This window comes from Diospyros lotus, chromosome 2 (genome assembly GCF_014633365.1).
Source record: "Diospyros lotus cultivar Yz01 chromosome 2, ASM1463336v1, whole genome shotgun sequence".
In the NCBI taxonomy this organism is placed as follows: Eukaryota; Viridiplantae; Streptophyta; class Magnoliopsida; order Ericales; family Ebenaceae; genus Diospyros; species Diospyros lotus.
Window position 1 is genome coordinate 30,063,468 of NC_068339.1, and position 72,089 is coordinate 30,135,556.

A 72,089-nucleotide genomic window follows, 5' to 3' on the forward strand; every position below is an offset into this window, starting at 1 on the left:
CATGCCTACACATAAGACAAGATGATCGTGACAACCTCAGGTCTAAGGATTAATTACACCCATCTCGTATGAGAATACCATCAACATAGAACCAAAATGGATTCTCATGGCAAGTTATGTCCAGTAACACATTCTCCAACATTGGTCACATATGTACTTGTCTAGGCATCCCATACCTATGGGTGTGAGACCCCCATTGCTATCACATAACAAAAATATAGCACATACAAGTCTTACCGCAATTGTCAATGTTCATTCTTGACATTGCTACGACTTGGGACGTTTAGTGATGTCTAGAAACTGTGATGCATCATCTTACATCTTTATAGATTAATCACAGTATACATCATATGGACTTCTATCTAGTTTCATTCGGTTATTACAATAATAACAAGAAACTAATAGAATGACTTCTTGTGAATTTGAACAACTCCTTATTCAAATAATAAACATGATTACAATTGTCAATATACAACATGCCCAATCTGATTGGGTCTAGAGCACCTACACTAAAATCCTTGCCCTCAATGGTGGCAAGGATCTTTGCTTTTGGGGCATTCAAGGGGGTAAAACTACTTGACTCCCACCGAGGACGATGCTTCTCCTTTCGATCCTCCCTTTTTCCCTCACTCTTATTTTCTTTGGGATGTTTCTTTTTTTTCCTTTTTCTTGGTGTACTCGGCTCTCTTTGCCTACATAACCTTCTCAACATTAATATACTTCATTGCCCGGCTTAGGATATCCGTAAACGTAAGTGGGGGAGTTTTGGCCAACAATTGAGCGAATGGACCTCGGCCTTAGGGCATTCTGGAATGCCACCATGGCGACACTATGGTTGAAGTTCTCAATGCTTAAGGCTTCCATATTGAACTGCGAGACGAAATCCTTCAAGGATTCACCCTGGTTCTGCTTCAGGCTAATGAGGGCCATAATGGATCTCCGATGCCTCCGAAGAGGCGCAAAGTAAGCCAGAAAGCTATTCTAAAGTTGTGTAAAGTTGGCTATTAAGTGATGGGTTAGATTTGAATATTAAGCGCATGCATGCCCTTCCAGCGTTGCCAAGAAGACTCTACACAACATTGCATCAGACGAGTCTTACACCATCATATGGGAAGTAAAAAGATCCAGGTGATCCATTGGGTCGGTAGTCCCACCATAAGGCTTGATAGCCGGAATGCCAAGACGCTTAGGCGGTATAGTAGCCATAATCTCTGGGTTAAGGGGATGATTCACCACCGTCCCCCGAGACTCTCCTTGCTTCGATTTTAAGGCCGCAATCTCCTTCTCTAATTGACGCAACCTCTTTTCCTGCTGCTATTATGCATACGACATGCTAGAAGACTCTTCGGCCTTCCTATATCCATCTTTCTATCCCTGTCTTTGAGGGTCCATCTCGCGCGGGCAAGATCATTCCTCCAGTGGGGGATCCTACCTCCCCCTCGCTTGAGAATGATGGGCCTACTGGTGCTGGTGGTCCAGGAAGCCGGTGAGCAGCTCTGTCAGGCGTTGAACCTGGTTCTCCAAAAGCATGATCCGATCAGGTGGGGGAAGAGGATTATTTGGGCTACGGTCCTTCCCCTGTTGGCTACTCGGAGAATTGTTTTGGCTTGACTCTAGGGCGGGATTACCACTAGCAGCCCGAGATTGGTGCTTTTTAGTTGCCATTGAGACAGAGAGATAACTTGAACATCGTGGTAAGTTATACTGGAGAGACAGAAGAAAAATGCCTCGACCCCACGGTGGGCACCAGATGATGATGTAGAAGCTGATCACCTTCTTTTGTCTTAGATCGTATATTTGTAAAAAGTGGAGGTCAGGGACTTTCTCCCCCGGGATCACTCCAACGATCTAGTCAGTTCACCGGTGTAAGATCTTATTTCGGCATAAGGTTGCCACGTGATTTCAATGGAATTAAAATATCGAAAAATGGGTTTGATAGTAAAATAAATCGTCGAATCAATTGCAGGAAATGCACCGGAGTATAATTGGCTATGGAAAATAATATGGTCTCGATGAGCATTTCGAGATAGGATTTATGGAAATAAAAAAAATAGGAATTGAGATGGTTTTCGGTACAGCTAAAATACAGTTTTATTTTAGGCTGAAATACCGAATTTTTGTAGGACATTTCCGAAAAATCAACAGAACCCTAGGGGACTCCGATTTTTCATAACAATCAATCCTGAAGTGGTTTTAGGATGAAACAAAGGTCTGGTGATGACGCATGAATGAAATTGTCTTTATTGAGTAAGTTTAGAATTATTAATTTAAGATTTAATGTATCGTAACGCAAATTAATTTGTCGTTTGAGGATATTAGTGCAATTAGAGAATTTCCTAAGTGAAATAAAGATGAATTTTAGGATTTAAATGTGTAATTTTTATATAAATTGATATAATATATAATGTTATATATATATATTTATGTATATTAGTGGTGCATGTGTGTGCTCGTGAGATGACAATGAGGAGAAAAAATGCATGCGAATGGAGGCGCAAGATGGCGGCCATGCCTCTACATCTCCAAGCCGAGATTTGCGTAAGATTTGGAAGGATTTGGCTGCAAGATTTGAGAGAAGAATTATTGATTATGCGATATAATATATATATATATATGATGTGTGTGTGAGTGGAGAAACAGAGAGTTGCAGAGAGTTGGGTGAGAAAAGAGATGAGAGATGGAGGAAGAGAGGGAGCTTGAGAGCAATGGCCGAGAGCTAGGAGGGAGAGAGGGCAAGATCGAGAGAGAGAGAAAGAGAGATCGGGCAGGCCGAAACAACCGGCCACGGCAGCGAGCTTTGCGCTGCCATGGCAGCACCGCGGGAGTAGGGGAGAAAGAAAGGTTGGAGAAGAAGGGAAGAAGAAGAAGGGAAGAAGAAGGAAGAAAAGGAAAGAAGAAAAAAGAAAAAGAAAGGAAAGAAAGAAGAAAAGGAAGGTTGGGCATGTGCGTAGGAGTTGCTGGAAGGAAGCAGGGGGAGGAAGATGAATAGTGAGGAAGGAGGAAAAAAAAAATAAAAGAAAAATAAAAGAAAAGAAAAGAAAAGGAGAAAAAGGAAAAGAAATGGAGAAAAAATTTAGAAAATGTCAGAAAAATTCTGTAAAATAGGAAATGTAGATTTATGATTATTCTGGAGACTTTGGCGAGAAAAATGGTTTGGGCACGCGTTTCAATGTCGAGGCACGCATATCGAGGAAGCCTAAGAGGCTAAGTCAAGGTAAGAAAATTTCCTAAAAAATTTCAAAAATTCAGAAATGTCATTTTATGTATTTTCATACAGAAATATTTGAGAAAATAGTTAAGAAATGTTTAGTTTGGATTTATTGAGGAAAAATAGGAAGAAAAATAAAGGAAATGCAAGAAATTATGAAAAATAGGTTTTAATATTTATTTAAATAAATATGATGATTAGAATGTTTTGAAACTTAAGTTGAAGTGATTTGTGCAAGTTTTGATGTTGGCACGCAAATCGAGGCAGTCGTACTTAAGGTTAAAAGCACGTTTCTCGAGATTTAAGCAGATTTCAAAGGTAAACTAGTTTTCTCAAAACTTAATTTCTTATGAAAAGTATTTTCTGAAAACGTGCCCTATTGTTTGAAATGAAATGCCTATATGTTGAAATGATGTATGTGTTCAAAGTATGTTTTGGTATGTTGACATGTTATGTTACGATGTGTTTGCATGTAGGTGCATTGACATGTTTATGATGATGAGATGCATACGTTACCATCCATCATGCATTGCATATGTTTGAGAGTACGGACAAGCAACGTCGGCTCAGGCCGGTATGTAAGTTATTACGTCGGCTCAGGCCGGTATGAAAGTTGTTAAAGGCTTGTCGGCTTAAATGGCCAAGTGGACAGGACATTGTTGCATTTTGCACTCATGCATGCAAATTTTTAAATGAATGCTTACTTAGATGATTCATCATCTAACTTAGGTTTTACCCTTGGAATATTCAAACGTTCCAGATGGAGATTGTGGCAGAAACGAAGATGAATGAGACATGAAATGGCACTTGGCAAAGTGCATGATGAAATGAATGTGAATGAAATGTATAATATGTAGCCCATGTATTTAAGTTCTGCTACTTTGTTCTCTGAACGTTTTGAAAGTCCATGATGTAAAGTATGATTTATGATTGAAGTTTAAGGAATGATAATGTATAACTCTATTTAGGGTTAATGTTGGTTAAGAACTTATGTTATGGATTAAGTTATGTTGAGATGTTATGTTCCATTAATGAATAGTCTTGTATTAAGGATTAAGTTCGAGAAGCGATGATATAAGAGTTGATTTATGATTAATGTTAAGATGTCATGTTCGATTCTAGCTTCCGCATTTGATGTATATGATGATTCTCTTTAAGATAAATGTATAGAAATTTTGGGATGGATAAGAGCAATTATATGGTTTAGTTGTGGTTTTAAATAGAAAAAAATTATTATCCCAAAATTGTCCCAGTTTAGTAGTGCCCGAGAAAGCAGGGCGTTACAACCGGTATATCCCTTTCTTAGCTATGCACAGGAGAACTTAAGAAAAAAGAGTCTGGAATCCCTTACCCATCCTTATTGCCTTCGTTTTTATCCTCTTGCCAAGATGAGGATTCCTTTTTGGATCACCGATATGGATATTGATAATCGTTTTTGAGAGGCTTGGGATAGTCCTTTTCTCCATGATCCTCGTAATAACGATTGATATCGAGGAATCCAGAGAATCTCCACTTAGCAACAGGTTAGTCGGCATACTGAGACGTATTTGCTACGTGTCCTTTCTAGGCTTGAGCAAGATAACGTAAGTAAAGTGGCCATCTACCAAACACGTGTTATTATTGGTATTGGTTGTATTCTTAAGGTATTAGAGTAATTATGAAGTTGATGGCATTTTCCATCATCAATTACAAAGATAAATGTGATAGAACATTATAATGCTATTAAAAAAAGTAATTGTGATGAACTTGATCGGAAGAAGACCCAAGGGGAAGCAAGTGGCGGGCAGCAATCAGGGCCCAAGTGTTCAAAGTTTTCAACTTCAAACTTCAAATTCACAAGTTAATAAAAAATATAAATAACTAATAAATCATAAATAAATAAATAAATATTTATTTATTTTTAAAATATTATAATTAAACAAAGTCCAACTCATTCTGGTGACTAGCTCCCAATGAAAGTGAGTTTTCTGTCAAGTTAAAATTGCTACGTTAATAAGTGACACTAACTCTAAAAAAGAAAGTTATAGTAATTTTATAATAAATACTTCGAAAGATTATAATATTTTTAAAATAAAAAAAATTAAAATTACAGTATATTTATAAAAACGAAAATCTTTAACATTGAAAGATATAGTACAATAATAATGACACTGCGCAGCCGCATATATTCTCCTCTCTCAGGGAAGTTATAATTAACATTGGGGTTGGGGTTGGCTTTGACAAATGGCACTGTTTCTCAAGCTCGAGCCTCATTGCTCCACCGCCAATCCCTACATTTTCTCCTCTAAGAATGCATTAACTCGCCGCCCATCTCCAACCTTCCTCCGAACAACAACGACAACAACATCAAGTCCTTCTCGTACAACGTTGGTCTCTGCTTTGTCCCCCGCCGTCGACACCTCTTCTTCTTCCTTTGCATCCTTCAACCAGGTGGTCTCCACTACCCCATCTTGTTTTCTTTCCCGAACATTTTGCCGATGTTTCTTGATTTTGGGTTGTGCTTTTATGTGTAGCTGATTGAGTCTTTGATTAACCGGGCGGACTTGTCGGAGGCCCAGGCGGAAGCGTCTCTGGATTTTCTGCTCTCGGAGGCCAATGAGGCTCTGATTAGCGCCTTTCTTGTTCTGCTCCGAGCCAAGGGCGAGACCTATGAAGAAGTGAGTTTCTTGTTTTTTTACAAACTCAAAATCCAATTGCCTTTCGACTTATTCCCAAGTCTACACAATATGTCTCGAGTTCGTGTTTCCGGAATTACCAAATAGGAAGCCAATAAGCTATATGAGTTTGGGAATTATGTACCCAGCAATCTGGTTTCAGAAAGAAGATCCCAACCATAGTCAACGAAAGGCTCCAAGTAAGTTATTTTTGTGTGATTCGAGTGTGATTGGGGGAATTGTCAGGTGGTTGGGTTGGCAAGGGCTATGATCAAGCATAGTAGGAGGGTGGAAGGATTGGATGAAGATGTAGCGGATATTGTTGGCACAGGCGGTGACGGCGCCAACACCGTGAATATCTCAACCGGTGCTTCTATACTTGCTGCAGCTTGTGGTGCAAAAATAGCAAAGGTGATTTCTTGTTTTTCTTTTTCCAAGTTGGATTCAATGTGGGTTTATGCGAAGTGCTTGTAATTGATTTGAAAGGCAAAAGTTGATTGAAGGGGTCTGCATTGCAGCAAGGTAATCGGTCAAGTTCTTCGGCTTGTGGGAGTGCAGATGTGTTAGAAGCATTAGGGGTTGCAATTGACCTGGACCCAGAGGTTTGCTTAATTTTATGTAATTGGACCACTGGATGCTGAATAGTAAGTAGTATTTTAGTTTTTGAGCAGTTCTTATTGTGGGCCCTTCAGCTTTGTGCTTCCTTGATTAGAGAAGCATATCAAATGACGAATAAATGAATTATATTATGCTAATATATGGCTTTAATCTATCAATTTCTACATCTATTATATGTTTGCTGAGGCAACTAGCCTAGAAGCTGTCTCATGTGGTTCTATTTGTTTTTTTGTGTTCAAAAACATAGTGTCCCTAACCTAAGAAATGGACCAAACCTAATGAGTTGGTTGCAAATCCCTTGTCAATATTTAAGTGTCTATTGCTTATGATGGTAATATTAGGTACACTAGCTTTTTATGTTAACAAATCATCATGTGAGATTAAAGTTCTCATTGAATGTACCTTTCCTTTTGGTGGTTCCCCTGCTGTATATTAAATCATGTGAGAGGGCATTCACAATGCACGGGGCTCCCTACTTCCTGGGAGCTAGGAAAGGGTCGTTTTTCTATGCACGCTTCCCTTTGCTTACTTGCAAAATAGGCTGTTTTGAAAATTCGAACGACCTTCTATTCATAAAAGATAAACCTTACCATCACTACAAAGACTCACCCTCTTTCATAATGTATATCAACAATTTCTGTTCATGAGCGAAAATTATCTTTTTATTTTTCTTATAAAAGAAGATTACAACCATTGAACTTAATGAGTCTACAACGGAGAAGTAATCACTAGCCTAGTGATATTCATATCCAAGTTCAACAGTAATCCTTTTTTAACCTTGTTTTATTTTTATTTTCCGATAAGAGGTGTTATTGTCCTGTAGATTTTATCTCTTATAGTTGTGATGTTTGATTTCTTGTCATAGTTCATGTTCCTGGCTTCACTCTTCTAGGAGTCCATGTAAAATAGTCTATTTACAAATGTCATGTTGTTCCGTAATAGCTTCCTTTTCTCTTGTGTTGAATGGATCACGAAATCATGGATTTGGTGCTTAATCTAGCTTTCCTAAAATCCGAACAGATCCTATCCTCAGCATTTAGAAAGAAGTCCAATTTTGGAGCTTTCCTATTCCTGTTTTTGTATCTTTTACTTTCTTTGTACAGTGTATTTGCTATCTTTCCATTTTATGCAGCTTTCCTACGCTGTATTTCTCTTTCCTATTAATAGGAATTGTATTACCGTGCATAATCAAGGGAAGAAAGGGAATTGTTCTTGTTTCTCCTGCATTCTTTAAGCTATTTTCTACATGGTTTTAGAGCCTACTATCTTTGGTTATCAGTTGTGAGCCTTCATTGCAAGGATTTCTCCTCTGTTTTTTCCTGCTGCTATATCCTCCCATAATGTCGGAGTTTCTTGAAACCGCTTCTCCTATGTCAACAAGCGAAGCAATGCCAATTGAGCAATCTGCTAATGGAGCTTTGACCAACGAGCTACTAGGAATGCACCATTCCTATCGTCTAAATGGTGGGAACTATTTGCAATGGTCCCAGTTGGTGAGAACTTTTTTGAAGGGTCGAGGGAAAATAACCCATCTCATCGGATCAACACCTAAGGCGTCAGATCCTAATTTTGTTGCCTGGGATGTGGAGGATTCAATGTTGATGTCCTAGCTATGGAGTGCAATGCTTCTCAAGGTAAGTAAAAACTATATGTTTTTATATATCGCTAGAGATATTTGGGAAATAGTGGAGAGGACCTATTCTAAGGTGCAAGATGCATTAGTTGTGTATGAAATTAGAACAAAAATCAATAGTACAAAGCAAGGGTCTTTGACCATAATTGAATGGCTTTTGGTTGGAATTAGACCACTACTAAGATATAAAAATGGTGTGTAGTGAGGATGCTATTATTTTAACTTCTATGTTGGTGAGAGATAGAATAGTGGAGTTTTTGGCAGGATTTAACCCTGAGTTTGATCAAGTGAGAGCACAAATACTTAGCAGGGAAAAGATGCCATCATTAAATGAGGTTTATTTCATAGTAAGAAGTGAGGAACACAGGAGGACAACCATGTTTAATGATCATAACATGGAGGGATCAGCTATGGTAACTAACAAGGTGCAGGGTACATGGATGAGGTCTCTACAAGGTAGAGATTAGACTTTATCAAAGCAAACCAAGGAGGGGCTTTGGTGCTCTTACTGCAAAAAGCCAAGGCATACAAGAGAAACATGCTTTGAATTGCATGGTAACGAGGCAATACTAAACAAAATGGGAGGTTTCAAGAACTTGTAGCCTAAGAACCAAGCAAAAGCCTACCTCTCAACCAAAGAACTAGTGGAGCCAATTGAAAAGGTTGACTCAATTGCCTCCTTAGGCCTAGGAGAATTGAATGCAGAGGAGATTTGTAAACTAAAGTTTTTCTTAAAGACTCTCCAAGGAGAATGTTCTTTGCTCAAGCAAATATGTGCTTTAATTATAAGCTCTTTATTACCTCATATACAACTAGGAATTAACTATGGATCTTAGATTTTGGAGCCACTGATCACATGATATCTAACCTAAAAGTTTTTGAAAATTATGAACTAATAACCAGCTCCAAGAAAATCATGGTTGCTAATGGCCAAGCTGTTCTTATAATTGGGCAATGGAGTATGTTTGAACCCCTCTCTACCTGCCCAACATGTGCTTTATGTGCCTAGCCTTTCCACTAATCTATTTTCAGTTCATAAGCTTACCCAAAGTCTTAATTGTTGTGTGATTTTCTCACCTAATGATTGTGTGTTTCAGGATCTAGCCACAAGGAAGATGATTGGTGTTGTTGAGGCACTAAATGGGCTGTACTACCTGTTATTGCCAAAATACAATAATCTATTTTTTTTTTTTCGTGGGAGAATTTGTGCGTGGTTGATTGCGGTCTCAGGCCTCGTGAGTGTTTTGAGAGTTTTGTCACCAACACGCGCTGAGAGTCTCGTCACTAATGCGTTGGGAGTCTCGTCACCGTGTGCTGAGAGTCTAATGAACGAGTGGGTCTGATGAACGAGTGGGTCTGGTGATCAGGTGGGTCCGATGATTAGGTGCCCCAAGATAACCGAGTGCCTCAAGATAACTGAGTGGACCTAGATAACCAAGTGCCCCTATATGAACAAGTGGCCCTTGAAGACCGAGTGGCCTTTGATGAACGAGTGGCCCTTGATGAATGAGTGGCCCTTGATAATCGAGTGGCTCGCAAGATGAGAGCACCATTAGGGCGCGGGTAGGGGTCCCCGCGCAAACCCTCCGATGCCTAAGTTAGTTCTTGAGAGAAAAAGTGCGAAATTGTGTTGAGGGCCCCAAGAGTGCGTACCTTATGTTGGAGGCGTAGCCTCCTATTTATAGAGGAGGGAGAGGGGAGACGTGCGATAATTGCAACGAGAGTTTCGCGGCCCATTCCAGAGATTCCGCGGCCTATTCAAGAGTCTCGGGGCCATTCGTAGGGGTGCAAGTGCTACCCATTCGGTCATGACTGAGTGGGCCCTCTCGGTCATGACCGAGTGGGTCATGAAAAGGGGTTGGACCCTACCCACTCGGTCATGACCGAGTGGGTCTTCTTGGCTTTGAGCATCTTCTTTTATCCTTTCAGCGCAGGTGTATCAACTTCAAACTTGATTCATGACCGAGTGGGTCTTCTTGGCTTTGAGCATCTTCTTTTATCCTTTCAGCGCAGGTGTATCAACTTCAAACCTGATTTTCACCTTGATGAAGCCTGAATCTCTCAAAACTCAAAACATAAAAGTTGTAGATAATTCTCTTAGCTTTCCATAGGACTTTGAATCACCTCAATCGGAGCTCGGATGGGAGAGTTATGCCCGAAAAATCAAAGTAGTGTCACACTCACTTGGTCATGACCGAGTGGGCCCTCTCTACTTGGTCCTGGCTGATTTCAGTATTGATGTGGCCGGGATCTCTCAAAACTCAAAACGCGAAAGTTGTAGATAATTCTCCTGGCTTTCTATAAGATTTTGAATCACCTCAATCGGAGCCCAGACGAGAGAGTTATGCCCAAAAAATTGAAGTAGTGTCACACCCACTTGGTCATGACCAAGTGGGTCCTCCCAGCTTCGTCTCGGCTCGACCTCTTGCTCCTTCGGCTTGTTTCCTTGATCTCCTGCAACCTGTAGGCCCTTTGGGTTTCATGTCCATGTCTCGCGACTCTTTTAGGTCCCACGACACTCCAAGTTTGCAAGGCATATCCATTGCTCCATACTCTTTCGGTCGGGAGTTCTGGGTGGAAGAGTATCTTGTCCAGTAAACTTTTGAACATTACATCTCTTTTAGCCGCTTTTTTTTCTACACATCCTCTCGAGCTTTTTCACACACCATGCCTTTAAATTTCTGGGCTCTGGTGCTTTTCAATTCATTTGCTGAAGTATGAGATAGATAAACTAGTAAGTTCACTTTCCATGGATGTCGAACTATGCACCGAACAATGAGTTTGATTCTGCTCCCAATTATTGCGTTATGCGCAAGACAATAGGTTTGCACTTGCTTTTCCCTTGTTGTCGGGCTGTGAGCAGGACAATGGGTTTGAGTTCATTTTTATCTCGTTGTCGAGCTGTGAGCGGGGCAACGGGTTTGAATTTATTTTTTCTTCGTTGTCGGGCTGTATGCAGGGCAACGGGCTTGAGTTTAGTAACTTTAGTTTCACCTCGTTGTCCGGCCATGAGCGGGGCAACGAGTTTGAATGTATTTTTACCTCATTGCCGAGTCGTGAGCGGGGCAATGGGCTTGACTGTTTTTTTCCTTCGTTGCTTGGCCGTGAACGGGGCAACAGGCTTGAATGTATTTTTCCCCCCTGTTGTTGGGCCATAAGCAGGACAACGGGGTTGCGTTGGGTTTTTCCCTCGTTGCCGGGCCGTGAGCGGGACAACGGACTTGAGTTTAGTTTCACCTCGTTGCTGGGCCATGAGCAGGGCAACATGTTTGAATGTATTTTTACCTCATTGCTGGGCTGTGAGTGGGGCAATGGGCTTAGACTATATTTTTCCTTCATTGCTGGGTCGTGACCGGGGCAACGGGTTTGAATGTATTTTTCCCTTGTTGCCGGGCCATGAGCGGGACAACGGGCTTGAGTTTGTTTTTATTTCCTGGAAGCAAAGCATAGCAAACAAACTTTCATAAAGCAATGTGTAATGAAAACGCTGACATTTTTTGAAATAAGTGAGTATATCTACTGTTTCATTTTGGGGTTTTATTGTTGCCTCTGATCACGAAATACACAAGTCATGCAAAATTTCAAACAGTTTAGTTTCTCGATCTTTAACAAAGGCTCTCTTGAATGTGTCTGAATTTTACTCCCAGTTTTCTCTTTGAAGGCATTAACAGTGGCTGACCGCCTTCTTCTAAGGGCATGTCCACGAATTCGTGGCTTATCTTGGCAATGGAAAAAATCTCTTCGCTTTTTTTCCCTTTTGTGGATGACACATAGCAAGTGTGTGCCTTCTTTTGATCCCTTCAAACCTGTTCCATCCCTGCGAGCGTGGGGAGCTTCATCAATAAGTAGCAGGATGACACCACGGCCCTTGTATCATTGAGTAGTGGACGACCCAAAATCATGTTGTATCCTGTTGAAGGGGTTTTGACCACTATAAAGTTCACCCGTCGAGTTATGCTTTGGGGGTCTATGCCCAATGTGATTGGTAACCGAATGGACCCTACCACTAGGACAACCTCCCCGATGAAGCTATATAGGGGGGAGGACACTTTTTTTAATCGATCATAAGATATATGCATTTGTTCAAAGTAGTTCCAGTAGATCAAATTCACAGAACTGCCACTATCCACCAAGAGTCTACTGATGAGGTGTTTGGAAACAACTGCAGAAATTACCATTGATCATCATGCGGGAGTATTATATCACCTCTATCGGCAGGAGTGAATGTAATTGGTTCCTTGTCTTCTCTAACCTCCATCACTAAATTAACCTGGTAGGCCTGACAGACATATGCCTTTCGTGAGGCTGAAGTGTCTCCAGCCAGGGTTTCACCTCTTGAAATAACATGGATGGCTTGGTGGGTTGGTTCGTTATCTAGAAGAGGGTCTTGCCTGCAATCCTTCCCCCTCTCTTGTTGTCTTGAGTTTTGCCTTTCTTGCCTCTCTTGCCTGTCTTCTCTTCGTTAGGGTTCCCTACCTTCTTCTTCTTCATTCCATACATATCTTTGTAGATGCCCTTCTCGGACGAGTATCTTTCAATTCTCGACATTGGTTAGTGGAATGATCACGTGTCTTGTGATATCTACCCTTGAAGGAGATCTGACTAGCCTAACCTACTCCTCTTTGCTCACTTCTACTCAATCTGATGTTTGGCTACAACATTTTAGATTAGGGCATCCACCTTTTCCTTTGTTAAAAACCATGTTTCCAAATTTGTTTAAAGGTGTATATGTTAGTTCTTTTCATTGTGATGGGTGTGAATTATCTAAACACCATTGAGTACCTTATGTTATTAGCAATAAACTCTCTTTGTTTTCTTTCTCCTTAGTGCATTTTGATGTGTGGAGGTCTTCTAAAGTTCCCAATTGTTTTGGGGTTAAATGATTTGTATAGTTTATTGATGACTGCACTAGGATGACATGGGTATATTTACACAAGGACAAAGTAGCCATCAACAACATCCTACCTTTGTTTCATAAGATGATTCTCACTCAATTTGGGGTTTCCATTAAAAGATTTAGAACTGATAATGCAAAAGATTACTTTAATCACTATCTCAATCAATTTTTCATGAATTCTCGTGTTTATAACCCCCATCATAATGGAGTTGCTGAGAGAAAGATGAGGCATCTTCTAAATGTTGCTAGGGCTCTCCTACACCAACATTCTGTTCCTAAGTTTTTTTGGGGTGAAGCAGTGCTAACTGCAACCTATTCAATCAATAGGGTTCTGTCAAGAGTGCTAGATCAGCTTACCCCATTTCAGTGTCTCTCTTCCCACTTCCTAGAAATTGGTCTTCATAGCTCTCTATCACGTACCTAGGCTATAGCCTTACTTGGATATTAATTGTTGCTATACTTGTAAATCGTAGCTATAAGTGTAATTGGGAGGGAATTAGCTTGCTGGTAGAATATTCCAGCAATGCAAGTTGTACACAGTTAACTAGGCAACTTGTATTGATTCTAGAAGGGCTTGGAAATCGTTTTTGGTGCCAAACCCAAGCTGAGGCTGTCTAAAAGATTGGCCTAGCTCATTTGAACGCATGATTGATGAATTGAATTTGATAATTTCCCTCTCAAATTCTCTCATTCTTTCTTTGTCCTCTCTCTCGATCATACTCTTCTACTCTTCCTTTCTATTCTTGCGAACTCTCTCTCTCTCTCCTAAGAGGATTTGTTTCATCAGATCTAGGATCTGACATCTTGGTATCAGAGCACTTTCTTGGTCGGTGTTGGTGAAGAGGACTAGACGATTGCTGATGGCATGAGGATGAAATAGATGGAGATACAATTGCAATAAGTATCGGGGTCAATGGTGGAGATCCAGGGCCGAGTGGATACGATAGAAGAGAAGGTGGGATAGGCAGTGGATCGGAAGTTGGATGCATTGGCAGAGAGACTCAGGGGAGATATGCGTCTGCATATTAGGGAAGAAATGCATGAGGTGAGGGATCAAGGGGACATGTTGCGTGACCAATTGCAATAGTTCATGTTGATGTTCTCGGGTCGATCTTAGGTTAGAATTTTGCTTGAAATTTTGCCTGAGGAGCGATCAGAGCCAATTCTACTGGAAATTGGTACTAGTAATCGTCGCGGCGATTATATTAGGCAGAGATTTCATCAAAGGAACAAAGACTTGAATATCAACTTTGCACAAAACTAGTTTGAAAACCCAAGCAATGGCACTGTAAGTTCAAGAAATCTCATTTCAACTTCTAGTTTACTTCCTCCAACTGTGCCCAATAGTTCCCCAGTTGATTCTTCAACTATTATCAATTATTTACCTACTATTCCTGATCTTGATGTTCCTATAGCCATTAGGAAATGTGTTAGAAGTTGCACTAAACATCCTATTGCTAAATATTTCTCTTACCATAGACTGTCAAAAAATCATAAAGCTTTCACATCTAGGATTTCACACTTGTTTGTTTCGAGGAATATATAGGAAGCTTTGAATGATTCGAATTGGAAATTAGCAGTTATAGAGGAGATGAATGCTCTAAAGCGAAGTGGCACTTGGGAGATAGTTTATTTGCCCAAAGACAAGAAAATAATAGGGTGTAAATGGGTGTTTACAATAAAGTGTAAGGCTGATGAGAGTGTTGATAGGTACAAGGCCAGACTTGTGGCTAAGGATTTCACCCAGACTTATAGAATTGACTATTAGGAGACCTTTGCTCCTATTGCTAAAATAAACTATATCAGAGTCCTATTGTCTCTTGCAGTAAATTCAGATTGGTCTCTACACCAGCTTGATGTCAAAAATGCGTTTCTTAATGGTGATCTTGAAGAGGAGGTCTTCATGAGTTTGCCTTCGAGATTCGAAAAGAAACTTGGGAATGACAAAGTATGTAGGCTGAAGAAATCCTTGTACAGTCTCAAACAGTCACCGAGAGTATGGTTTGAACGCTTTGGAAAGACAGTTACCAGTTATGGCTTCCTTCAGAGTCAAGCAGATCACACTATATTTTATAAATACTCAAAAGATGGTAAAGTTGCAATTTTGATTGTTTATGTTGATGACATTATTTTAACTGATGATGATGAGACAGAGTTAGCAGCCCTTAAGCAGAAACTTGCGAAGGAGTTCCAAATTAAGAACCTGGGAATTCTAAAATACTTTCTTGGAATGGAGTTTGCAAGATCCAAAGAAGGTATTTTTGTCAATCAGAGAAAATATGTTCTTGATCTTCTTGGAGAAACAGGTTTACTTGGTTGCAAGATGTCAGAGACTCCCATTGAGCCAAATGTGAAACTACAGGCTGCTAAAGCTAACGAAGTGAAGGACAAAGAACAATATCAGAGACTTGTGGGCAGGTTAATCTACTTGTCTCATACGAGGCTTGATATTGCTTTTGCAGTTAGTATGGTAAGTCAATTTATGCACTCACTAGGGCCAGAGCATTTCGAGGTGGTCTACAGAATCCTAAAATATCTAAAAGGGACACCTGGCAAAGGGTTACTGTTCAAGAAACATGGTCACCTGCAAGTTGAGATCTACACTGATGCAGATTGGACAGGAAGTGTTGATGATAGAAGATCTACTTCGGGCTACTGTTCTTTTGTTGGGGGTAACCTAGTCACCTGGCGAAGCAAAAAACAAAATATAGTGGCTAGAAGTAGTGCAGAAGTAGAGTTTAGAGCTGTTGCCCATGGAATTTGTGAGGGAATGTGGATCAAACGAATGCTTGAAGAGCTGAAGTTTTTTCATTCAGTACCTATAAAAGTCTACTGTGACAAGAAGGCTGCCATCTCTATAGCTCATAATCCAGTGTTGCATGATCGTACAAAACATATAGAGGTGGGTAAACATTTCATCAAGGAGAAGATCGATGATAGAGTAATATGCATGCCATACCTTCCAACAACTGAACAAATTGCTGATGTTCTAAGGATCTTCACAAGAAGCAGTTTGATAAACTTATTGGCAAGTTGGCTATGGAAGATATCTACAAACCAGCTTGACGGGGAGTGCTGGAATTATGTTCAATTAAGGCTGATCTCTAGAATTAGTGTTTTATGTAAATATAGAAAGACAATAATGTAAATTAGGATGGTAGGATGCTGTCTATTATTTCTTTCCTTCTTTGCTAATAATCCTCTCCTTAAAAGGGGATATTGTACACATTCATTTGTATTCAATCAAGACATTGTCTTTGATAATTTCTAAGTCCTATAAGGAATTCAAATACTCGATCATTTTCCAGTAACCCTTGAACCACTTATCATGGCTGCATTCCAGTTTCAGATCTCGGTTGTGGTCGATTTCAAGCGAAAATCCATTCATCTGATTGTAATATTCGGTGACAGAATTGCTCCCTTGTTGAGTAGAACTTACTTGTTTTTTTAGCTCATAGAGCAAAGCTGCATCCTTTTTGGAGTAAGTCTGTTATAGATTCTCATATATTTCTTTTGCAGTGGTAAGGAACATCAAGTTTTTCTAATCTCTGGTTTCATGGAGTTCCATAACTAGAACATAGTCACTGCATCTTCTTCATCCCATGCCTTGAACCCTTGATCTGTTTCTTTTGAACTAGAATCGGTAAGATGGCCTATCTTTCCTCTTTCTTTGAGAAAAGTCCGAACTACCTGACTATACTGCAGGTAGTTGGTTTCATCAAGTCAGTATAGAGGATTTTCATTCTGGAAATCGCTTCCAGTTCCTGCTGCAGTAGTAGTCGTAGGTGCAACTGTAACACCCCGATTTTTCTGACCGAGCGTGTCACTATGCTAGGTCCCAAAATATACATAAATTCCTTTTTATCACGGTATATATCTTAAATCTCAAGTACCGAATTCCGAACAAACCCCCCCCTAGCATATCATAAAAATTGTGAAAGCGATAATCGAAACCTGATATGGTACACAACTGAATTCACTTTTATTATATCATGAGAATCTGTACCATAGTATATCTTCAAATACTTTAATACATGGAGACTCATCATTAAGAAATAGCAACTAAATACCTCAATTATACATCGAGCCATACTTACATTTAACAAAACTAAACCTCAACGGAACATAGCTAAAACATGCTATATACGATAACAGATAACTTAATCTTCAGCTATCTTCTTTCCCTTAGAGCTGCTCACCAAACCTGGAACGTTTGAATATTCCAGGGACATAGTCCAATTAGAAAATGAACTTTCTAGTGAGAGCTCCAAAAACAATTTATATCAATGCATGAACATGTATAAAACGTATGAGAAAAACGATGACTACTCCGAAGTGCCTCGAGAACATGTCAGCCTCCTCCAACGAGAGCTTTCTCAAAGGCGCACGCACAGCGCCTCTCGGGAGGTCCCTAATCATGTCACCTCAACCCGACCTCATAGAACTCATGCAAACACCACATCCACTGTCCCTTAGACTCACGGTCTTCCCCACGAGAGCTTTCTCGATGGCGCACGCATAGCGCCTCTCGGGGGATATCCGACTTTTGTCCTCGAACAACAATAGACAGGTACAACAGTATGGCTACACGAATTTTATAAATGCAATAGTTGAAAACCAACAACATATATTTTCCAAGAAATTACATTTCATATATGCAACATGATTTCACGTAAGAGAACAATATGATTTTGTGTATAAAAACATTACACAAAACACGTTTCATGCAATAGTAGTCTCACATAAGAGAACAAAAATAGGATTTGGAGTATAGGAGTCTCACCTTGACTTAATTTCGGGATTCCACAAAATTTGTGCAAATCCTCAAGTCTTCTGACCAAACCACCTCCTCACACGCTCTCACGCATTGGGCAAGTGCTTCTTCTTCTCTAGGAACAAAAGCCTTCTATCCATTAAGCTCGAAGCACTCTCATCTAGCACAAATTTATTACAACTTAGAATGAGGAAACCCTTGGCCATGACACCCTATTTATAGGTTTGGAAACTTGGCCACCAAGTAAGTCACAATCATTTCAAATCTTTTCTAAATCTTCCAAGATATTCCAATCATTTCAAATATTCTAAAATATTCTCTAATCATTCTAAATCTTTTAAGATATTCTCTAATCATTCCAAATCTTCTAAGATATTCTCTAATCATTCCAAATCTTCTTAGATTTTCTGCAATCATTCTTATCCGAATCAAATCTTATCAAATCAAATCAAATCTTATCCTTAAACTCATCATGAGGCTTAATCTTTATCTCTAAAGTCATCATGAACCTTTATCTTATCTCTAAAGTCATCATGAGGCTTCATCCTTATCTCTAAAATCATTTATGAGGCTTTTCTTGAATCTCCCAAATGCCCTTAGTAAAAAGGTTTCAAGAATTACACTTTAGCCCAAACTTTTCAGGTAATTGCACTTAGACCTTTTTCAACTTGGTCCATAGGCCAATTTTTAATTGCATTTTAGTTCCCGAAGAAAGGATTAATTACACTAATACCCCTGATTTTTAGGTAAATTACACTTTTACCCAAACCTCAAAAAATACGATTTTGCCCCTGGTTCAAAAACTGAACTTCTCTTTAAACACTTTCATAACCCCTTGAAATATACTAAAACATTCCCTTGAAGATTCCGAAAAAACATCGTTTCGACCTCCCTCTGTCAATTTCAAAAAACTGCACTTAGGCCCGAATCTTCGTTTTGGCTACAAACCCTTTTGTTTCTTCCAAAAAAAACTACTGAAGGGTTGCTCTACATACCAAATATGAACTTTCTCGGGGTTCCGTTGACTTCCCGAATGCCCCGTACGATAATTCGGTATTTCAGCCTAAATCACAGCTGCCTTTCTAGCTGTATTGGAGCCATTCCCGATCCAATTTCTTTTGGTGCCATAAATCATACCTCGAGATGCTTGACGATGTCACATCATTTTCCTTAAGCATCTAGGCTCTAGGGCACTCCCTGCAGCTGATTTAGCTACTACTTGCCATTTTAAGCCCATTTTTCTATATTTTAAACTATCTTAAAATACGTGGCAACCTTACGAAAATATGGGGTATTACAGCAACCAATATCTCCCCCATAGTAGTTGAGACAGAATCTTGAGAAGTAGTTGACATATTGTCATGAAAAAATATATATAGAATGATTAGGGAAGGCTGCAATGAAGCCAGAACAAGAAGGTGGCAATGAAGGCCTTAAGACAAAGAAGGCTGGAAACGAGAGAAGTAATGAAGGCTAGAAAAAAATTCCCTAGAAAGATGGCTCGATACCATGTAAGAATAGTAGCAAACAAAGACTCCTTGCCCTCTTTGGTTTATTCTCTATTTATAATGTCATAAATTTCAGCTTAGGAATCTTAAACAAAAGGAAAGAATACAAAAGTCATCCTAATTACAACTTATATACACAAAAGTCATCCTGATTGCCTCCATAGAATCTGCCAAATTTGCCATTTACAGCTGTAACACCTGTTTGCTTGACTTTTATCCCTTGATTGTGATATTTCCTACACTTTCTATTTCCCTTTTTTATTCCAACAAATATAGAAGGGGAAAAGAAAATATAACTGCAATTGCACTGTCTTGTTGCCAAGAAAGGGGTATGTTAGCTACTATTACATTAGTGATACTGGATTGGGTCCAAGAGGTAACTGGGAGCTATAAGCATGGGACATGGGCCAGAGAGCTACTGGAACAGTTGAGTGTGAAGGGCAATTCTAGGCTTGGTTATGCCTTATCTAATGGACTGATTAGATATAAAGGAAGGTTGGTGATTGGGGAAAATATGACACTAAGGGACCAGATACTTCAGTCACTTCATAGCTCCCCATTGGGGGTCATTTCGAGATTCAAAACACTTATAGGAGGGTAAGGCAGATTTTCTATTGGCCACAACTCAAGAAATATGTTATAGACTATGTGATGAATTGTGATGTGTGCAAGAGGTGCAAACATGAGACTGTGACTCAACCAGGACTACTCCACCCCTTGTTTATACCAGAAGGTGTTTGGACTAACGTGACCATGGATTTTGTGGAGGGATTACCCATGTCTGAAGGGAGAAATTGTATTTTGGTGGTAGTGGATCGATTTTCTAAATTTAGCCATTTCATAGGCCTCTCCCATCCTTTCACTACCCAGGAGGTTGCAAGGGTTCTTAGACAATGTGGTGAAGATGCATGGAGTGCCCCAATCTATAGTGTTAAACAAGGACAAAGTCTTTGCTCATTTTGGAAGGTGTTGCTCAAGTCCTTAGGCATGAAGCTCCACATGTCGATTGCCTATCATCCACAAACGGATGGGCAGTCAGAGCGGCGAATTAATGTTTGGAATCCTATTTGAGGTGCCTGTGCTTTATGTAGCCAAAGGAGTGGCACCGGTGGCTAGCCGTGGCCCAATGGTGGTACAACTCATACCACCATAGCTCCATAAACATGTCTCCTTTCTAGGCCTTATATGGATACAAGCCAGCCTTACTACTGGCTATAAGGGAGACAACAACAGTGGTAGAAGTGGGAGCCTATATATAACAGAGGCGGGAGATCTTAAGGTTACTGAAGGCTGAGTTAGCAAAGGTACGGAATAGAATAAAACAAATGGTTGACTGGAGATGAAGTGAGAGGGAATTTTAAGAAGGAGAATAAGTCTACCTGAAACTGGCACCTCAGCACCTCAAAGCCCTAACCAAAAAGTCGGTATCTAAATTGAGTCCTAAGTTTTATGGTCCGTACTTGGTGCTAAAAAAGGTAGGGCCAGTGGCCTACCGATTACAATTGCCGGAAGACTCCCAGATACATCTTGTTTTCAACGTATCCTTGCTCAAGAAAGGAGTGGGTACACAAGCAAACAGTCATACATTTCCCCTAAGCACCAGAGAGGAAGAAGGACTGGCCATACCTATAGCTATCAAGGACAAGAGAATTATCTACAAGCAAGGAGCATGAATCATCCAGGTGCTGGTAAAGTGGTCCTCCTTATAGCCAGACACATGGGAGTATTTGGCTAGGCATGCTGAGATAATTCCCCAACTTGGCTAACCTACTACACATTTCTAGAGGACAAGAAATGATTGAAGGAGGGGGGTAGCCGTCACGTACCTAGGCTATAGCCTTACTTGGATATTAATTGTTGCTATACTTGTAAATCATAGCTATAAGTGTAATTAGGAGGGAATTAGCTTGCTGGTAGAATATTCTAGCAATGCAAGTTGTACATAGTTAGTTAGGCAACTTGTACTGATTCTAAAAGGGCTTGGCAATTTTTTTGGTGCCAAACCCAAGCTGAGGCCCAGCTCATTTGAACGCATGATTGATGAATTGAATTCGATAATTTCCCTCCCAAATTCTCTCATTCTCTCTTTGTCTTCTCTCTCTCGATCAGACTCTTCTACTCTCCCTCTCTATTCTCGTGAATTCTCTCTCCTAAGAGAGGATTTCTCTCATCAGATCTAGGATTCGACACACTCTTCCTCTCAAGTTATTTTGGGTGTGTGGCTTTTGTTCATGTCTCTAAATGTCATAGGGATAAGTTTGACCCCTAAGCCCTTAGGTGTGTATTTCTTGGCTATTCTCCTACCCAAATAGGCTACAAGTGCTATCATCTTCCTACTCGAAAGATCATTGTCTAAAGATGTGACTTTTGTGGAAAATCAATCATTTTACTAGTCTCCTACTTCTAGTCCTCGGGGGGAGGAGATTGTAGCTGATGACCATGATCTACCTAATTTGGAAGATTCATAGCCATGTCAGCCACATTCTTCTCCAGATTCTCTATCCTTTGGTTTACCTACCTTTCCTAATCCCAAGATAGTAGAATTAGGAGACTTGGAAACATCTCTTGACTTTCCAATCTCAGTCCAGCCATGGATATCTCTTGTTAGGTTCAAGGGCTCACCATGTGTACAAGAGGAAGCAACAGCCTAATCCATGTGCCAAGCAGGGTCCATCATCTATCTCATGTTCAGGTTTGGAGCTCACTCAGTTCTCTGATTTTCCTAACTCTATTGATTGTCCTAATCCTATATTCACTGATTTGGATTTGCCTATTGTTGTTAGAAAAGGTGTTAGAAACTACACACAACACCCATTCATTTCTTATCACAAGCTTTCCCCTAAACACAAGTTTTTTGTCCACTCTTGATTCCATAGCTATTCCTAAGTCTGTAGAAGAGGCATTACAGAATCAAAATTGGGTACAAGCTATGCATGAAGAAATGAGGGCCTTGGAGAAAAATCAAACCTGGGAAATGGTGCCTAGACCAAAGAGGGTTCAACCCATAGGATGCAAATGGATATTTAATGTGAAGTACAATGTTGATGGCACATTAGAGAGATATAAATCCCGATTGGTGGCTAAAGGATATACTCAAACTTATAGCACTGACTATTTGGAGACATTTGCACCCGTGGTCAAAATGACTACAGTGAGGATCCTCCTATCCTTAACTAGCTGTTATGGCTTGAAGTTGATGCAATTAAATGTCAAAAATGTTTTTTTACACGGTGACTTAGAGGATGAGGTTTTTATGGAACCACCACTTGGTTTCACTAATGGAGTTGCACAGGTCACGGTTGTAGAATAAAGAAGGCTCTTTATGGGCTAAAACAGTCCCCAATAGCCTGGTTTGATTGATTCTCAAGGGCTATGAAGGAAATGGGGTGTTGGTAAAGCAAGGGAGATCACACTCTATTCATCAAACATTCAAAGAAATGTACTCTTGCAGCCTTACTTGTGTATGTAGATGACATTATTGTCACTAGAAATCATGATGATGGACATAAGCTATTGAAGGAGAATTTGGTTTGTGTGTTTGACATCAAAGACCTTGGCAGGCTTAAGTACTTCTTGGGGATAGAGGTTGCCTATTCTAAGGATGGTATCATGGTATATTTCTTTTCCAAAGAAAGTATACCATGGACCTATTGGAAGAGATTGAGCTGATAGGTGGCAGGGCAACAAGCACACCCTTGGAACTTGACCTGAAGTTGGGGCTAAATGACAGTCCGGTGGTTGATAGGGGAAGATATAAAAAATTAGTAGGTAGGTTAATCTACCTATCTCACACCAGGCTTGACATAGCATTTGCTTTTAGTTTGGTGAGTTAATTTATGCATAATTCTATTGAAGAACACATGTAAGTTGTACGAAGAATTCTATGTGATCTCTAATCTACACTGGGGAAAGATCTCTCTTGTTTAAATCAGGGAAGGAATTGGAAGTCATAGGCTACACTGATACTAATTATGGGGACTCTCTTATCGATAGGCGGTTTACTACAGGCTATTGTGTATTTTTGGGAGAAAATTTGGCGTCTTGGAGAAGCAAAAAACAGAGTGTACTAGCCTGATTTAGTGCTAAAGCTGAGTTTCGAGCAATGGTTTTGGGTTTATGGGAGTTACTATGGCTAAAAATTGTGTTAGATGATCTAAAAGTCCCTAGTCATGGTCCCATGAAATTATTTTGTGACAATCAATTAGCAATTAGCATTGCACATAATTCAGTGCAACATGACTACACCAAATATGTTGAGATTGATCGCCATTTTATGAAAGAAAAGATTGAAGCTAGAGAGATTTGTATACCCTTTGTTACTTTGGAAAATCAGCTAGCTGATTTACTAACAAAAGGCCTACCTATCAAGAGAGTTTGTAAACAAGCTGGGAATGATAGATGAATATTCATCAGCTTGAGGGGGAGTATTGAACGGACCACGAAATCATGGAGTTGGTGCCTAATCTAGCTTTCCTAAAATCAGAACAGATCGTATCCTCAGCATTTAGGAAGAAGTCTGGTTTTGGAGATTTCCTATTCTTGTTTTTGTATCTTTTACTTTCTTTGTACAGTGTCTAGCATATCTTTTCATTTTATGTAGCTTTCTTATGTTGTATTTCTCTTCCCTATGAATAGGGAATGTATTACCGTGCATAATCAAGGGAAGAAAGGGAATTGTTTTTATTTCTCCTACATTCTTTAACCTATTTTCTACATCTTGTATTTCTTTTTGTACAAGTATACTACTGGTTATAATTTTGAAACAAGCTCGGGGTACGTAGACCTAAAATTGGAGCTTTATTTTCAACTTGAACTCAGGACAACAAAAATTGTATGGCCTTACTTTGTTCCCCCTTGTGTGTGTGTGTGTATAGTTTTCCAAACACTGGTGTTTCATTTTACAATTTTGAAGGGGGGGAAAGTCATCTAGGACCGACCCCCGCATAACTAGCCCTTCATTTTCAACTACCTATTGAATAAATAAAATAATTTGACATTATGTTTTGTGGCAAGTAAAGAAGGTTAGGGTGCTGAAATTTTGTGACATAAACATGGTTTCATCCAATTCTGTCTTCTCACCATGCCTGCTCAGTTTTTACCTGCATTCCATGTGACATCACATAACGAAATCTATTAACCTCATGAAGCTAATCTTTGCAGGGTAAGAGAAATTATCTAACACTAATTTCTATGCTTATTTCTGAATCCTACTTTTAATGGTATCAGGGCGTAAGCAGGTGTGTAAAGGAAGTAGGAGTTGGTTTTATGTTGTCTCCTGTCTACCATCCAGCAATGAAGATTGTTAGTCCTGTAAGGAAAAAGCTAAAAGTGAAAACGGTATTCAATATTTTGGGACCAATGTTGAATCCAGCTAGGGTACCTTATGCTGTTGTTGGTGTATACAAGGAAGACCTGGTAGGTGATTCTACTGCTGATTCTAGGAATAATACAAGTATTTGTATTGCCTGTGTGATTAAAATTCCACACCACAATCTAACTTTGTGTTTATGTTGGGCAAGAATCGGGCTACCAATTAGCCTTTGTTTTTAGTCTTATGGTCTCCTTGCATAGCATAAGTTTGGCTGTCTAAATTACAGAAAATATGAACCTGTGAAGGCTGAAAAACTATAAATTATTATTTTCCTAAGAAAAAATTTTCATAAGGCATGTCCCTCATGAGATCAATAGTGTGTCCTACATATTAATGATCTTCCCCCTAAATTGTCTTTTCTATGCTTGATTCAACATGAAGTCAATAATTTGAGAACTTTGTGGTAGTATCCTGTTCCCTAAATTATTAGAGCTCCACCCTTCAGATGTTACTCTACCCGATTGTTTCCTGCACTGGTTTATAAAATGCTACCATATGGAGTTGCTGACATGAAAAAGGAGGAAGTAATGGACAAGTAATTATTTCTTGGTGTGGGAATGTGATTATGATGGTAGATTAGTTCTATGGCACATCTGGTGAATCATTGTCACCCCTCCTTTTCAAGATGACTGCAAAAAAGGATACTAATTTATATTGCATTACCAAGGTTCACTGGTGTTATCCTAGGACCATGCGGAATTACCCTTAGATGATATATGCCTCTCTCAGCACTCTCAAATCCACCCAGCATTAATAGGAATCGAAAACAGAAACATAAGCAATCAAAACAGAATGAAAATAAGAACAAGAAACAATCAAACCACAAGCAGTAGGTGCGGATTTATCCTGGTTCAGTTTCCTTTGAGGAAACCTACATCCAGCCTTCAAAGAGCATCCCGAGCAGTCTTATTAAAACAAAGAAAAATGACCAGTATAGCAGCAAGATCTTCCCCCTATTCCTGAGTACAAAAACAACACCCAAGATTACAAAGCTAACAATAGAACTCTAGCCTTCATCTCAGAGAATACAATGCACTTGTTACAATAGAAGAGAATAGAATGGCCGCACACACCCCCTAGCACTCTATTTATAGAGTGGGCGGGTTATCTCTAGAGAAGAATTAGATATTTACAGTTTAACCCCTCCCCCCCCCCCCCCAATTTCCATTAATTACAGTTTGAGATATAAATTTCTATCTAATTCTTCAATGGTCCTCTAGTACACTGCCATCACTCACTGCTTTCACTCTTCTTCTTCTTATACTATATACTCGAGACAACATTACAACAACTAGTTGTCTCCACTTGAGAGTTGGATGACTTATGAGTAGGACACAGGTGCTGTTGATGAAGCTGAACGGCTTGTCAGACCAAACTAAAAAGAGATTCTTCAGTTAACCCTCCTGGACAGATTTATGCATGGATGTTATCATGCCCTTTTCATGCTTGTATTTCATGATTCAGTTCTACACGACCATTGCAGTAACTCTAGGCAAAAATCATTGTTAACTTACTGCAGGTGGTTAGAAGATTTCTTTGCATATCCATAGACTAGATGCATCAGAAAAGAGTTTGCTTTCAAAACAAAACGAATATCTGAAAGGATTATTTTTTTTCCTTACAATTCCCTTTTCCTTACAATTCCCTTGGGCAGGTCTATAAAATGGCAAAGGCTCTTCAAAAATTTGGCATGAAAAGAGCCTTGGTTGTTCACTCTGAGGGCCTAGATGAAATAAGCCCTCTTGGTAAGCTCATCCCATTTGGGTCTATAAATTTTGCTAGCTATGCTATTATGTTTCTCCTATGTTTTATTCCCTGATTTACACCTAGACTTTTCATCTGACTTGCTAATAAATTATCTATGTTGCTGTTGATAGGACCTGGATTAGTGCTTGATGTTACTTCAGATAAGATTCAGAAGTTTTCATTTGATCCCTGTAAGTGTGTTGCTTTTCATTGAAATCAATTGCCAAATTTCTTTCCCGAACTTCTAATTCTAATTGCAAGTATCTGCAAGTAATTCAAATTTAGTGGCCAACCAATTAAAGTTTCATCCTCATGCTGCATACTTTTTCTCTTTCATTATAATGAATTACTACAAAGACATGCATTCAGAGTGGTGTATTCTGATGAAGAACATCATTCTTGGACAGTGGAATTTGGAATTCCTCGCTGTACGCTGGATGACTTGCAGGGTGGAGGTCCAGAGTATAATGCTGGAATATTAAAGCGTGTACTATCTGGAGAACAAGGGTCCTCCATCGCTGATGCATTTGTAATTTCCTCTCTCTCTCTCTCTCTCTCTCTGGGTGTCCTTGTTGTCTCAATTGAAACCAGAATAGCCAATTTTTCATTTATGGTTCAGCTGTATCCAGGACGTGGAAGGAATGGAATTAATCAGTCATTTATGCTTTATGTAACATTTTAAGATGAGTCTCTGTCATTGTTTACAGAAATTCAAGTCGTATCAATACCCTCTATTTATTTTTTGTAGTTGTTTTAGAGGCTTAGTTGAAGAGGATGGTTCTGTACTTCATACTCTTAATAGAAACAAAACCTGGCTCTTTCCTTGTTCGTCATATTTAATTAGTCCTGATAAATCACTTGGAAAACATATTGCTGTAAAAAATAAGTAGATCTTGTAGTATTAAATAGAAAAATTCAAGTGGTAAGATTGTTCTGAGTTTTGTTTAAATTTTTATTGGTCAACGTGTTAGCAAATTCACTCAATACTGGTAGTACACAATCAGCACAACACAAAGACTAGGAGTCTCTTGCCCCCTCTGGCTACTTGCTATTTCTGTTGGTTCTTTTACATGCTATTTCATAGAAAAGAATAGCTTAGCTTTTTTTCTTTTCCTTCCAAGTTATGATTTTCATCCTTTCCTGCACTATTTGATTTACCATTGACCAAACAAACGAAGCAGGTGTTAAATGCAGCAGCAGCCCTCATCGTCTGTGGGCATGTAAGCACTTTAGCTGAAGGGGTAGCTCGTGCTCGTGAAACCCTGCTATCTGGAAAAGCACTAAGGACACTTGATTCGTGGATCAAAGTCTCCAATGTAAGCAGACTCTAAATCCTTACATTTTTGCTGGCATTCATATTCATCAAACTATTTTCTTGATTCCTGAAGGTGAAAGAAACCGGTAGTACTAACACATCAATCTTTACTCCAATAATGATTTCAGGCTTCTCTTTAAGAATGACCATGTTACTGTTTGCCATAAACAAACATACTGAGTGTTCCAGGCAAGTGTTCTGAGTCGGGAGTTTACTCTTGTGATTGTTGAACTTGTGGACTCATGAGAATGCAAACTTTGTGAAAATGTACCGTCTACAGTTTAGCTCTTCGGAATGTGTAGGCTCCTGTAATTTTAGATGTCAGCCAGGCTGTGGTTATGTTTTCATACGAAGGAGTTCAAATTAAATACAAAAATACACCGAATTTTGACAGTGTTGTACTGAAAAAAAAGGCTTGATGGGTAGTCAACCTCACCTGGCAAGAAGACTTGATATGTTGTCAAGCTGAATTTATGCTTGAGCAAAGGAGTATTATATTATAGAACTAATATTTTATTTGAACAGATTTGTTTTGTTGGTCGCAAGCATGCAGGGGGTGTGGGGCCCACACCCTGGGCCCATGCCCTCTCATTTTGCCCGCGTTGGGCAAACGTTTCTCCAGAATCATGTGATTGTTTCAAACGCCAGAATAGGGATCTTTTCTCTGCATTTCTCATGAATCATGTGATTGGTGCTGGCCATGAGCATGCCCATGCACTGTCTCCATAATTTTGTTTTTTTTTTTTTACACTGTACTGAGTAAAGTTAAAACCTTGAAAGAAAATTCAGCTGTAAAATTGGAGGGGAAAAGAATGAAGTTATAGCAAGGATTGATGATGGAGGCCATTTGGTAGGTGCCACTGAAAGGAGCTGGAAAATGTGCCTAAATCCTCGATGTGACTTGACTTTGAATAATAGTCAGCTGAATGTAATATGAATATTATACTAATTTAGCCTGGCATTTATTTTTTTGGTTTGACAATTTATTTGTGAAATGAATAGGGTTGTGGTTGGGATAGAGGGATAATTTTGGGCTAAACTTTAACATTAGTTTCAGTTTTAAAATAAATTATTTTAATTATTTCAATTCACATACACTACATAAAACTTACTATTTTGTTTTAACTATGGAATATGTTGTTCCGATCCATTGATTTCCGCTGGTGATTGGATGAAAGAGGGAAGAAAAATTGCTAGTTAAGGTTATTTGAAAGTGGGCCACAACTTAGGATGATCTTCAAGCTTCAAGTCTTAATGCAAATGATCTCGATGCCTGCTTGTATGTAGATGATTAGAAGACTTGTAAACCTAGATGTTGATGGTCAAGAGACCTACAAGCCTGCGCCCTCGAGGCCTCGGCGCTCGTGCCCTCGCCTGCGCGCTCGACCGTGCCCGCGTGCGCTTGCCTGCTTCTTGCGTGCCTGTTGCCCACTGAGGCCCCCTGCGGGCCACCTGGTGGCCCTGTTGCTGCTGTACGCCCACTGTACAACCATGCCCAAAATTTTTCTTGGACCTCTTTTTGGTCCAAAATTTTCAACTTTCACACACATCATACATATATAAAAAATACTCACTTTTTTTCCACAAAACTTACACACAAAAATAATAATAATAATAATAATAATAATAATAATACTTCTTACACCACTCATGGGGGTTCATTACAATATGAATCAAATACAACAAAATAGGCTTTCAAAAGCCATACAATGATCTTGAACCTTCATTCTCATGCATCCACACGCTATCCCATCTTTGCCTTGACTTTTTTGATGCCTTGCCAACCTATATGTGAGGGTAAAAATCTCATGAGCTATTAAGCTCAGTAAGGGTGCAATGACAATAAGCATGAACATGAACAAAAAATGTGATGCCAATGCATGTAATGAAACATGGTTAGGGCTCCCACACCTTCACAACTACCTTGGTTTAAGGTTTAAATCTACCCTACCTCACATAATCTCATGGTCATAGGTCCTTGAATGCAAACAACATGCCAACACATATATAGAAATTTATGAACCATACTTATAACCTTGCTAGCCACCATCCCATGGGCTATCCCTTACCTTAGCATTCTTTGAAGCTTTTAAACCCTTCCTAGCTTCCTTCTATCCCTTCTACCCAAGAGATCCTTACACACAAAATAAATCCAAATTACAAGAGAAGAAATAGAGAGAAAAGATCTAGCCTTTATGTAGCTAAAACGGGCAAAGGATCTTACATTTCTTTTCATCTTCCTTCTTGGAAGACATTATTTTCATCTCTACTCTTTTTCTTCCTCTCTACAAGATGGGAGACGTCTTTCATTTCTCTCACTAAACTTTGCCAAAAAGATTAGGGTTTCCATATACTAGCTAATTTATACTAGCACCCAATCCTTCAAGAATAAATTCTAGTCATTGGATTTATTTGGTGAGAATAAATCTCAACCACAAAAATAGCTTAATCCATGCCACTTAATCTTGTGAAATATCCACCATTGGATTATATCTTACTTTATAAGATTAGATCTCAACCATCCAAAGAAAGCACAATCCATATGCTCTTCAAGAATAAATCTACCACCCTTGGATCAAGCCTTCCAATCTCATAAATATATTTTATTTATTTATTTATTTAATTTGGACTATTTTCAAGACAAGTCTTGAAAGACAAATCATTTTCTTTTTCATTTAAGAAATTCTCTCCATTTTCACACCATTAATAGATGACTAATTTCTTTTATTTTCTATTTTCATTTTAGGAAACATCATCATGCCTTACAGTTAATGCTTTAAAGACCATTATCTTTCCATTTTGAATTTGCTTTAAATGCTTATTCTTGCTTCACAAGATTATGCCATGTGTCACCAACCACCATTTCCCCAATTTCTCATTTCTGTAATTTCTCCTTCTCCTTAAAGGAGAATTTGCCATGTGTCACCATTAGACACAAGCCTTTGCCTCTAAGCTTCCATCACATACCAAGGCTACTATAGGGACATTCTCAGGCACACACATGCCTATCCCTTGGCCACATTTACCCTCAAGCCCCACAAGCTTGATTAATTAATCAAAATTAATTACTAACATTACTCAGGAAAGACACGACTCATCCCTGCACATGCACGGGACTTCTATTCACTCCAAAATCACTTTCACTCGGCCCGCCTTACAAAACTTGACCATCTACAGGGTCCCGCGATTTATTGAAAGCTATATCCAAAACCTGTGGGCCATTCGGTATTTTCAGCTGTATTATAGCTGTACCGAAAACTATCTCCTTTCATTTCTTTAACACTGATAACACAGGGTGTTACAACTCCTAAGAAGGGTCTTGGAAAGAGACTCCTGGGCTTGTTTTGAGGAATGTCCTGGGGGTTTCTTGGCTACAAGAAAGGCTCTTGAGAGTGGCAGATTATTTGGTTGGGCTCAGGAGATGGGGGTGCCCAAACCTTGATGAGTATGAACGGGTAGAGAACACTCCACTCGATCATGACTGAGTAGAAAGTTATCCATTCGGCCTTGTGGTCTTTTTATCTTTTCTTTCCTCTTATGTTTGCTTTAACGGCTTATGGCTTGCCGATATCTTCCTCAAAGATAAATTTTTGGGCGTTAGAGTGGTTAAGGCCATGAATGATCGAGTGGAGTGCACTCAATTTGGTCATGGTCGAGTGGGGTGCACTCCACTCGGTCATGGCTTAGCCTTTGTTCTCTTTTAGCTTCCGGATCACCCTAAACTATACCACAAGTATATGTCGAACAAGTAATATAGTAGTGAGTAAGAATATCGTTCTCACGAGGAAAGATTTCAAATACTAAATTTTTAAACTTTCTTTATTATTTAGACAATCAAAAATTTCAGATTTAATGAATAACAAAAAAAGTAAATTATATTAGATTAATAAAATAAAATTAATTTGGAAGACAACTTGAATCAAAGAAATCAATGGATTTTAATAACTAAGGCACTTGTATAAACCTAGCTATGCAATGCAAATAATAGATTTTTATGCAAATGAATTGGTAAATTGAATATGTAATGGCAAAATCTCCTGATGCATTCGTTACTCTATTTCTAGGTTATAACGAGTCTATTCTCATTTAATAACTTCTTATATTTCTATAAAAATTTAATTAAATGAAAATGTATTACAATTTATGAAATTTTTAGCTTATCTCTAAAAGCTGCACAAAGAAATCGAATTCTATTTTTAGTCAATTTTATTTTATGGTATATGGTATCTATGATGTAATCCCCAATCTATTTCCTTTCGATCTCAAGATTAGGCATCAAATCATGTAAATAGTGACTAATTATTCACAAATATTAAATCTAATACCACACAACTCAACATAACTCAATTTATTCAATCACATAAAATTATAAAAAATGCATCATCATAGTTTCAGTCAATACTTGGCCTTAGTTTAATAAATCAGTTCATGGTAATTTTGAAAGCACACTTTAATATATTAGAGAACAGGATAAGAGATTAAATAAAGAAGTAGAAGAACAAGAAATTCCTGGCCTAGATTTGTTCAAATTTGGGTCAAGACCAAGTCCGTTGGTGCTGCGTGAGACGGCTTTGTGCGGCACCTTGCTGTCCGCCTACTTCCTTCTTTAATCCCCGTGCAACGCTTCCACTCTCCAATGCAATCTGCTTCCAATCTTCTCCGCACGCCACTTCAATTCCATTGCCTTGCACTGCCCAAGTCTCTCCCTCCTTCAATATCCTTTCTGTGTGCCGCAACCACCTCCAAATCTCTGCCCAAGTCCCTTTGATTTTATTATATATATATATATACACGTAGGGCATGGAGTTCCAATTGCATTGCAATTGGACTCCATTTATTATATTAATATATTATTATATATGCACACACACAAACCACACACTCACGTTACTACTAATATAATATAAAAATAATATAATATTTGTAAAGATAATATAATTTATAATATTTAACATACTATTAATTATATTATATTATAATATTAATTATTTATATTTTTTATTTATTATTTATATTATAATATTAATTTATAGTATTAATTTTAAAATTAACTTTTTATAATATCTTATTTTTTTATTTTTATTTTTTAACACAAACACCAAGTAGTATTCTTGTAAAATAACAAGAAATACTAAAAATTAAATATATATATATATATATAAAAGAAACTCAACATACTAGACAATTATAGGTAAAACACAAATAAAATACTAAAAACACTACTCAATTATGACCAATAAATGTGTAAATAAATTTTCATATCAAATACCCCCAAACTTGAATTATTGCTTGTCCTCAAGTAAAGAAAATAAATTTTAAATTCAAAACACAAAATATATATTTGAAATCATTTATCACATTAAAATTCTTTGTTATGTCCACATCTAAATTCTCAATCCAAAATACAACAATAGCAAATAAAGAAAACTAAGCATACTTGCATTCCCAAGTTCAAGAATCTATACAAAATTCTAAACTCAATCATGCTTTATCATGTACTTCGCACAATCGAATGGTGCAACAACAATTCTTGCAACTGTTCCTTTTGACTACTACAAACAAAGGTTGCAAAGTAGGGTTTCTTTTTTTTTTTTTTTTCTTTTCCTAATTGAACGAGTGTATTTTATGATCCATCTCGTTTTTTCTTTTCTTTTATTTTTTTTAACTGAATGAGTGCATTTTATGCTCCATCTCCCTCAACATCAATCACCCTATTTACTTAAACCCTGTTTAGGCCTAGCTCAGAAGGAATAATGACAAGAAAAGCATTATATTTATCTTTCATGCATAGTCACACAACTCAAGCAACTTCGCAAAGAACATATACTTCAATGATCTTAGAACCCAAGTATACTTAATTTTGCTTTATAAGATATTGTCCATTCCAAATCAAAGACTCAATGTTAAACATAATAAAGAACCCAAATGCAAATCATGATTTCAAATAACAAGTTCTATTTATTTTATCTTTCACAATTTTTTTTAGTTTAGAGGTTAGCTAAATTTGTGCCTGATATAAGTTTTGTAAAAAAAAGAAAAAATCATATAAAAAACACCCAAGCAAAACAAATAGCATATATCAACAATTAATAATTCCACCCCCCAAACTTATTTAACACATTGTCCTCAATGTGAAAGACAAAGAAAAAGGAGAATGAAAAATGAGTACTCCCCAGGCCACATAATTAAACACTAAATACACATGCCAGTCCAAATTGAATTAGCTTTATTTTTCTTTCTTTTGAACCTGCACAACATCACAAATATGGGTTATTGGCCATATTTATTCAACAAACTAAAATGAAATAATAAAAACAAAATGAAAAAAGAGCTTGGGTTGCCTCCCTAGAAGCGCTTGTTTATAGTCATTAGCTTGACTAAGTTTCCATCTTCACGAAGGCTTGAATCCTTCTTCTGTCAAAATTTTATGCATGTTGGTTGATGGACTTATTCCTTGAATGTTAGCAACTTTCCATCCAATTCCCTTCTTTTGTTCTCTAAGCACCCTTATCAATTTTTTCTTTTCACGACTTAGTGGTTTGGCTTTTGAAGAAGAAGAAGAAGCATCTAAAGGTAACAATTTGTCTCTTTTGGATGGATAATAGTTTACTTTTCTCCCAAATAGCCCATAGCCATGACCTTGTTCTTGGCATCTAAAATTATTTTCTACTCATCAAAAGAGTTAGCAATACAATTTTCTATAGGCTCATCTAATCTTTTTACTAAATCATTAGTGCCATCTATCCTTAGGACTTCCTTTTCATTGCCATTAGAATGTTTCGTAGTCTTAAACATATTAAAAGTAACTGTCTCATCATAAATTCTAAGGCTAAGTGGTCCTTGCTGGACATTAATCAAAACTCTTCTTGTGGTAATAAAAGGTCTCCCTAAAATTAGGGGCATATCATAATCTTCTTCCATGTCTAGAATAATAAAGTCAATAGGAAAATAAATTTATCTACTTTACCAAAACATTGTCCACTACTCTTCTTGGATATTTGATACTTCCATCGGCCAATTGAAGAGAAATAGTGGTGGGTGTTGGTTCTTTTAATCCAAGCTTCCTAAAAATAGACAAGGGCATCAAATTAATGCTTGCACTGAGGTCACATAAAACTTTATCAAAATTAATTTCACTAATAGTGCAAGGGATAGAAAAACTCCTTGGATCTCTCAAATTTGGTGGTAGCTTCTTCTAAATCATAGCACTGCATTCTTTATTCAAGGCAATGGTCTTATAATCCTCCAGCTTCCTCTTGTTTGACATAATTTCTTTTAGGAATTTTGCATAAGTAGGGATCTATGCTAAAGCATCTGTAAATGAAATGTTAATGCGTAATTATTTAAAAACTTCAAGAAATTTTTCAAACTGTTTGTCAACCTTATTCTGTTTAAGCCTTTGAGGAAAAGGGATAGGAGGAACATAAGGTTTAATAGGTGGTGTTAGGGATGGTATCTCGTTTTGCTCATTCTCATCACTAATCTCAACATTATTCTTTTTATCAGCATCACCTGTAACATGTTCACTACTTACCTCACCAAGTTGTTTACCACTTCTCAATGTCATTGCCTTGACTTTCTCTCTTGGATTCACCTTAGTTTTGCTGGGCAATTTACCTTAGTCTATTGAATTTATGAAATTTGATATCTGCCCCAATTGAACGTCCAGATTTTTGTTGAAACTGGCCATCTGGTATACTTTTGCATCTAACTTTTCAAATCTATTCGCAGTGGCATTCACTAACTTATCAATTGCCAACTTCCAAGAAGGCTTGCTCTCTAGTTGCTGCTGCATCACTCCTTGAGGTCTCGATTGAAAATCAGGAGGATTGTTAGGCCTATAATTGCTACTATCGCCCTAATCCCTCTAGGAAAAATTGGGGTGATTTCTCCAACCTGCATTATAGCTGTTAGAATATGGGTTATTTTGCTAGTTCTACCTGTTAGAATTTGAAATATACTGATGATATGCCCTGCAAACTTGGAGAGTTATAAGACCTAAAAAAGTCGTGAGACATGAACATGAAGCCCAAAGGCCCCATGGGTTGTATGAGATCAAGGAAACAAGCCGAAGGAGCAAGAGGTCGAGCCGAGACCAAGTGGGGAAGACCAACTCGGTTATGTCGAGTGGGTACGACACTACTTTGGTTTATCGGGTATAAATTTCTCATACAAGCTTCGATTGAGGTGATTCAAAATCCCATGGATAGATAAGAGAATTATCTACAACTTTCATGTTTTGAGTTTTGAGAGATTCAAGTTTCATCAAGGCTGAAATTGGCTCTAAGTTGATGCAACTGCATTATTAAGGCTCAGAGTCAAGTATTGGAGCGAAGATGGATCCGAACCAAGACAAAAGGCAAAAGAGGCCCTCAAATCCAAGGGAATGAAGACCCACTTAGCCATGACCGAGTGGGGGTCACTTGGTCATGACCAAGTGGGCGGGTGACCAATTTCCCCTCACTTTTCATGACCCACTCGGTTATGCCGAGTGTGTACGACACTCTTTTGGTTTTTTGGGTATAACTCTCTCATATGAGCTCTGATTAAGCTGATTCAAAGTCCTATGGAAATCTAAGAGAATTATATACAACTTTACTGTTTTGAGTTTTGAGACATTCGAGCTGAATCAATGTGTAAATCGAGCATGAAGTTGAGGTATGGGAACCACTCAAAACCGAATCGAGGAAAAGGGCAAAATAAGGCATGACCGAGTGGCCCCCCACTCGGTCATGATCGAGAGGCCCCCCACTAGGTCATGGTCTAGTGGGCTTGGGCCAATCTCTCCTCTTTTCCCTCTTGGATGGGCCTCGAAATCATCAAAACGGGCCCCGAGATTCTCGCCCTGATTGTCGCACGTCTTCTCTCTCTCTCTCTCCTCCGCTATAAATATGAGACCATGCCTTCATCACAAGGTACGCACTTTTGGGCTCCTCAACACAATTCCATATTTTTAGCTCTCGAGAACTAACTTAGGCATCGGAGGGTTTGCAGATCCCCACCCGCGCCCTAACGTTGTGTAACGACCCGCTCCCACTTACGGGCGCCACCGGTAAATAATCGACCGGATTACTCACCCGACAAACCACAACTGAAGGGTTAGACTATGTTTCAACAGGAAACGCCCTAGGTGGGAACTAGGCTTCGTCATTCCCTTCGCTCCACTCAGGAATCGGTCCCAACTCAAATAAGAAAAATCCAGCGGACCAAGACCCAAAACCCGAGTGAGCTTCACCTCTCTTCAGCTCACCCCATAGCAAGCCAGAGGTGACCCAGGCACAAAGCTAGCATACAGACACTTCGCTGAGTATTGGGGATTTATGAGAACATACCTTGCTGATCCTGACTCGGTCCGAAAATTGGCTTTACCGACTATGCCACATTCAACAAGCAATCTCACAATCATCTATCACACTATGATGATTACAACAATTAAATACATTTAAGCTCAATAACACGGACATTTACTCACAAGGGTATACATACACCACGCCCCCTGGCTACATACAAGCAATATTTAAAATACATAACTCGGGCAACTCAGCTAGTTGCCTCAACGGCCTCCCGGCGCCATCCCTGCTTGCATCCGGACTTGCATCATCTACACATGAGGTAAAAACCTCATGAGTCATAAAGACTCAGTAATGGTGCAATGCATGTAAATATGAGTATAATCATGTTTATGTATGCCAATGCATGCAAATGAGGCTAGGCTCACACATCCTCACAACCCACTAAGGTTTGAGGCATCAACCTATCAGCCCCCACCACTAGTCCTCCATATGGCCACAGGTCCTCTAGTTCTTGCATCGTACAAGATATAACCACTACATGCCAATGCAACATAAAAACATTATCAAACACATTTACCAACTTGCAAGGCCACCTCCACATGGGGCCGTCCCTTACCTGGCTCGAAACCTCTTCTCTGCCTCGGCACGAACTCCAACCTGAACCGCAAGTTCCTCTAGGATCACTGCCTTCCCGGTCGAACCTAGAGGCAAAACACACAAAATCGCAACTCCATTAACATCCGGCATTCAACCAATGCCCTCAACTACGCCGCACATCGCCAAAATCATCCATCAACAAGATTTCAAATAACCCCAACACAGGGTTTAATCCAACTAATACTACATAATTCATTATCTCACATAATGAAATAATTAAATTAATTTACCTCAATTAATTCTGGAGCAGACATCGGGAAAACGCTCACCCGGCATTGCTTCCTGGGCTTCAAATCTCGCGCCCAAATCCAATTCTCGGCCTCCAGCACGCTCCTCGGGCCCTAAATTAATTTCCAGAACTTTCCCCAATCTTTTTGGAATTTTTCGAGATTTTTCCATATTTTATCATTTATTTCCCTTTTCTTTTATTTCTTTTTTTCTTTTTATTTTTCTTTCTTTCCTCCTCATTTCTTTTCCACTTCCTGCGCGCACTGTTCATCTCCTTCAACCTCCAGCGCGCGCCCAACTCAACCGGCCACCGACCCTGCTCGTGCTGCCATTGCCTCCGGCCACCTCCAGCTGTCGCGCCGCTGCCATCGTGAGCAGCAACCCCCGCCGGCCTCTCGTGCGTACAGCAGCCGCGCTGCTGCCCAACCTCACGCTGCAGCCATGGCCGCGACAACCAGTCGCAGCCGCACCTTCGGCCACCATCGCCTCAAGATCGACACCGCCTTCGACCTCCAGCCGCTGCGAGCAGCACCCCAACGACCTCCTGTGACTCCTCGCTCGCACCAGCCACTTGCTATCGTCGACCCCTGCAGCTTCAAGACGCCATTGCAGAAGCTTCAGCCGCTGCCATCATCGCTGGCTGCTTGGCTAGCCATCGACGCACCCAAGTAGCTATCGTGCGCCATCGCGAGCCAGCATCGCCTCCAGCCTCCATGAGCTCCACCGCACCCCTCGCTGGTCCGCCTCTGCTCTGCCTCGCGTCGGCCATGGCCGCCATCACAGCGGCTTCTTCTTCCAGCCACCAGCTATCTCCTTCCTCTCTCGTTCTCGCATTGCTCTCTCTCGCCTCACTCTGGCGATCACTCTCATCCTCGCTCGGTCTCGATCTCTCAGCCTCACTCTACTTTCTCATCAGCTCTCTGTTCCAATCGGCCATCAATCTCATATCAATTTACAGAGAGAACACGTGAGGAAGCTTCAAGGAAGCTTCCTCCTCACACACGCATATATATAAATATATATATATATATATTAAATTACACATTGGCCCCTCAATTGTTCCATAATTCCATTTAGAAATTAAAAATTGCAATTGGGGGATTCTATAATTACATTTGCACCCTCCGAGGCTTAAATTAATTAAAATTAAGCCACTCCCAACTCGATTTCTTCGAAAGTTAATATTCGAGTTTTACTCAGAAATACCGACTTCGTCTCTGTGCCTGCACGGGACTTTTATTCGACCCGAAAACACCTAAGGGTTGCCTTACTCAGAAAACCGAACCACCCCTAGGGTTCCCTCAGCTTCCAGGAGGTCCCCTCCGACTATTCGGTATTGGCACCCACTCGGGACTTATACATAATTTATTCCAAAAATTATTCTCGATCGGACCGCTTCCAGCGTCACTATCCTCATCTCGAGACGCTCGTCAATCTCTTGCCCTCTTCCCTGGACATTCAAATCCCGAGGCACTCCCAGCCGCCAATTCGGCAATTTTTATTAATTAATCTCTCAAGATTGACCCTTGGGCTTCCTGGACCACCCGAGGTCCTGACAAAATAATCCAAATTTATTTATTTTTCAATACCATGTAATACCGGGTATTACATTCCACCCTCCTTAAAGAATTTCGCCCTCGAAATTCACTTTTCCTTAATCTCTTTCCCAAGATGATCACGTTCTTAGGCTACTCTCTGAATCCCCTGCTCGAGAATCTCATAGCCGAACCATTTCTCCACCTTTACCTCAGGTTATACCCACCTCAAGGCTTCACTTAGGCATTTGATCCTTCGCCTCTCAAGGACATTTACTAACCAAATACCGCTTTGGCCTCTTGCCAAATCATACCACTAGTCGCTGGTCATGCTTACTGCAATGATATCCATCTCCGGATGGATTTTCTCTACCTCGAAGCATCGCTTTGTAGGTTTATTTCCCATTTCCCCTTTTTTCACATCAACCGAAACAACTCTCACTAACATTGCATTACTGATCAGTCTACCACGATTTTACGCCGATCACACACGACAACGTTTCCCACTGCCAATCACACATGGCCATGATTTTACGCTGGTCCAACCAACAACGTCTTAGCACTGATCATCAGCCACAATGTTTCTTTTAGTGCCCACAAGACACTCAGACACCCATTTATCATGGCACACCGCCATTTATTACAAGCATGCAGAGTTTGAGTCGATCCTCATGGCAACCTCTCATTACCGATCAACTAACCATGCTAGCGCTACATGGGAAGCACCCATTTGGCCCACCCTGCCAATTTCGACCATTTCATACGTGGTCTACTACCTTGACCAGTCGACCCTCATTTATCGATATGATTACGCAAAATCGATATACCTAACACCATGTCAGGTAATTTCACATTTCAACCATACGTGCATTACCCGAGTCCAACTCGAGCCTAGCGATGCACGCACTATTACAATCTCACCTCGAGCTTAATCATGCTCGGGCCACAACCATCTCCCAACTAGGAGTTCTTCGCATTAAGCACACAAGGATACTTACTAGCCGATATCGCACGCTAGTAGGGGTCTCTTACCCATACAAGGGAACTCTTCACTGAGCAACCCCTCTTCAATACTTCATCCAATTCGGCTTTCACAATCATGCCCCATGCTAGGCCTTATCTTGGCTATTAAACCCTACCGCGAGTCAAGGATCCTACCATTGCGCTTAAGGTCGCGAAACCATTAATCAGCCCTCGTCATCACCCACGGTGCGTGGCACAAGTGATTGGCTTATTACCATCTGCACAATCACTTATTGCATCGCACTTGTAGGATGACTTGTGCCTTTGGTCCGCATCACAACAAGCTAACACGGTAACACCCCTACTCTCTTAGCGGTCTTCTAGCCAAATTTACTCGCCTAGTTTCAATTTCGTTAGGACTTTTTAAATCTCACATTTCTCAACAAAGCCTCTTACTCTTGAAGCATGGAACCTTTCGGCAATCCCAAAATCAGGTTCTTTATCAATTTGCGATAAACACCTGATTTAAACCATGCATAATGGTTCCCTTTGTCCTACTCGGCAAGGACAACACCATGACAACAATGAATTCTCTGACAGCGACGATGACACCACCACGTCATCTCAAAAGACTCGCTGCTCCTTGAATCTTACTGGTCATCGCAACGAACACGACCCCACCCTTAGGCCATTTTCCACAAATCACTTTGCTATACTTATAGTAGCTAGCTAATTCCCTGAGAAACTCTGGCTTCTCCCGAACTTCTTATACACTTTGCTATAATCAGCACACATGAGCGACCACATTAGCCTTAACGCCATCATCATCAGCTAAGACGATCTCTTGCCATCGCTTAGCGCCACACCGGCCGCAACCACGATTCAGGAGCCACCTATGCCACTGACCAACTACTCTCTCAACGCCCCACGACCCTGACCAGCCGCTGCACTGCTGCTGCCGCTATCATCGGTCGGCGTCTTCGGTCGCCATTGGCTGCCCCCAGCCAATCACTAATCGGCTCCACTAGCTGATTTCCTTTCTTCACAACCATTAACCCCTAACCACGAGGTTAAATCTCATCAATTGCCCACATCAAGGCATCACCCTAAGTATAGTACTCACAGTTATCAAGTGATTTCATCACCTAAACACCATTCCTAGGAACTAATCTCGTCCCACAAGCTCTTCCTTTGAGCTCTAGCCACCTGCTGGCGACATCTTAATTTCACTCTCATCATCCATCTGACCAACCTGATGAGCTTTAGCAGGATCGCCCGGCCCATAACTAACACAACCTCCCTCCAGGCACTACACTTACAATCATCGACTATGACTTCGATTTAAACTCTACCCACTGGAAATCACCCCAGCCAATCCTGTGGAACACACACTTCCACTCGATGCCGTAGGACTCCTCTTCCTACTCAGGCACTCACTATTACTCTGGCCTTTTCCGGGTGATCCCTCCTGATAGAGTTGTAGTACCTTAGGAGGTCCATCTAGTGCTGTGGCCCCATGCCCAACTTTTCTTAGGAGAACATCTCAAGTTCTACCTAGGCCACATTTCAACACTACCATCTATAACTCTCGCTATGGAGTAACATTCCTTCAAGCACAATTCTACCCTGACCAACCATCTTTTATCACCTTGGATCTCTTTCTTAAAATTCACCTGGTCTAACCACCAGGACCCGCTGAACTTTTATGTACACGGTCAATCAACAAGGCTTTACATCACAGTCCTCGAGCCTCACGCTCCTATTAGTGCCATCAGGTGCTACCACCTAGCAACTAATCCTGTGTCATCAACCGGAAATCCATCCAGTGCTACATGAGGATACTTCCTCACTTTCGCATTGACACATCAGGACTAATATTAGACCGTGCAATTGCAAGCCTTCACGAATTTCAAACCGTGCCTCAGCCACGCGTTCAGCATGCCACAACTCCTATCACAGGATTGGAGATCCCCATACTTGAAACTTTTGCGCGCTTCAATAATCCCATCTCATGGTTGGCTTCCAACTCGTAAGTCTCGCCCTCCACGGCACTTACGTAACATTCTCGAGTCATTCACCGACTTCACCAATCGACCCATCTTTTTGCATCACCGCAAGGTCACACGGGTCTCTCATCTCAATTTATTCGATCAACTTCGATCAAATTCAACCACAACTGCGTTAGCATCCTTTAACAAGGAGCATCGCCACACATCTTGTTTTCACACCACAAGATATCACTCAATCTATTCACAACCTTCTGTTACAATAGCAACAAAGGTACTACCATGATACTTTAACCCTTTCGAAAATTTAGATCTGGCCCAGACATAACCTACAGCATACCCCATGTCTTTGACGTCTAATCGTCTCCACCGTAGACAGGTTACTCCACATAGAGGGCTGCAGTCCCTCCCGTGAACTAACCGTCTATATCAAGTGGTCCTTAGCATTAGACCCGTCAACCGTAGGCATCGACTGTAGCGTTATTCCTACGCTAGACCCATTTCTTTTCCCCGGGTTTCTTTCTCAAACATCTCAAGATGCTACCACACCTGAACATACTCTAAATTACTTTGACACCACTTTAACCAGATAAAGGGCTTAAACCCCACTTGGGTGCAACACCCTGATAGCTCTTATTACTAGCAGCTGAGTTGTGGGACTGGCCACAACTTTCGTCACCCTACCGCATTTCACAAATTTTTAGCCCCTGACCATCTGCATAATCACTGTGTTGCCCTGTGCTTTAGGCGAGCCAACACCTGGTCATCATTACCGTGTCACTCCCATACACTGGCCCAACACTGGTTCCCCATCGGGTTGCCCTGTGCTTCGGAGAGCCAACACCTAATCATCATTACCGTGTTGCTCCCATACACTGGCCCAACAACAGTTTCCAACAGCATGGCTCAGGCCCATCACTGATTTGCGTCGCACCCGTAGCTTCGCCCTACCAAGCTTCCTACTCGGCAACTGTTTCATTAGAACGTTTTCGCATTCCACGATTTCTCCCTAGGACTACTCTAGATGTCCTATCCCTTGCAGGAGACTATTGATCTCACCTGACTAACTCTCTTAAGGTACTGCTCTAGGTTTTCGGCATCTGATCGTCACCTGCAGTTCACTAAATTGCTCAGGCCCATGGGCCACTTGCCCTCAACGCGAGCCAACTCATTAGTCCTCTGCCACACGGTTCATAGCATCAGATCCGTTACATCGAGCCTTGCACCCATAGCATCAAAGCTACTTAAAGCCTTCCTCGAGCTACGTTGGTTCCACCACCATCTTACCAAGCCATCTTACTTGATTATCCTTGCCTTGATAACCTCAAGCTCATACCCTGAGTCTCGCTCCTCAAGGCTCTACATCTCTTATTGCTTAAGAGACTCTCAAACCACAACCAACATGCTGAGCCCATGTCAAGCTCAGGTACCCATAACCATCGAGCACCTACCATTACCCTCCAGGTAAATCGAGACCTCCCGTCTCTTCTTGCACACCCATAGTGTGTTTAGCCACGATGCCCGGCCTGGCCTTCCAGCACGCCTCGCACAGGCTTCCATAACTTGGAATTTAAAATTCGGGGCCTCGACATTGCTCACCCTGCCCCTGCCGACTTGGCATCCGAAATTGGCATTTCCATTGCGCGCATTGCCTATGGATGTCCTGTTGCCACACACTCATCGCCCTCGGCCCACATACCCGTTCATACCCTCCATTAGGTGACCTCTGCGTCTCCCATCAAGGGTCTCATGACCTTAGGCGTCATCGCAACCCCAATATCACAATGAGGGTCTATTCACCTCTCATCTCCCGACCTTAGGCGTCCTACCAGACCCCAAGCGTCTTAATGAGAGTTTTGATTTGGCCCCTCATCCATCAATCACATGAACGGTCACTTGGCCCCACTCAACCAGGACTTCTAACCCAATGGCTCTCACGCTCATATCAACACATGACCAACTCTTTAATACCCAATTTGGATTCCCCTAGATTCCAGCTCGACTCACTTGGGACTTTCATCTCATGCAAACACCCGCTAGGGTCTACTTGCCACACGCCTATCATTCCCAAGGATAGACCTGGTCTCATCATGAGGCCAACTAGGGTCCACTCATACCCTAGGCACATCCCCTCTGAGATCATCATAACCATACGATCACATCGCTTGATGTCGAATCCTTTCCTTGAGCCTCGAGCTAGTTTCCACTTTAGCTCACTACATCTCAAGCGCACAGGCCTTACAGCACCACTTCCAAGGGATAACTCTATTCCCCCAAACATGCTCGGTAAATCCCTGGCATAAGGACGCTCTACTAATCTCCTCTCGTATTAGTCATGTTTTAGCTTCGTGTCCCCACGCGAGCCTCAACACTTCAATCCCAAGGAGTTCCCATTCTTAAAACACTTCATATCCTCGAAATGCCACATTCGAGTTTTCTTAACACCAACACCCACACTCGGGTTTTCGGTTCCTCATTACTTAACTCGTATACCTCTCACAAGTATCATCTCAATCGAGGGTATTTTCTCATCCCAAGAACAGGAATATCCAAACATACCAATGCAGACCTCAATAACTTGACCCAATCCCTTAGGGTCCTTGGTCCACATGTCCAACTTTCAGGGTTATCAGACCAACCCTTATATTGAAATCTCAAAATTTCAAATCAATTGTTCTCGACCCCAACTCAGCAGTTAAGACACTCCAACTTACATCCGAATTCATACCAGACATCATCGACTCACTACTCTGGCAATCGCTCACATCAATCACTTAACTGACCATACTTAACACTTAAGCACGCTAGACTTCCTCACTTATATAGCTAGCCATGCTCTGATACCAACTGTAACGACCCGTTCCCACTTACGGGCGCCACCGGTAAATAATCGACCGGATTACTCACCCGACAAACCACAACTGAAGGGTTGGACTATGTTTCAACAGGAAACGCCCTAGGTGGGAACTAGGCTTCGTCCTTCCCTTCGCTCCACTCAGGAATCGGTCCCAACTCAAATAAGAAAAATCCAGCGGACCAAGACCCAAAACCCGAGTGAGCTTCACCTCTCTTCAGCTCACCCCATAGCAAGCCAAAGGTGACCCAGGCACAAAGCTAGCATACAGACACTTCGCTGAGTATTGGGGATTTATGAGAACATACCTTGCTGATCCTGACTCGGTCCGAAAATTGGCTTTACCGACTATGCCACATTCAACAAGCAATCTCACAATCATCTATCACACTATGATGATTACAACAATTAAATACATTTAAGCTCAATAACACGGACATTTACTCACAAGGGTATACATACACCACGCCCCTTGGCTACATACAAGCAATATTTAAAATACATAACTCGGGCAACTCAGCTAGTTGCCTCAACGGCCTCCCGGCGCCATCCCTGCTTGCATCCGGACTTGCATCATCTACACATGAGGTAAAAACCTCATGAGTCATAAAGACTCAGTAATGGTGCAATGCATGTAAATATGAGTATAATCATGTTTATGTATGCCAATGCATGCAAATGAGGCTAGGCTCACACATCCTCACAACCCACTAAGGTTTGAGGCATCAACCTATCAGCCCCCACCACTAGTCCTCCATATGGCCACAGGTCCTCTAGTTCTTGCATCGTACAAGATATAACCACTACATGCCAATGCAACATAAAAACATTATCAAACACATTTACCAACTTGCAAGGCCACCTCCACATGGGGCCGTCCCTTACCTGGCTCGAAACCTCTTCTCTGCCTCGGCACGAACTCCAACCTGAACCGCAAGTTCCTCTAGGATCACTGCCTTCTCGGTCGAACCTAGAGGCAAAACATACAAAATCCCAACTCCATTAACATCCGGCATTCAACCAATGCCCTCAACTACGCCGCACATCGCCAAAATCATCCATCAACAAGATTTCAAATAACCCCAACACAGGGTTTAATCCAACTAATACTACATAATTCATTATCTCACATAATGAAATAATTAAATTAATTTACCTCAATTAATTCTGGAGCAGACATCGGGAAAACGCTCACCCGGCATTGCTTCCTGGGCTTCAAATCTCGCGCCCAAATCCCATTCTCGGCCTCCAGCACGCTCCTCAGGCCCCAAATTAATTTCCAGAACTTTCCCCAATCTTTCTGGAATTTTTCGAGATTTTTCCGTATTTTCTCATTTATTTCCCTTTTCTTTTATTTCTTTTTTTCTTTTTATTTTTCTTTCTTTCCTCCTCCTTTCTTTTCCACTTCCTGCGCGCACTGTTCATCTCCTTCAACCTCCAACGCGCACCCAACTCAACCGGCCACCGACCCTGCTCGTGCTGCCATTGCCTCCGGCCACCTCCAGCTGTCGCGCCGCTGCCATCGTGAGCAGCAACCCCCGCCGGCCTCTCGTGCGTACAGCAGCCGCGCTGCTGCCCAACCCCACGCTGCAGCCATGGCCGCGACAACCAATCGCAGCCGCACCTTCGGCCACCATCGCCTCAAGATCGACACCGCCTTCGACCTCCAGCCGCTGCGAGCAGCACCCCAACGACCTCCTGTGACTCCTCGCTCGCACCAGCCACTTGCTATCGTCGACCCTTGCAGCTTCAAGACGCCATTGCAGAAGCTTCAGCCGCTGCCATCATCGCTGGCTGCTTGGCTAGCCATCGACGCACCCAAGTAGCTATCGTGCGCCATCGCGAGCCAGCATCGCCTCCAGCCTCCATGAGCTCCACCGCACCCTGAAAGTAAAGCAAGATCGCTACGGGGCAAGCAGTGTAGTTCAAAAATTTTGAACCTTACCCCGATCCCGGCGATTGGATCAACGTCGAAATCAAATCATTCACAAACAAATAAATAAATCTAACCTTTAGATTATCGAGTCGTTCGCGGATTCGAGCCGTCCAAGCGTCCGGCCTCTAACTCGTGATACGCGGCACGCGTCCGTTGGCAAGGAGAGCGGAATAGGAGTGCTAGCTCCTTCTCCTTTGCGCGGCTTGTGTATGGACGGTAAAAGAACACCCACGTTTCAAATCGATGCCAAAAGAAACGGGGAAGAGTGAACGGCAATGCGTTTTTCAACTCTTGAAAAACGACACCAAAAATCACATCTATAATGGGCAACCTATAAAAGGATATTTATAATGAAATATCCTAGGGTTTCTAAAACCCTAATGGATTGGGCTAGCCCATTAATTCTAATTTAATTAGAATCATAACTGGGCTTATTCTAGTCCAACTAGAAATATAATTAAATGGCCCAATCCTTTTATAGGTTAAATAAAATATTATGGCCCAAATCTAATTCAAGCCCAAATATATTTTATTTAATATTTGGCCCAAATCTAATTTGGTCCAAATATAATATTTAATATTTGGCCCAAATCTAATTTAGTCCAAATATAATATTTATTTTAATATTTGGCCCAAATCCAATTTAGTCCAAATATAATATTTAATTTAATATTTGACCCAAATCTAATTTAGTCCAAATATTAACTTAAGCCCAAAAATATTTTATTTCCTATTTGTCACTCCAACAAATAGAAAATCATTAAATTAGAAACTCCTTCCTAATTTAATCAAATGCCATTTTTAGGAAACTCTTTCCATTACGACGACTCCTCGTCATATCGACGTCATTACGTCTATCTGTTCTTTTTCCGTGAGAACATACGACGGCACAAGTTCTTGCCGAAGTGTCCCACTTAACCATACGTCCACTCTCCTAGTTTAAGCCAGGGACCGTGCCTATTGCGTATGACTCATTAGGCTTCCGAATATGTTGGCAATGTGTCGGTACGAACACATAAGACAAGATTGGCCTCTAGCAAGGCGTCATGCCTACCCAATTATTCAGAAGGATTCATAATCCGCAAATAACCTTTCACGAGCATGGTTACCGTGTAATACGATCCTCTCGTCAATGCATCTTATGTGATCTCAAGTATGGCGATGTGTTGCTTGATAATGATCACATGAGTTTTCTTCGGTCTTTCGGATATCTTCACTTAATAGAAAGTGAATCAATAACTCCTTATTGATCTCTTTCACCATGGCCATGGATTTAAAGTGAATATCCACCGAATGCGCCTTAGATACATCATCCTCTATCAAGGGATAGACGAGTCCCATCTTGGCTATGCACCCATCTCCATAAGCCTCATGATATACCCAACGATCGCCCACGTGCAGCCTTTGTCTAGGCCCATCGAAACGATGTCAAAGCATACCGGTCTTCTTATGAGATGACCGTGACAACCTCAGGTCCAAGGATTAGTTACACCCATCTCGTATGAGAATTCCATCAACATTTAACCAAAATGGATTCTCATGGCGAGTCGTGTCCAGTGACACGTTCTCCAACATTGGTCACCTATGTACTTGTCTAGGCATCCCCATGCCTATGGGTGTGAGACCCCCATTGCTATCACATAGCAAAAACATAGCACATACAAGTCTTACCGCAATTGTCAATGTCCATTCTTGACATTGCTACGACTTGGAACGTTTAATGATGTCTATAAACTGTGATGCATCATCTCACATCTTTATAGATTATTCACAGTATACATCATATGGACTTCTATCTAGTTTCATTCGGTTATTACAATAATAACAAGAAACTAATAGAATGACTTCTTGTGAATTTGAATAACTCCTTATTCAAATAATAACATGATTACAATTGTCAGTGTACAACATGCCCAATCTGATTGGGTCTAGAGCACCTACACTAACACACCCCTCGCTGGTCCGCCTCTGCTCTGCCTCGCGTCGGCCATGGCCGCCATCACAGCGGCTTCTTCTTCCAGCCACCAGCTATCTCCTTCCTCTCTCGTTCTCGCATTGCTCTCTCTCGCCTCACTCTGGCGATCACTCTCATCCTCGCTCAGTCTCGATCTCTCAGCCTCACTCTACTCTCTCATCAGCTCTCTGTTCCAATCGGCCATCAATCTCATATCAATTTACAGAGAGAACACGTGAGGAAGCTTCAAGGAAGCTTCCTCCTCACACACGCATATATATAAATATATATATATATATATTAAATTACACATTGGCCCCTCAATTGTTCCATAATTCCATTTAGAAATTAAAAATTGCAATTGGGGGATTCTATAATTACATTTGCACCCTCCGAGGCTTAAATTAATTAAAATTAAGCCACTCCCAACTCGATTTCTTCGAAAGTTAATATTCGAGTTTTACTCAGAAATACCGACTTCGTCTCTGTGCCTGCACGGGACTTTTATTCGACCCGAAAACACCTAAGGGTTGCCTTACTCAGAAAACTGAACCACCCCTAGGGTCCCCTCAGCTTCTAGGAGGTCCCCACTTCCAGCTGATTAAGTTGGGACTTCACGACGCCACCGCGTACGGTCCCGTGGGAAGAGTATGAAGCATTGAGACAACAACATGTTGAGGGGATGCAGGCACTCGAGACATGGTCGGTATACTCCAAGATATGATGCCTGGAGGGACGTTGCCCGATACCTTGAAAAAGTTTATGCCATTGCCTGAGCCTTAGCCCTTGGTGGGAGCTAATTCCTATCAAGAGGCCGCTCTCAATTCTCATTCTCAATCCACTCCTCGACGGGAGGATAGATCACCACCCCAAGGAAGAATCCTCGAGCCACGCCCAGAAGAAATGAGAGCCTAAGAAAGGAAAATAGGGCTAGAAGTCCCCAAAGATGGAGATACCATGAAACTAGAGCCAACACACCAACAAGACATGATAACCAAACAATAGCAAGTAGACGGGATGACATGAAAAGGGTAGTTGAAGAAGTACTTGAACGAAAGAAATTGATCCCAGCCACGGAGAAGCAACAATGCAAAAAATGTCCGTTTACTACAGATTTATTGGAGAAGCCACTGCCCAGAAAATTCAAGATGCCTCAAATCACCCTTTATTCCAGCAAGGATAATCCCTATTGAAAGTAAAGCAAGATCGTTATGGGGTAAACAGCGTAGTTCAAAAATTTTGAACTTACCCCGATCCCGGCGATTGGATCAACGTCGAAATTAAATCATTCACAAACAAATAAATAAATCTAACCTTTAGATTATCGAGTCATTTGCGGATTCGAGTCGTCCAAACGTCTGGCCTCTAACTCGTGATACGCGGCACGCGTCTGTTGGCAAGGAGAGCGGAATAGGAGTGCTAGCTCATTCTCCTTTGCGCGGCTTGTGTATGGACGGTAAAAGAACGCCCACGTTTCAAATTGATGCCAAAAAGAAACGGGGAAGAGTGAGCGGCAATACGTTTTTCAACTCTTGAAAAATGACACCAAAAATCACTACTATTTTGGGCAACCCATAAAGGGATATTTATAGTGAAATATCCCAGGGTTTCTAAAACCCTAATGGATTGGGCTAACCCATTAATTCTAATTTAATTAGAATATTAAGTGGGCTTATTCTAGTCCAACTAGAAATATAATTAAATGGCCTAAATCCTTTCATAGGTTTAAATAAAATATTTTGGGCCAAATCTAATTCAAGTCCAAATATAATATTTAATATTTAGCCCAAATCTAATTTGGTCCAAATATAATATTTAATATTTGGCCCAAATCTAATTTAGTCTAAATATAATATTTATTTTAATATTTGGCCCAAATCCAATTTAGTCCAAATATAATATTTAATTTAATATTTGGCCCAAATTTAATTTAGTCCAAATATTAACTTAAGCCCAAAAATATTTTATTTCCTATTTGCCACTCCAACAAATAGAAAATTATTAAATTAGAAACTCCTTCCTAATTTAATCAATTGCTATTTTTAGGAAACTCTTTCCATTATGACAACTCCTCGTCATATCGACGTCATTACATCTATTTGTTCTTTTTTCGTGAGAACCTACGATGGCACAACTTCTTGCCGAAGTGTCCCACTTAACCATACGTTCACTCTCCTGGTTTAAGCCAGGGACCGTGCCTATTGCGTATGACTCATTAGGCTTCCGAATATGTTGGCAATGTGTCGGTATAAACACATAAGACAAGATTGGCCTCTAGCAAGGCATCATGCCTACCAAATTATTCAGAAGGATTCATAATCTGCAAATAACCTTTCACGAGCATGGTTACCGTGTAATTCGATCCTCTCGTCAATGTATCTTATGTGATCTCAAGTATGGCGATGTGTTGCTTGATAACGATCACATGAGTTTTCTTCGGTCTTCTGGATATCTTCACTTAATAGAAAGTAAATCAATAACTCCTTATTGATCTCTTTTACCATGGCCATGGATTTAAAGTGAATATCCACCGAAGGCGCCTTAGATACATCATCCTCTATCAAGGGATAGACGAGTCCCATCTTGGTTATACACCCATCTCCATAAGCCTCACGATATACCTAACGATCGCCCACGTGCAGCCTTTGTCTAGGCCCATCGAAACAATGTCAAAACATATCAGTCTTCTTATGAGATAACCGTGACAACCTCAGGTCCAAGGATTAGTTACACCCATCTCGTATGAGAATACCATCAACATATAACCAAAATGGATTCTCATGGCGAGTCATGTCCAGTGACACGTTCTCCAACATTGGTCACCTATGTACTTGTCTAGGCATCCCCATGCCTATAGGTGTGAGACCCCCATTGCTATCACATAGCAAAAACATAGCACATACAAGTCTTATCACAATTGTCAATGTCCATTCTTGACATTGCTACGACTTGGGACGTTTAATGATGTCTAGAAACTATGATGCATCATCTCACATCTTTATAGATTATTCACAGTATACATCATATGGACTTCTATCTAGTTTTATTCGATTATTACAATAATAACAAGAAATTAATAGAATGACTTCTTGTAAATTTGAACAACTCCTTATTCAAATAATAAACATGATTGCAATTGTCAGTGTACAACATGCCCAATCTGATTGGGTCTAGAGCACCTACACTAACATTCTCCCACTTGCACTAGAGCCAATCACTCATGTATCTTATACCTGATGATTGAACATGACTTTCATGTTTCTCCTGGGACAGAGCTTTAGTCAAGGGATCTACGACGTTGTCATCCATCGACACTTTCTCTATATATGTCACCTCAGCTGATAATCTCCATTATCATATGGTGATGTCGCAATACAAATTTGGTCCATTGATGAGACCGTGGTTCCTTCGCTTACGCGATGGCTCCATTGTTGTCCCAATAACTGTTATTGGATCAACAATGCTGGACACCACTTTAAGTTCATCAGTGAACTTACGGATCCATACAACCTCCTTAGCTGCTTCGAAGGTTGTTTATGTATTCGACTTCAGTTGTTGAATCTGCCATTATCTCTTGTTGGAACTCTTCCAACTCATGGCCCAGCCATATAGGCAGAATATGAATTTCGATTGTACGTGATTTAAAATCATCATGGTCGAATTGGAAACTGGCATCCATGAACCCCTTCATGGTATGCTCTCATTCTCTATATGGCAAAAACATCTCTTTAGTGCTTCACAAGTACTTAAGAATGTTTTTCACAGCAATCCAGTGTTTCTCACCTGGATTAGCTTGATATCTACTACATATGCTTAAAGTATATGCGATATCAGGCCTCGTACATAACATGGCATACATGATCGAGCCAATAGCCATAGAATGTTGTTCTCGACTCATCTTATCTCTCTCATCTTGTGTCTTCAAACACATAGCCTTGGAAAGATGTATTCCATGTGACATGGGAAGACTTCTCCTAGAATCTTCCATGCTAAACCTTTTTAGCAGCCTGTCAATGTACGTGCTATGGGAGAGTGCTAGCAACCTCTTGGATCTATCTCTATAGATCCTTATTCCCAAAATATAGGCTGCTTCTCCCAAATCCTTCATGGAGAAAATATTTTGAAAGCCATATTTTAACTAATTGCATCATGGGAACACCATTCCCTATGAGCAATATATTGTCCACATATAGGACTAAAATGACCACCACGCTCCCACTAACCTTCTTGTAAATACAAGGATCAACTTCCCTTTTGTGAAAAATCAAACTTTTGATATTTTCATCAAAACATTGATTCCAACTCCGGGATGCTTGCCTTAGTCCATAAATGGATCTTTGCAAATTGCAAATCTTATTTGCATGTTTATGAGTAACAAAACCGTCAGGCTGTGTCATATACACATCCTCGACCAGGTTTCCTTTAAGGAAAGCTGTTTTGTCATCCATTTGCCATAACCCAGAGTTAATGTCAGACATTGCCTCATCATAGGTAGTAGGTTCATCGTTCTCAGCTAGAAGCACATCTCCATGTGTCGAGATGAGAAATCCATATCTCTCTTGCTCGCGACGAACCCTCATCGACCTATGAGGTTCTTGTGTAGAAGGTTGGGGAGTTGACACAACTTCTTGTGTGTGATCTTTCTCGGGTTCCTGGAGGGGAGTATTTGTTTGTGGTTCGCCTCGAATCTTATTCGAGCTTAACATTCCTCCCACTAGCCACAGCATCTAAGAATTCCTTCTCAAGGAATACCACATGCTTGGCAACAAAACACCTTTTGTTCATATGGGTGGTAAAAGTAATATCCATTTGGATATCCAACAAACAAACATCTCATTGATTTGGATTTTAACTTATTATTGTCAACACACTTGACATAAGCTTTACAACCCCAAATCTTAAGGAAAGATAGATTTAGCTTCTTTCATTTCTATATCTCATATGGAGTCTGAGTAACTGACTTACTTGGAACCCTGTTCAAAACAAAGATCGTGGTGAGGAGTGCGTATTCCCAAAATGAAATAGGGAGTTTAGTGCGACTCATTATGGAGCAGACCATGTCCAACAAGGTCCCATCCCTCCTTTCAGACACACTATTCATCTCTGGTGTTTCAGGTGGAGTCTATTGTGAGAGAATCCCATTCTTCTTCAGATGATCTAGAAACTCACTGTTCAAGTATTCACCACCTCGATTTGATCGAAGTACTTTGATACTTTTCTTAGTTTGTTTATCTACTTCAAATCTGAATTATTTGAACTTTTCAAAAGCCTCAGATTTGTGTCTCATAAGATACACATAACCAAAACATGATCTATCATCAGTAAAGGTTATGAAGTAAACATATCCACCTCTAACTTGGGTGGACATGGGTCCACATACATCAATGTGCACAAACCCTAGCACTTATGTAGCCTCCCTTTACTTTAAAAAGAGACTTAGTCATCTTGCCAAGTAAACAAGATTCGAAAGCACCATATGATTCATAATCAAATGTGTTAATTTATCCATTTTTATGCAAGTTGGATATGCAAGTCTCATTTATATGGCTAATACGACAATGCCATAAATAAGTGCTATTTAAATCACCTGATTTAAGTCGCTTAATATTTATGTTATTAATAGGAGTATCAACATCAAGGACATACAAACTGTTACGTACTGTTGTTTTACCATAAAACAACTCATTTTTATCAAACGAACAACTATTGTCCTTAAATAAAAATGAATATCCATCCTTGTCAAATAAGAATTAGAAATTATATTCCTAGTTAAACTAGGATTATAGTAACAATTATGTAATTCCAATACAAGCCCTGTGGATAATGTCAATAAATAAGTCCCTACAACTAATGGAACAACTCTTGATCCATTTCTCACGTGTAGGTACATTTCTCCTATTATTAATCTCCTCGTACTCCTAAGCCCATAACAAAAGTGTAAATATGAGCACTAGATCCAGTATCTAATACCCACGTGGACTGCTCAGAAGTAGATAGATTAATTCCAATAACATAAATAACTGAAGTGTCATGAGTAGAACTCTTCTTACTCTACACTTCTCGATTTATTACAGTGGAGATAGATCGCATCCTCTTTACCCTTTGGGTTTTAGTTTTCTAGACATTTTCAGATTGCGCTATGGAAGAACTTTTCTTCCTTTTGGCTTTCTTACTCTTGGACTTGCCCCTGTGCGCCTTGGGCCCTTCAACTAAGAGAACACTTCTCTTGACCTATAATCAATTTTAGGCTCGGTCTCCCTTAGTATGGACAACCACTCTCCAAGAGTCTTTTCCATAACTTGTTAGGGAGGGACTGTAGCACCAAGTCTAGGGTAAGTCTCGGCATCCATACCCAAGTTCAGTTATAGCAACCTATTGATAAAACGTATCATCTCCATGACATGCTTCTCAATAGATAATCTTTAAGCCTAGCCATGATCTCATAGGCATCATAACTCTTATGTTGCGACCTATGTTTTGGGGTCATAGCAGCTAAGACGATATATCAAGCGATGATCATATCACCCTTGTGCATCGTCCAGGCCTAATGTGCTACTATTTCTTTAACTGGTGGCTTCGTAAGAAGATAGCTCTCTATAGCATAGAGAATCTTATCATATGTGAGGACTATCCTCGAGATGATCTCCCAGTTATAGAAATTAGTCTCATTGAAGGTATTATTGCCCTCGAGTATCGATCTTATCGACATGTTTCCAGACATTCTAGATCAACAACTAAATAGAGATATTATTATAATCATATTAAATTACGAAATCATAAATTGCAAGAAGTAACATTTTATGATTGCTTCCACTATTTTCTACGAGTTTGCCACCCTCAAGACATAACTCGGGAAATCCGTTGGAAGATTTCCTAGTGAGCTAGGATCCCATCTTCCCTCGCACAACCTTGAGTGACTCAACAAATTGTGCTAGGATCGATTAGGTAGGTACTTGCTACCAATTGCATCTCCATGCAACTCCTAGATTCATTGGGTTGACAACTCTTTGTCAAGCACATCTTATGTGACTCCCAATCTTTGCCTCTATACTCAGTAAGGCCTTGAGTGACTCAACAAACACCACCTTTCTAGTTAAGTCGGACCCATCATTCAGGGACATCTCATGACCCATGAAACATAGGAATCATAGGTGACACATGACCTTGAGTGACTCAACAAATCAAGTGCCAGCTAGAAACCTAATGCTTCATAATGATGGAAGGCAAGTTGGCTTAATATTTATGAGGGATTTATTATTTATTTATTTAGGTCTCATCACATGCAATTAATCAAATTAATAATGCATAATAAACGATTCAAACCTGTGTATGGTATGGATAACTACGACTAGCCCCCTCGAGCCATAGATGGGAAGTTAGTGAGTCAAACCTAGGTGAAGAATCACATCTTGCTTCTCAAGCACATTCTCCAAGCCTTCCTTGGTCTTCGAATCTTGTCTTCAATTTAGCTCCATCTCTTGCTCTTCATACAAACTACAATTATAACTACTCTATTATATTCTACATACATTTCATAGAATCAGAAACCCCGAGTTACATTCGGGGGGAGTGAGATGAGAAGAGAATGTACATTAGAGTATAAGAGAGGCAGGACACGCAGACCCTATTTCAAAAACCAAATTTACAAGAATTCATTTCCAACATAAAATAAATGGTCGACTCGATCCATACCATGCACCCATGCAATCAATCCAATTGATTCACTCATAATTATGTTAATTAATTGTCGCATCTATTTCAAACTTAATGAAACGGTTTCAATAAATTGAAAATTTGTATAATTTTGGAATAACAAAATTGTTTTAATTGTGTTGGGCTTGGACTCCATCCATTAGTCTAACTAACAAGGCTCAACAGGCCTTGGATCAACCAATGTATGTCAAACATACACTAGCAGCCCAATAATTAATAAATAATCCAATTAACGACCCCAGCCCATTTTTAATCACGACCCATAGGTGTCATACACTCATGGATCGGATAAAAATAATAAAAATAGCCAAACAATTTGGCCGGGCCCCACCTGAGGGTACGGAACGCACTGGGCCACCGAAGGGTTGGCCCGGGTGCTTCACGGGGACCCCCGGGAAGGGTCAAACCGAAGCCCGAGGGAGTGGGTGGGGCTGGGAGGCGGCTAGGTAGCATGTGGAACATGCTGCCAGGCCATAAGGCCCATGGGCGCGCATGGGCCGCGCTTGGGTGGCGCTAAGCGCGCTGGCCGCGGCCGCGAGGGCCGCTGGGGGGCAAGCAGGGCGAGTGCGACCTGCGACCTGCGCGCGGGTCAGCGCTGTTTACCCCGTAGCGATCTTGCTTTACTTTCAGGATACATCATCCTCTATTAAGGGATAGACGAGTCCCATCTTGGTTATACACCCATCTCCATAAGCCTCACGATATACCCAACGATCGCCCAAGTGCAGCCTTTGTCTAGGCCCATCGAAACGATGTCAAAGCATACCGGTCTTCTTATGAGATGACCGTGACAACCTCAGGTCCAAGGATTAGTTACACCCATCTCGTATGAGAATACCATCAACATATAACCAAAATGGATTCTCATGGTGAGTCATGTCTAGTGACACGTTCTCCAACATTGGTCACCTATGTACTTGTCCAGGCATCCCCATGCCTATGGGTGTGAGACCCCCATTGTTATCACATAGCAAAAACATAGCACATACAAGTCTTACCGTAATTGTCAATGTCCATTCTTGACATTGCTACGACTTGGGATGTTTAATGATGTCTAGAAACTGTGATGCATCATCTCACATCTTTATAGATTATTCACAGTATACATCATATGAACTTCTCTCTAGTTTCATTCGGTTATTATAATAATAACAAGAAACTAATAGAATGACTTCTTGTAAATTTGAACAACTCCTTATTCAAATAATAAACATGATTACAATTGTCAGTGTACAACATGCCCAATCTGATTGGGTCTAGAGCACCTACACTAACACCTATGATCACATTCAAAGCTATGAGTCATTGATGATATTGCACGGATGGGACGATGACATATTGTGCCAAGCTTTCTCCTTAACTTTGTCAAGGCATGCCCGGACATGGTTCAATAGTTTACCTGAGGCCTTTATCTCTTCATTCGGTCAGCTCAGAATGGAATTTGTTAAGGCATTTATGATTAATAGTCGAAGAAAAAGGGATGCCACATACCTGCTCAGTATTTGACAGGGGAACAAAGAAACTTTACGTCAGTATGTGTATAGATTTCGAAATGCCACCCTCGAAGTTCATGATTTACCAATTGCAGTGGCAGTGGAACACGGCTAACTCCCTTACAAGAATCATTATCTTTGGACCCACCAACATCCCTAGCAGATTTGTTTTCTAGGGAAAATAAATACGTGCTCCATACGGAAGTTATGAGAGCTGTAGGTGGGAATAAGGACAGAGAGCGGAAAAGAAAGGAATGCAATGATGAAGAAGACTCTAGATGGGTTAAGGGATCAGATATACCTCGACCCCAGTTCCACCATTACACAAGACTTCTTCAACCTCGATTGACCATACTTGCAGCCACTGAGGGTTTAGGTCTCATTAGACTCCCGAAAAAGGTTGACCATCCCATGGGGAAGAATAGAGAAGAATATTGTAGATATCACAGAACTTGTGGTCATTGCACTGACCAGTGCTGGGAGCTAACAGATCAAATTGAGATGCTAGTTCATGAAGGACATCTTCAAAGGTATGTACAGGTCAAAGATAGTGAGCCTTGAAGAGGAGAAGATAGACAGGAAGAGCGGGGGAGATCAAATTAGAGATGTCAAGAGAGAGGAAGGGATTACGGAGAGAATCCACCTCTAGACAATGAACCAGTTCATGAGCCCATACATATCATCTCGGGCGGTGAAACTATGGCAAGGGACTCCTCCTATTCCACCAAGACAAGCCATGAAAGGACATACCCTTAGAAGAAGGCAGTCAGCTGAAGGATCATTAACGAGGAAATAAAGCATGCAGCGGAAGCGGTTTAAAATCAAAACCGTTCCTCGTATTGGTTAGAGTCTAGGAGACTTACTTTTACGGCGGATTACCGGACGGAATGGAGCGATGGGAGCTTCTTCGCGTGGAGGAGACGACGGCTGTCCTGCTAGCCTTCGGCTCCGTCGCATCAGAACTCAAACGCCCCCTTTCGATCTTCCGGAGTATGATTCGAACTCGTGGCCTCTCTTCGGTGAAGAAGAATGAAAAACGACTTCAATGAAAAAACAACTAAAGAGAGATATATATAGGGAGAACCCTAGGGTTAAAACCCTAGTGGGCCAAACCCTAATGGGCCAAGATCTTTTAATTAATTTTCTAATTGGGTTAGCCCAATTAATTAATTAAAAACCCTAATGAACTATTATTTTATTCTAGCCCAATGGACCATTCTGAATAAAATAATTCTCTCTCAATGTGATTCATCCAACAAGCCAAATGTATTAAAAAATACATGAGTTACATCGAGCTACCCCGGGGACCAAAAGACAAATTATTCACGGCTACTAAAATGACCAAAATATCCCTGCTACCTAGTAGCTATATTTTGTCATTCTAAGTGTTCCAATTATCACCATATGGTAACACTGACCCCACGAATAATTTTGCATATGCCATGTCTTTGACCTACTAGTGTAATGACAAAAATACCCCTCTGCGTAACACCCATCATTTAGAAAGGAATAATGTACTAACACCTTTCTAAATGACTTCTACCATCCTTAGATCACTAGTCCAATAATCCATGACTACTCGAATGTACTTGCTTATCACTGGGAGCTACCCAGAATCACACACTCTTAAGTCACGTTCCCAGGGCCCTGGATTATTCGATTATTCTTGGACAATCACAAGGGGGTGAATCACAGAAACTATCTTGTATTAGTCTGTCTTAGCTAATTAGAAACCATACTCCCAACTCAAAAGGATATTGATCTTTGATAGACCTCACCTACAATGAATCTAAGAATATAGCTCTAGGTTCACTAGACCACCAACTAATACTCAAGTATTAGAGTACTCGTCCACGTAGTAGCAGTGATAGACTAGCTCCATGATAATTAGTACTTTGTCATTAGCTTCTATCACAGGTCCACTCTACGCATTCCAAATGCGCTTGTACAATTAGGGTAAACGGACTGTTTACTGGCTAAGGCAAGCCATCCTCCATTAGGATCTATTGTACAATGATCTTATCATGATAGAATGCCCAGTTCTATCAAAAGATCAAGAGTAATATTTTCTTGCTTATTAAGTACCCATGATTCATGCCTAACTGTGAAGAACGACCCATCACATGAATCACTTACTTAATAGCATGGACACCTTTCCAACAATTAAATGCAAATAATATATGTGCCATAAACTGAATAAAAGAAACATCATTACCATAAATTAAACAAAACGTGTCTTTAGGGCATACATTTCCAACATCAGCCACCATTAATGCCCTCAAAGAGAAAACTAAGAGCAAAATTCAGACACATTCAAGAAAGCCTATGTGTAAGATCGAAAAACTAAATTGTTCGAAATTTTGCTTAACCCGTGTATTTCGGGATCAGAGGCAACAATAAGACCCAAAATGAAAAAGTGGCTGTACTAACTTAATTAAAAAAATGTCAGTGTTTTCATTACACATTGCTTTATGAAAGTTTGTTTGCTATGCTCTACTTACAAGAAATAAAAACAAACTCAAGCCCGTTGCCTCGCTCACGGCCCGACAACGAGGAAAAACTAAATTCAAGCCCGTTGCCCCGCTCACAGCCCGGTAATGAGGTAAAAGTACATTCACACCTGTTGTCTTGCTCATAGCCCGGCAACGAGGTAAAAGTACATTCAAGCCCATTGCCCGGCTCACGGCCCGACAATGAGGTAAAAGTACATTCAAGCCCGTTGCCCCCCTCACAGCCCAGTAACGAGGTAAAAGTACATTCAAACCCATTGTCCCGCTCACGGCCCGGCAACGAGGTAAAAATAAATTCAAACCCGTTGTCCCACTCATAGCTTGGCACCGAGGTAAAAGTACATTCAGTTGCCCTGCTCATAGCCCGGCAATGAGGTAAAAATGCATTCAAGTCTGTTATCCCGCTCATAGCCCGGTAACGAGGTAAAAATACATTCAAGCCTGTTGACCTACTTATAGCCCGGCAATGAGGTAAAAGTACATTCAAGCCTATTGCCAGGCTCATAACCGACAAAGAGGTAAAAGTACATTCAGCCTGTTGTCTCGCTTATGACCTAACAACGGGAGAAAAAACAAACGCAAGCTCGTTGTCCCGCTTAAAACCGAACAACGAGGGAAAAGTAAATGCAAGCCTGTTGTCCTGGACATAACGCAATAACTGAGAGCAAAATCAAACTCATTGTTCGATACATAGTTCGACATCTATGGAAAGTTAACTTACTAGTAAATCTACCTCATACTTATGCAGAGGAATTGAAAATCACTAAAACCCAGAAATTTAAAGGCACGGTGTGTGAAGAAGCTCGAGAGGATGTGTAGAAGATGAAGTAGTTAAAAGAGAAGTAATGTTCAAAAGTTTACAGGACAAGATACTCTTTCTCCCGGAGCTCCTGGCTAAAAGGGTAGGGAGCAATTGATATGCCTTGCAAACTTGGAGAGTCACGAGACCTAAAAGAGTCGCGAGACATGGACATGAAGCCCAAAGGCCCCATGGGTTGTAGGAGATCAAGGAAGGAAGCCGAAGGAGCAAGATGTCAAGCCGAGACCAAGTGGGGAGGACCAACTCGGTTATGTCGAGTGGGTATGACACTACTTTGGTTTCTCGGGCATAACTTTCTCATACGAGCTTCGATTGAGGTGATTCAAAATCCTATGGACAGATAAGAGAACGGTTATGACCGAGTGGTCATGATCGCAAAAAAAGAAGGCCACTCAGTCATGACTGAGTGGCCCCCCAGTTGCACAATCATGGCCACTCGATCATGGCCAAATGCCTCGTGCCGAGGGCTGGAAATGTGACGAGGCCTGAAAATACGCCGAGACCTGAGAGAATTTGAGCTTTGAAGACACCCACGACCAATCCTTATGTGGGACAAATGAAGACCTTGAGCCCTATTTATAGGGGCTCAAAAGACGAAAAAGCATCGAAACTATCGGACGAATGTAGAAAATAAAGAGCAAGCATGCACAAACGGTCTTCTGAAGATAAGTAAAATACGATAGGAGGCGCATAAAATTTTTTTTGGTACTGTATGCTCTTTCGCCCGACTTCCTCGACTAAAAAAGCAGGGAGCAATTGATGTACCAAGGAAAATCAAGCCGATACCTGATCAAAGGTGGGCCCCAATGTGGTTAAAGAAAGAAAGAGCAAAGCATCATAAGGAAGACGAAGACCCACTTGCTATAACTGAGTGGGGGTCTATTCGGTCATGCCTAGTGGCTGCCCTTAGCTCGGCGTAACCGAGTGGGGGGCCACTCGGTCATGCCGAGTGGCTGCCCCTAGCTCGACATAACTGAGTGGACCCCCACTCGGTTATGCCGAGTGGACACTCTGTGACGACCCGCTCCCACTTATGGGCGCCACCGGTAAATAATCGACCGGATTACTCACCCGACAACCACAACTGAAGGATTGGACTATGTTTCAACAGGAAACGCCCTAGGTGGGAACTAGGCTTCGTCCTTCCCTTCGCTCCACTCAGGAATCGGTCCCAACTCAAATAAGAAAAATCCAGCGGACCAAGACCCGAAACCCGAGTGAGCTTCACCTCTCTTCAGCTCACCCCATAGCAAGCCAGAGGTGACCCAGGCACAAGGCTAGCATACAAACACTTCACTGAGTATTGGGGATTTATGAGAACATACCTTGCTGATCGTGACTCGGTCCGAACCTTGGCTTTACCGACTATGCCACATTCAGCAAGCAATCTCACAATCATCTATCACACTATGATGATTACACAATTAAATACATTTAAGCTCAATAACACAGACATTTACTCACAAGGGTATACATACACCACGCCCCCTGGCTACATACAAGCAAAATTAAAAATACATAACTCGGGCAACTCAGCTAGTTGCCACAACGGCCTCCCGGCGCCATCCCTGCTTGCATCCGGACTTGCATCATCTACACATGAGGTAAAACCTCATGAGTCATAAAGACTCAATAAGGGTGCAATGCATGTAAATATGAATATAATCATGTTTATGTATGCCAATGCATGCAAATGAGGCTTGGCTCACACATCCTCACAACCCACTAAGGTTTGAGGCATCAACCTATCAGCCCCTACCACACTAGTCCTCCATATGGCCATAGGTCCACTAGGTTTTGCATCACACAAGATATAACCACTACTTGCCAATGCAACATAAAAACATTATCAAACACATTTACCAACTTGCAAGGCCACCTTCACATGGGGCCATCCCTTACCTGGCTCGAAGCTTCATCTCTAGCTCGGCACGAATTCAAGCCTAAATCTCAAGTTCCTCTAGGATCATTGCCTTCTCAGTCAAACCTAGAGGCAAACACACAAAACCCAACTCCATTAAAATTCAGCATTAACCCAATGCCCTCAATTTCGCCACACTCACCATCCTTCAACAAATTTCAAATCAACCCCACCGAGGGTTCAATCCAATCAACACTACACATATCACTATCTCAAATAAGGGAAATTAACTCGAAAGAAATTTAATTAATTACCTTAATCAATCTGGAGGACAAATTCGAAAAATGCCCAACCCGGCGATGCCTCATGGGAGGCCACCTTGTGCTCAAAACCACATTTCCGAGCTTCTGGCAAACTCCTCGAACCCCAAAATACTTTCCAAACTTTTCTCTCATTTTTCTGGAATTTTCTAGCACTTTTCTCCATTTTCCCCCTTATTTTCCAGAATTTATTTATTTATTTATTTTTTTCACTTTTCTTTTTCTTTTTATTTCTTTCTTCTCCCCTGATTTCTTCTTCTCGCGCGGCACTGTTCACCATCTTCCTTGCGCGGCCGACCTGCGCACGCTTCTCCTTCCTCTCGGCTCGGTCAGCAGCTTCCTCGCACGACCGCGAGCCACTTCGACGCCGCAGTCTCAGCCATCGCCGACCACTTCCAGCTATCGCACAGCCGCTACCTGAACCGGCCTCCCCCGTTTTGGTTGTTGCCATCGCGAGCTGCCATGGCATCCTCTCCCGAGCAGCTTGCACGCCCCGCCGCTGCCATCACCGCTAGCCTCGGTCGACCATTAACGCATCCAGGTATCCATTGCGACGCGCCTAGGCAGACACTTCGGCCTCCATGAGCTCTGTCACGCACCCTCGCTGGTTCGCCGTTGCCTTCTTCTTCGCTGGCCATTTCGGCTGCTGCCATGGCCACTTGGCCATCATGCTCTCTCTCTCTCTCTCACACACACACACACACACGAGCTCTCTCTTTCTCGCGTAATGCCTCGGCCAGCATTCTCCCATGATCTCTCACTCTCCTTAGCTCTCTGATTCGACCATCCAAATAGCAACCATGGCCGCCCCGAGCTCTCTCTCTCCCTCACGCTTTGCTTCACTCGGCCAAGAGCTATCTCTCGATCTCACACTCTCTCTCAATGCTCTCTCTCATTTCTTCTCTGATCCCACTCTCCTCTGTTCGGCCATTTCAAATGGCAGAGGACTCACGAAGCTTCAAGGAAGCTTCCTCGCCTGCACACATCCATATATATATATATATTTATATATAATTCACACATTAATCCCTCAATTATTCCCTAATTCCACTTAAGAGAATTGATAATTGCACTTGGGGGATTTTATAATTACACTTGGACCCTCCCAAGATTTTAATTAATTTCCCACAAGCCACTAAAACATTAATTCTCCAAAATTAATAATTTGACTTTTACTCGATAAAGCCAATTTTGTCCCTGCGCCTGCACAGGACCTTAATTTGACCCGAAAACACTTAAGGGTTGCCTTACTTAGAAAATCGAACCACCCCTAGGGTCCCCTTAGCTTCCAGGAGGTCTCCTCCGCCTATTCGGTATTGGCACCCACTCGGGCTTATACAGAATTTATTCCAAAAATTATTCCCGATCGGACTGCTTCCAGCGTCATTAATCTCATCTTGAGACGCTCGTCAATCTCTTGCCCTCTTCCCTGGACATCTAAGTCCCGAGGCACTCCCAGCCGCCAATTCGGCAAAGTTTATTAATTAATTTCTCGAGATTGACCCTTGGGCTTTCCGGACCACCCGAGGTCCTGACAAAATAATCCAAAAATTATTTATTTCAACACCATGTAATACCGGGTATTACACACTCGCCCAGCTATGCCGAGTGGGGTGCCCCAGCTCGGTATAATCGAGTGGGGGGTCACTAGGTTATGCCGAGTGACCCCCAGCCCGGCCATTTTCATGGCCCACTTGTTTGCAACCTAGTGGACCCCTCTCATTATCAGACTTCCAGCCGAATGGGGTTTGAAATCCTTGAAATGGGTCGCGAGATCTCCGGAGCGGGCCGCGAGATCCTCGCCGAGATTATCGCAAGGCCTCCCTCACCCTCTGCTATAAATACAAGGTCTCATCTCCATCACAAGGTACACACTCTTGAGTTATTGAAGTATAATTTCATACTTTTTCTTGAGATCTGACTTAAGCATTGGAGGGTTTGTGTGGGGATCCCCACCCGTGTCCTAATTGTGCTCTCGTTTTGTAGGCCACTCGGTTGCCTCAGGTCACTCGGTTATCCAAGGCCACTCGGTTGCCTTAGGTCACTCGGTTATCCAAGGCCACTCGGTTGCCTTAGGTCACTCGGTTATCCAAGGCCACTCGGTTGTCCCAGGTCACTCGGTTATTTAAGGCCACTTGGTTATCTTGGGCCACCTGATCATCAACCCACCAGATCACCAGATCTACCAGATCCACCAAGTCATCAGCTCGCCAGATCATTAGCCCTATCAGACCAGCAGCTCTATTGGATCACCAAATCTGCTCGACTGCCCGATCCAGTTGCTCGTTAAGATTCTCATAATTGAAGGCATGACTCCCAATACTTTTACATCTGCTCACAATTAAAATTAGATTGTTGTATTTTGGCAACAACAATTGGCGTCATCTGTTCGTAACATGGGCCATAAGAAACTGGCTCTCAAAACTTTGGTTTCCAGGCTTCATCAAGGTTGAAATTGAGCTCTAAGTTGATGCAACTGCACTATTAAGGCTCAGAGTCAAGTATTGGAGCGAAGATGGATCCAAACCAAGACAAAAGGAAAAAGAGGCCCTCAAATCCAATGGAATGAAGACCCACTCAGCCATAACTGAGTGGGGGGTCACTCAGTCATGACCAAGTGGGCGGGTAACCAATTTCCCCTCACTTTTCATGACCCACTCGGTTATGCCGAGTGGGTACGACACTACTTTGATTGTTTGAGTATAACTCTCTCATACGAGCTTCGATTAAGCTGATTCAAAATCCTATGAAAAGCTAAGAGAATTATCTACAACTTTTATTTTTGAGTTTTGAGAGATTCGAGCTGAATCAATGTGTAAATTGGGAATGAAGTTGAGGTATGGAAACCACTCAAAACCAAATCGAGGAAAAGGGTAAAATAAGGCATGATCGAGTGGCCCCCTACTCGGTTATGACCGAGTGAGCTTGAGCCAATCTCTCATCTTTTCCCTCTCGGATGGGCCACGAAATCATCGGAACAGGCCGCGAGATTCTGGCCCTAATTGTCTTATGTCTTCTCTCTCTCCTCCACTATAAATAGGAGACCATGCCTTCATCACGAGGTACGCACTTTGGGCTTCTCAACACAATTCCATATTTTTGGCTCTCGAGAACTAACTTAAGCATCGGAGAATTTGCACGGGGACCCCCACCGCACCCTAACATTGCTATCGTTTTGCAGGTCACTTGATTATGGAGGGCTACTGGGTTATGGAGGGTCACTTAGTTATCCAAGGACACTTGGTTATCTAAGGCCACTCGGTTATAGAGGGCCACTCGGTTATGGAGGGTCACTCGGTTATCTAAGGCCACTCAGTTATCTAAGGCCACTCGGTTATAGAGGGCCACTCGGTTATCCAAGGTCAGTCGGTTATCTAAGGCCACCCGATTATCTTGGGCCACCTAATCATTAGCCCACCAGATCTACCAGATCCACCAAGTCATCAGCCTGCCAGATCATCAGCCCTATCAGACCATCAACTCTGTTGGATCACCAGATCTACTTGACTGCCAAACCCAGTTGCTTGTCAAGATTCTCATCATTGAAGGCACAACTCCCAAGACTTTTACATCTGCCCACAATTAAAAATAGATTGTTGTATTTTGGCAACAACAACTGAGATTGCTCAACCTGCATACAATCAGAACCCAAGTGAGATTTCTCATACCAATCATAATTACTAGCAGAATTGAAATTAGAATAAACAACATTGACATTCCCCAACTTACCAAACATTTTTACAAGATTGTCCACCTTAGCTTTTAACATATTAATGCCATCAACTTCATACATGCTTAAGGCTTTCTTGGGCATACCTCTCTCAATAGACCATTGATAATTGTTGGAAGCCATTTCTTCAAGCAGCTTATAAGCATCCTCTATAGACTTACCCATTAGTGCACCCCCTACAGCAGCATCTATAGTGATTCTAACTAAATGAGATAGACCATTATAGAATGTCTACACAATCAACCAGTCAGTAAGACCATAGTGTGGACATCGTCTTTGCAATTCCTTAAACCTTTCCCATGCCTCATACAAAGATTCACCATCAAATTGAATAAAACTAGTAATACCATTCCTGAGTTTTGTAGTCTTACCTGGTGCAAAATACTTACTCAAGAATGCTTGTGATGCGGCTACCCATGTTGTAAATGAATTTAGAGCTTTGGAATTCAACCACACCTTGGCATTATCTCTTAACGAAAAAAGAAACAGTCTCAATCTGATTGCATCCTTATTGACGCTGTTCATTTTGATGGTTTCGCATATCTATAAAAAGTTTGCTAAGTGCGCATTAGGATCTCTAGTTGGATTTCCACCAAAACTGCCCCTACTGAACCATCTAAATGAGTCCTGGTTTGATCTCAAAGTTATTAGCATTGACTACTGGTATCAGTATGCTGGCTTAAGCTCCAACTAGGTCTGGCATGGCATAATCACGTAGTAATCTTCGATTCTGATTTTGCTTCAGGTTCTGGTTCTAGTTTTCTACCGACTATTACTTGTCGTGCTAATCTCGTCCCTTTCTTTATTGCTCGATAGGTTCTTTCTATCTCTGGATCAAATGGCTGAATTTCTCCATGATTTCTTGGCATGCACAACTCAGCCTACAATGTAAAACAAGACTATATAAGATAGGTAAAATAGTGGTAAAAAAAAGTAAGAATAAAAAATAAATAAAAAAATAAAAAAAAATCACAGAAGACAAAGACACTCACAAAAAGCTGAAGGATCATGACGAGGATACATAGCATGCAACGGAAGCGTTTTTAAATAAAAACTTTCCTCGTATTGATTAGGATCTAGGAAACTTACTTTTCCTTCGGATTACCGGACGGAATGAAGCGATAGGAGGAGGATGGGCGGGAGCTTCTTCTCGTGGTGGAGATGACGGCTGTCCTGCAATCCTTCGGCTCCTTCGCATCAGAACTTGAACGTTCTCTTGATCTTCCAAAGGTATGACTCAAACTCGTGGCCTTTCTTTTGGTGAAGAAGAGTAAAAAAAACCCTTAGATGAAAAACAACCAAGGAGAGAATATATATAGGGAGAACCCTAGGGTTAAAACCCTAGTGGGCCAAGTTCATTTAATTAATTTTCTAATTGGGTTAGCTCAATTAATTAATTAAAAAAAAACTAATGAACTATTATTTTATTCTAGCCCAATTAATTATGGACCATTCTGAATAAAATAATTCTCTCTCAATGTAATTCACCCAACAAGCCAAATGTATTAAATAATACATGAGTTATATCGAGCTACCCCGGGGACCAAAAGACAAATTATTCACGGCTACTAAAATGACCAAAATATCCTTGCTACCTAGTAGCTATATTTTGTCATTCTAAGTGTTCCAACTATCACCATATGGTAACACTGACCCCACGAATAATTTTGCATATGCAATGTCTTTGACCTACTAGTGTAATGACGAAAATACCCCTCTGCGTAACACCCATCATTTAGAAAGGAATAATGTACTAACACCTCTCTAAATGATTTCTACCATCCTTAGATCACTAGTCCAATAATCCGTGACTACTCGAATGTACTTGCTTATCACTGGGAGCTACCCAGAAGCACACACTCTTAAGTCACGTTCCCAGGGCCCTGAATTATTTGATTATTCTTGGACAATCACAAGGGGGTGAATCACAGAAACTATCTTGTATTAGTCTGTCTTAGCTAATTAGAAACCATACTCCCAACTCAAAAGGTTATTGATCTTTGATAGACCTCACCTACAGTGAATCTAAGAATATAGCTCTAGGTTCACTAGACCACCAATTAATACTCAAGTATTAGAGTACTCGTCCACGTAGTAGCAGTAATAGACTAGCTCCATGATAATTAGTACTTTGTCATTAGCTTCTATCACAGGTCCACTCTACGCATTCCAAATGCGCTTGTACAATTAGAGTAAATGGACTGTTTACTGGCTAAGGCAAGCCATCCTCCATTAGGATCTATTGCACAATGATCTTATCATGATAGAATGCCCAGTTCTATCAAAAGATCAAGAGTAATATTTTCTTGCTTATTAAGTACCCATTATTCATGCCTAACTGTGAAGAACGACCCATCACATGAATCACTTACTTAATAGCATGGACACTTTTCCAACAATTAAATGCAAATAATATATGTGCCATAAACTGACTAAAAGAAACATCATTACCATAAATTAAACAAAACGTGTCTTTAGGACATACATTTCCAACAAAAGCATGTATACAGTCTAAATTAATAAAGAAAAATTTTTAATTTGATATTGAAGAATACTCTCCCCGGCAACGACGCTAAAAACTTGATCGCCTTATAATATACCGCAAGTGTACGGGTCGAATAAATAATACAGTAGTGAGTAAGAATATCATTCCCACGAGGAAAGATTTCAAATACCAAATTTTTAAACTTTCTTTATGATTTAGACAATCATAAATTCCAGCTTTAATAAAGAACAAAAAAAAGTAAATTAATTAATTAGATTAATAAAATAAAATTAATTTGGAAGACAACTTGAATCAAAGAAATCAGTGGATTTTAATAACTAAGGCACATGTATGAACCTAGCTATGCAATGCAAATCATAGATTTTTATGCAAATGAATTGGTAAATTGAGTATGTGATGGCGAAATCTCCTAATGCATTCGTTACCCTATTTCTAGGTTATAACGAGTCTATTCTCATTTAATAACTTCCTATATTTCTATGAAAGTTTAATTAAATGAAAAGGCATTATAATTTGTGAAATTTCAAACTTATCGCTAAAAGTCGCACAAAGAAACTGAATTCTATTTCTAGTCGATTTTACATAAAATCATGTAAATAGTGGCTAATTATTTACAAGTATTAAATCCAATACCACACAACTCAATTTATTCAATCACATAAAATTATAAAAAATGCATCATCATAGTTTCGACCAATACATGGCCTTAGTTTAATAAATCAATTCATGGTAATTCTGGCGCCGTGTGAGACAACTCTGTGCACCACCTTGCTGTCCGCCTACTTCCTTCTTTAATCTCTGTGCAACACTTCCACTCTCCAATATAATCTATTGCTTCCAATCTTCTCCGCGCGCCACTTCAATTCCACTGCCTTGCATTGCCTAAGTCTCTCCCTCCTTCAATATCCTTTCTATGCCCCGAAACCACCTCCAAATCTCTGCCTAAGTCCCTTTGATTTTATTATATACTAGGCATAACCTGTGCCTGAAGGCACGATGCAACTAAAAAAAAATCAAACATTAAATTTGAACGCAAAATAATTAAGCACTGAACTTAGACACGTACTAAACTGAAAGCCTAAACTCGCTTATATCACGTATCTGAAGACAATGTATATAGTTCTTAAACACGAAATTATCAAAAAAATGAATAGAAACATGCCTAAAGGCACGATGTAAATAATATTAAGATTAAAATATAGTTATAATTTATACATATTATGTTAAAATTTATGAAGTTTGTATCATTTTTTGATAAAGATTCTGAAAAAATATATTGAAATAATTTTAAACTTAAAGAACTTGTAACAATTTTGCTTGTATTACACGCTCTACAAAATTCAAATAAAATAACAACTCCCCCTAATCTTAATGCAAATTAAGAAATGAACATATAAATTTCATAATGTTCACCAATATTGCAAATCAAAATATAAGAGCAAGTAAAAAAATTATACGCACTGAACAAAAAACAGAAATTAAAGTTATTGTATACTTGTTAACGTTTTATAATAATAAAAAATTACTAAATTTATATAATAAAGCAAATCAATAAGTGCTCTACAATCTGAATAAATTAAATTAAAAATTAAAAATTAAACAATACATATTAGTTTGTATTTTATAATTTCAAACAAATCAAATTATTAAAAAAAATTAAATATCAAATAATTCACACCAGCCAGTATTCTGCAATTTAAAAGAAATTAAAATTAAAATGCACACCAATCAGTGATACTGTTGTCAATCAAATTATAATTATATAAGAAAAATAAACATTATATTGTCATACACCAAAGGAGTGGGTTATATATACATATGCATTGCAGCAGCCGACAACCGCAATCCTCACGGTCACCGGCAATAATGGCCGACCCTTTCTCTCTCTCTCTCTCTATATATATATATAGATATATACAGTGGCGAGCGCCGGGGCCAGCCGCATCACTGGGAATGGGGGATATCAAATAATGCACAAAAGTTAAA

At 40.7% G+C, this 72,089-nt stretch overlaps 1 protein-coding gene, 1 long non-coding RNA gene and 1 other non-coding gene across 5 annotated transcripts; 2 read left to right on the forward strand and 1 right to left on the reverse strand.

Moving 5' to 3' along the window:
• The first annotated feature begins 5,397 nt into the window (after positions 1–5,397).
• LOC127793835 (anthranilate phosphoribosyltransferase, chloroplastic-like) lies at positions 5,398–28,248 on the forward strand. Of its 3 annotated transcripts, none has more exons than XM_052324582.1 (10): positions 5,398–5,638; positions 5,767–5,865; positions 6,109–6,273; positions 6,381–6,464; positions 24,519–24,707; positions 26,318–26,408; positions 26,541–26,600; positions 26,817–26,938; positions 27,591–27,725; positions 27,853–28,248. In XM_052324582.1, exons 1-10 carry the CDS (start codon positions 5,432–5,434, stop codon positions 27,862–27,864), a joined length of 1,164 nt encoding a protein of 387 aa, XP_052180542.1. In that variant the 5' UTR covers positions 5,398–5,431; the 3' UTR covers positions 27,865–28,248. The 3 variants fall into 3 exon arrangements, with proteins under 3 accessions (XP_052180542.1, XP_052180543.1, XP_052180541.1); XM_052324581.1 differs by having other exon boundaries at positions 5,400–5,638; positions 5,722–5,865; XM_052324583.1 differs by lacking the exon at positions 24,519–24,707 and having other exon boundaries at positions 5,399–5,638; positions 5,722–5,865.
• A 4,252-nt stretch (positions 28,249–32,500) lies between these two features.
• LOC127793836 (uncharacterized) lies at positions 32,501–38,863 on the reverse strand. Its single transcript, XR_008021498.1, has 3 exons — positions 37,905–38,863; positions 37,634–37,718; positions 32,501–37,325 (listed from the first exon to the last, which is right to left on the reverse strand). It is a non-coding gene; the product is annotated as an uncharacterized LOC127793836 (long non-coding RNA).
• A 28,987-nt stretch (positions 38,864–67,850) lies between these two features.
• LOC127796099 (small nucleolar RNA R71) lies at positions 67,851–67,957 on the forward strand. The gene has a single exon (XR_008021930.1). It is a non-coding gene; the product is annotated as a small nucleolar RNA R71 (small nucleolar RNA).
• Positions 67,958–72,089: the final 4,132 nt, after the last annotated feature.

Bases quoted from the DNA above. Each gene is read 5' to 3' on its own strand.
- LOC127793835 (XM_052324581.1), top strand. From the start codon at position 5,432: ATGGCACTGTTTCTCAAGCTCGAGCCTCATTGCTCCACCGCCAATCCC. The intron at 6,274-6,380 runs GTGATTTCTTGT...TCTGCATTGCAG, and splicing joins GTGGTGCAAAAATAGCAAAG to CAAGGTAATCGGTCAAGTTC. The intron at 26,939-27,590 runs GTAATTTCCTCT...CAAACGAAGCAG, and splicing joins CCTCCATCGCTGATGCATTT to GTGTTAAATGCAGCAGCAGC.